The following is a 60948-nucleotide window of genomic DNA, read 5'->3' as shown; positions in this document are numbered from 1 at the left end:
TATTATACCTAATATATATACTAAATGTTGGAGCGTCAAAATGATACTTTCAAAACTAAACTTTTGAACTTATAAAAAGTATTATTTTTATATGGAGTCAAAACCTGTGAACTCACCAACTTTATGTTGACGTATTTTAAAATGCATGTGTTTTCATAAAAGACATGATAAAAAAAACAATAAAAGATTTTTTAACCCAAATCACAATGAAATCAATGATTTTTAGTGGTTATCAATCAACAAAAAGATGGACCCAATTCTCACATAATTAACAATGCAGTATTTATATTTAAAAAAAAATTGTGTATATGTTTAAATAAAAGGCTATTTGGATAGAGGAAGAGTTTACCTAAATACCACAGATTACAATGACCAATGTGTCAATATCATAACAAACAAGTTTTACATTTTAATGTTTATGGTTATTAACACAAATTAAGGACCTTTGCAGAATAAAGGTTCATGATTTAAATACTTTAGCTACTTAAATTTACTCAGGATCACTCACTCAGGTCTATAATTCATAATTTCATCATCACCTCTGTTTTCATTTGTAAGTAGATAAACAATAATAAATACCTTATAACCCTCCCAAAGTCGTTCTTGCAAGTATGTACACAATACTAGACAACAAAGCTCCCTTGGAAAGCTATTAAGCAGTAATTATGCACGAGCACCTGCCCATTTAATATACCGAAGGTTTTTCATGTTTGCAGCAAATGAAGGAAGATCTTGGTCTTTTATTAGTGACCTATAGATATCAATTTCTATTGCTTCAACCTGGTCAAGTACCTATCATAGAGGAATAAAATCACTACTAGAAAATTGGTGCAATAGCTACAGCACAATCCGTAGCTATAAGCGGATAGCTACGGAATTCCTACAGAAAATTGGTTGTAGCATAATGGCCCGTGGCTAAATTATAGCTACGGATTAGCTACAAAATCACTACGGAATAGCTACGGAATTTTCCGTAGCAACTATAGCTACGGAATAGCTACGGAAATAAATAGCTACGGATTTCCTACGGAATAGTTACGGAAGTGAATAGCTACAGAATAGCTACGGATCCAAATAGCTACGGAATAGCTACGGAACTAAATAGCTACGGAAATCCGTAGCTATTCCGTAGCTAACTTTGTTTTATTTATAAAAAAATTTAAAATTTAAAAATTTCCACTTTTTTGTCAAATACCACATTCAATTTACATTTGTCCCAAATACCATATAAAATACACCAAAAAAACGTCCCTAATACCAAGTTCAATACATTCCATTCAATTGTCCAAAATACCATACAAAAGTAAGCACTAACAATACACACAAACAATACCAAGTGTTTACAAAATCAATTGTTCCAAATACCAAACAAACAATATCAATTACAAATTCAATTGTTTCAGAATACTTATCAATCGTCCTCGAGTGGATTATCGGGGGACCATGGGATTAATTTCTATACATATCCATCATTCTCAACCATTTCCATTTGTTGTTCTTCCATGCCTAAAAAATAGTAACACAATTCAATACTGAAATAATAATAACAATGTACATTAGTTTATTATAACAATGTATTTTAATTTATAATTATAGCAATACACTTAACTTTAAATCCATAATTGCAATGTACTTTTGTTTAATATCAATTTAATCTATAAAAACAACATACAACTTAACTTTAATCCATAACTTTAAAACCATAATAACAAGGAGATTATGCTAACCTTCAAAAAAGTCAAGCCTCATTCTATTGTGCCAATTAACTGATTAGCCCCTGCTCAAACATAATCACATCATCAAAATAAACCAAAACAAAAACAAAAAATCAATAATCAATAATCAATAAGCCAATAATAAAGAAGCAATAATCACATAAACCATTTTCCAGCCAAGCCTCATTCTACTCTACAACCAATAATCAAGAAGCAAGTTACACAAATCGAAAATCAATCATTTGCTAGATTAGATTATCAAATTGAACCAAAAATCAGATACACTTAGACCTAGTCTAAGCTTGCACTCGAAATCTTCACAGTAAGAAGAGAACGAAAAGAGATTTTTTTTGCTGAATTTCAAGTCCCCTGACTTGTATTATTCAGTGCTTTAAACGAACCTCAATAAAAACTAATCACGCATGAAGCCGAAATCCAGAAAAACTCAAAACAGACGAAGCAAACGGTGATCACGATAAATGAATCCTAACCCAAAACGAAAACCTAAGTGAAATTAAACCAAAAAAAAACTTACTTGAAAGATTGATGATGATGGCGATGACAAGTAGATGACAGCGACGGGAAGGAGATGCCGACGACAGCAAAGAGACGAAGGTGACGTAACTCCGACGGCTGCAGAAAGAACAAACTCCGGTAAGAAAATGACAGCAAGTGAAAGAGAAGATCGAAGGCGAGGGTGTGAATGGGAGGTGCGACCGTCCGAGTGATAGAGAAGAGGGAAACCAAATGAAGGAAATGAGCGGGATATTAAAAAAATCGGCGTTTGAGCCCGCTTAATGGAGGCAGAGGCAGCCAAAAAAAATGAAACCCTAAATTGGAGAAGGCCAAAAAAATATGAAAAAAAAGGTGGGGTAGGACTCGAACTCAAGGCGACTGCGCATATAACCAACGACACTACCACTTGGCCGGGAATGCCACATCCTGACTTGCTTTGTCTACAACTGCTTTTGACCACTTCCATTTCCGTTATTATTATTATTATTATTATTATTATTATTATTATAATTATAATTATAATAATAATAATAATAATTATTATTATTATTATTATTATTCGAGTCTTAATTTTTTTTTGGATAAATTTTCTTACATATTTAAGACACGAACAGTTAACTTTCTAATTCAAATTATAACTTGATTTACTTCCAAGACTTTTATAAATTTCACATTTATCTTTCTCTTACATAATTTTTATTTTCAACTATAATGTATATAGCATAGTAGGTGTTCGGCAAAGAGATGTGATGTAAAAGAAAAATAATAGTGAAATTTCGAAAATCTATAAAGTAAATCATGTTAGGGGTTGAAGTTTAAGAACATTATAATGAATATATCAAACAAAACGACGTATTATGGTGGGTTTGGGTACCTAAACTTATATACCCTTAAGAGTATATTCATTTTTCCATATATATATATATATATATATATATATATATATATATATATATATATATATATATATATATATATATATATATATATATATGGAAAAGTTCAAAAGAGAACCATTATTAATCAAGAAATCAATGAACTAATCCAAAGCGTCGGAATTTAAAGCGATCAACGGCAAAAGGAAGGGTTGTAAACTTTTATAATGGACGCACATGTACCGGATTATAACAAAACTCACTTCCTTTTTTTTCATTAAAAAATTTTTTAGGCCAAGTTTTTTATCGAAAAAAAAACACCGAATATACCGTTGTTCACGATTTTTCGTCCTCTTTCCATAGAGATCCATGATGATATATAAAAAACGAACTTTTTTTTTCGAAAAAAACCCACTTAATTTTCTTAGTTTTTTCAATATTTAAGTTTATTTTTATCAAAAAAAAACTAATTACACCAAAAATATTAATTTTTTGTACTCTATTAATAACCATCAACACCGATTAAAAAAAAGTGTATATTCATACTGTGAATCTAAACTGTAAATATTTCAATTTTTAACATTCACAATATGAAAAATCTCAAACAGTTCAGATTCCCATTGTGAATCTGAATTACTATTATGCACACTGTGAATCTGAGAAGGTTCACAAAAAAAAAACCTCGATCAGTGTAGATTCCACTGTGAATCTAAACTCTAAATATTTCACATTTTAACATTCACAATGTGAAAAAGCTCCGATCAGTTCAAATTCACACTGTGAATCTGACTTATTATTATGCACACTGTGAATCTGAGGAGGTTCACAATGTGGATCTGAACAGGTTTACAATATGAATCTAAACAGGTTCACAATGTGAATCTGAACTGAAATATCGTTTTTTTAAACATGTATATGAATCTATGTTTAAAAAGTACAAAAAATATGAATTTATATTTATTAATTTTTTTTCCATAAAAAAATAGAACTTAACTTTTTTCATCAAAGAAAATGAAGTAGATTTTTTCGAAAAAAAAGTCCGTTTTTTATATATCATCATGGATCTCTATGGAAAGAGGACAAAAAATCGTGAACAACGGTATATTCGGTTTTTTTTCCGATAAAAAACATGGCCAAAAAAAAAAATTTAAACGAAAAAAAGTGGTGGGTTTTTTTTGTAAAAAGTGGATTTTTTGGTATAATCCGGTGTGTGTGCGTCCAATGTAAAAGTGTACATCTATTTCCTTGGCCATTGATCGTTATGATTTCCGACGCTCACGATTGATTCCGTGGTTCCTTGGTTAATTATGGTTCTCTATTGAACCTCACCCTATATATATATATATATATATATATATATATATATATATATATATATATATATATATATATATATAGAGAGAGAGAGAGAGAGAGATAAAATAAATAAATAAATAAAGAGGGGTTCGACGAAATTCTCAATTTATGAAAACCTCAAGAAAGTTCTTATCACTTCATATCACATTTAAATAAAGAGGGGTACCGGAACCGGAACCGGAAACCGATGGAACCGATCGGGTCGGGACCGGGACGTTATTTTTGTGGATTTTTGGAACCGGGAACTGATATGAACCGGAACCGATAGAACCGGAACCGGTAGAACCGGCAAAAACCGATAGAACCGGCAAAAACCGGAACCGTATGATGCTATTTTTCAAGGACCGGTTCCAACATTTGAAGAGACAACAAGAACCGGTAGGAACCGGGAACCGGTAGAACCGGCGGTCCGGTTCGGTTCCTATTTTTCATCAAGTTCGTTTCCCGGGCCGGTTCCAGCCGGGTCGGTTCCTTTGCTCATCCCTAGAAGAAATTTCCAATTTAAACACAAGATATTTCCTATCAGGTCACATGTTCAATAAAAACAAGATTTAATATATATATATATATTTCTCTCAAGAATCAGGCCCCAGTGTTTGTTTATTTATTTATTTATTTATTTTCTTTTGTATATTAAAATTAGGGTTTGCTTTTACATTTTGATGATGTTGCTTTAATTCCGAGAGGGATTAAGTCCCCATGTGGACGTTGATGCTGAATTGAAGAAAATGGATTCCAGGATAAGGTTAGTAGTTTTTACTTTATAGTTCTTTTATGGATTTGGGAGAAAAAGAGATGTTGTTTGGGATATCTCATCATCAACACAGTAATCATCTTCAATAGGTAATCATTATAGGTGTTCATATGATCTGGGATGGTCCTCTTTTTCTCGCAGGACCAATATCTCACATTATGCTCTGCCTTTTCCATTATCCTTGTTTTACCATTTTTTCTGCTTAAAGCTTTGTAATATTCTTTACTTTGATTGGCTTAATTTTGAACTCACATCTTGAATATGGAAAATAATTGGTTGGACATAGGATAATGATTTGGAACGTCTCTTTTGTTACCAAGATTTTGAAGACTGTCAACTACTCAACGTCTCCAAGAAATAAACAATCTTTGGGTTGTTCCTTTTTGACTTGATGCTAACATAACTGTTGTAAACGACATACCACTGTTTTGAAAACTGGACAAGAACAGCCGGTTTAATAAGGAACCGAGGTTCTTAAGGTCTTTAAACCAGTAAAAACGGGTGGTTCAGTGAACACCGGTTAAAACCAGTCACAGTTGAACCATAAAAACCGGCTCTTGAATGTTTTAAGCCGGTCCGACCGGTTGGACCGCTTGAACCATCGAACCCCCGAGCCGACCGGTTCGGTCTCCAGTCTGGTTTTCAAAACCTTGCGACATACGATGTTTGTTTTGATTTAATATAGAAATAACATTTTATATGCCATACATGTAAAGGATTTGACTGAAAAAGGAGCACATAAATTTCTATGGAAATACTCTTTCTGATCAAAATTGTTGTCTTATGTTTTTCGGCTTGCTTCTTTAATGCCAAGTCGGCCACTAACTTAATAATCTTTCTACTTTTTCAGGTATTATAGTAACGACTACCACTATGCTTCATATTGCATCCTTAGCAATGGATGCTACTGGCCAGGTAAACACATTCTTCAACATGACATGGAAGAGTATATTGAGTTTTTTTGATTTACGTGTCTATTCGTCAAATATCAACCCATTACTAATTACTCTAAACATGCACTTATTGTAGGTTGCATTATTGATATTGATGAAAGATATGGATAATTTGATATGTCGAAGGATTGTGGTTGGACTCCATTTTATTAGCAATCTTTGCAAAAGTTAGAAAAATAATGCAAGAAATTGGCAAGTCATTGTTAATTTGGTTGCTTCTTGTTGGAAATAAAAATTTATTTGCATTTATTTGTGTATTATAACATTGTATTTTCGTTTTGTCTTTATTGTTTAAGCATTGTACATTGAAACTTAACCTATTTATAGCATTGTACTTTCACAATCCCACATATTATGGTTTATGACATTGTATATTAATTGTCATACCAATACATTACTGAGAATAGCAACATGTACAAAATTCCGTACTCATAATAACAATATAGTTGCATTTCTTTAAAGCTCCATATAATAATGTAAACACTACACAAATTACCCTTCATGGGTCGTGCTTAGCACGGCCCTCATAAATTTTCTAGTATATATATATATATATATATATATATATATATATATATATATATATATATATATATATATAATCATTCATGTGTTACATTTTAGTTTCTGGAGGTATTTCATTCATTTCCTTTTTAGTCCCTACAATGACTTTTAATTAATCTTTTGTCCTTGAACCTGATTATTCCTCATCACTTCTGCAGTCCATTTACTCAGGCCCACTTTGGGATCCCATATTCGTAGCCTAGCATAGCGAGCCCTTTAGCCTTTTAATGTTGTATATATGCATTATATTATTCCATTTGTTATAACGAGTAACATAGAAATCAATATTCCCCACCCTCTAATATTCAAGGCAAACTCAACACCCATACCATTAAATGCAAGAAATGCTCCAATTAATTCCAATATCTAAATCCACGTTGGCATGAACCCAATCTAAAGGGTCCATTATTAAGGACGATTTAAATCCAGAAATTTTTACACTGTTCCAGCAGTTTAATGAAAACGCAACTTCATTAAATCAGGGCCGGCATAGAGATTTTAAGGGCCCTGTGCTAAGAAGAAAAACGAGGCCCTAAATATAATTTTTTAATATATAAGATAAACAAACTTAAGACGGTGAATTGTCGTTACGGAAAACTTAAAAGTAAACAAATTAATTAAAAGGAACTTATGGAATTTTATAAAAAGCTCAAGGGTTAATTGTGTAACTTTTGAAAACTTATTTGTTAAAGGAATGGTTGATTATGAATTATATAGTATAAAATAAGGGCCAAAATTGTAAATTGAATTAAAAATGTCAAAGATGTGGACATGAATCGAACCCATAGGCTTGTTTGAAAAGAAGAGCATGCGGATGTGCTTATGCCAATTAAGCTACACAGGATTTATGCAAAAACTTGAATAAACTAATATATATTTAATTATTAAATATATAATTTAATTAAAGCTCAGGCCCTATTTTTTTCGGGGCCCTGTGCGGCTGCACCTCTTTCCCCCCTTAAAACCGGGCCTGCATTAAATAATAATAATAAATTTTTCCGAGTTATCCAACATGAATACAGCCCATCACCAATGGCAAGAAGATGTATAATAGTTGTGCTGTTAAGTTAATTGGTTCAAGCACCAATTAACACAAGGACTGATCTTGTAGACCATAAATTTCAATATAACACAGGGACTGTTTTTGTAACTTAGTCAGAGTTTGACCATATCTAACTTCAGCATAAAAGTGCAAAAACATAAATTCTCAATGTTGTTTCATCACAAACACACGTTTCCATTGAGAATCCATGCCCCTCGAAGCACCTTTTTTCTGTTTCAGATTTATTGTAGAAACAACACATTAAGAATCCACAAAATTCGTTGTACAAATATTAGGGGATAACAATGTAGAGCTCACCCTACAACCAGATGAGGGTCAAACTCCTTGGGAATCTCAAGGCGTTCACAATGAATTTCAATTGTTTTTCCTCACACAAGTTTATGTCCTTTGGCTACAATTCTCACATACAAAAGAAATCCAAAAAACCAAGGGACTACTATCGAGCCTTGTGAGATCTTTATTGATATTTGCAATTAAAGGAACCAGTTTCTCAGAAATGGTATCAACAATCTGTTCGATGTGTTTTGTTTCATGCCAGCCTGCACATTTGAAACACAAGAATGATTGATTAGCCTATTACCATGCATAAAACCAAAACACCAAAATCAACGTCACAAGTACTTATAATCACCACTATTGACTAAGATTTTCTATATATGGGAAGCATTAGGATGACAAATAGTTTCAAGTAAAAAATCTGGACTTATCATTTCAACTGCAAATTAAAAGGTGAATACAAAATCAAAATGAGAATTTAACACAGTAAAGTTACCTTGTCAATAGACAATAAATATAAACAATACAAATTGATTTGACTTAAAGTAGTTAACACCTCAATAACTATAATTCAACATAAACATAATTAAACTAACTCATATCGAGTAACTGGACTTTCAAAATTCTAACATCTTTCAACTGAAAACTAAATCAATATCTGAAGTAGACAAGAAAATCGCTCTTCTAGAGTCCTTATCAACATCATTATTAAAAGATAAAATAAACAGGTCTTACTTACACACATTTAAAACAAGATTGAAATGTAGGGTATTACGTGGGTCCCGTCCATGTGGTTTGCAGGGTATTTTGTTTGTGGGCCGAAGGTTTTTTCAGGTCGACAAAGAAAAAAAAGACAATTGATAAATTTCCAAGATCCATCACGATATCGTGGTACTAAAATTAATCTATGATTTATGATGCCAAAAATGCTCAACTAAGAAACCAAAAATAACATCAAGAATCATATCAAATTGACTACTACGGGGACAGGAAATAGATAACTTTCAGGAATCACGCAAAATCGAAAACAAACGGTGTACTTCAAAGTTCAAATATAGAATGCAAGAAATAAAAACAAATTAATCCATGAAAAATCGTATATATGACTGAATCTGCTATAAAAACTAAAACAAAAATAGGGTAGAGAATAGAGCATACAGGTTTGATCGGGGAAAAACTGAGAATTGTGGAAAAGGGATGAGATCATCAGAAGTCAGAACAGGGAAAAAGAAGGAAGAGCTCCGTAATATGTATCCACTTTTATGTGATAATCGGATTTCGGATCACTTTTTTATTCAGTCCAAAAACAGAAGTTATTGGGCTCCTTTTGGTGGGCTTTGCTTTTTTCACTAAAAGTATCTTACCGAGCATGTAGGTGTATTTTGCAATATCCCAACTAAAATAATAAAATATTCACCATCAAAAGTTGTTTGAACGATAAGAATGTAAAATATATGTAAAATATGCTACAATTGGCGCAAAATACATCATGTTATTAAATGAAATGAAGTAAAATATTGATTTTTTTTAAGTCAAAATGAAATAATTATTAATGATAAAAAAAAAGTTAATACATATATCGACAGAAGGCAAACGGACAATAAGCTGCGTCGCTATTCCTTTCTGGATGACAAAACTAATTCTTTTGAAAACGACATCTGTGTTTCCAATGTAATTTGAAATGCAATATAACATTTCAAAATTTTAATAGAATCTATATTTCCAATGCAATTGGTAGTTACAACAACTAGCATGTCGGTCTCTAAATGATGAGACCTCAACTTCCATTATAAAATATAATTTTGGGCATCATAAGTTTCATAAAACAACTCTTATTCCAATAGGTCTTTTTAATCATTTATGTTATTTAAAAAATATGTAGACATTGAAAATACTACTTTTCAAGACCGAAAGAAAAAAATGCAGTGAATAGCAATATAGTTTATTGTTTTTATCAATGTAGGCAATGGATTTTGGGCATCATAAGTTTCATAAAACAACTCTTATTCCAATAGGTCTTTTTAATCAGTTATGTTATTTAAAAAATATGTAGACATTTGAAAATACTACTTTTCAAGACCGAAAGAAAAAAAAAATGCAGTGAATAGCAATATAGTTTATTGTTTTTATCAATGTAGGCAATGCATTTTTTTGTTTACATTTTATGTTTATGAATTTTTGTTTTTCTGTTCCTTTACTTTTTAAAAATTCATTTTGACTCGTTCACTTTAAACTTTGTAAAATGCTATTTTCACACTTATATTTTCTAAATTGTCATGTTTATCCCCTATGTTATATATAATTTTATTTTTCTTAGTAACTTTTGTTTGTTAACCTTAAAAAAAACTAATTTTTTACGTGTTTAATTTTATATATGTGTTGGTATAAATTCAAGGTGATCAATGTTTCAACATGAATTTAGAATTTTCTTTCGTTGATTTTTTTTAAAAACATTAATTGATTTTTTTATGCACATATCGGTTTAAATTCGAGTTTGTCTTCGTTTCGACGTTATTAATATTCATGCTTAATTTTATGTATGTTTCCTACGTACGAATCGGGTCACATATAATTACTTTCCTTCGTTAACCGAAAAAAAAATACGTATTTATTTATATATATGTGTCGGTAACTAAAGGTGATCAATGTTTCGACGTAAATTTTAGAGAACATGCAGCATAGTTGATTAGGGCACATGCTTTAAGCAGGCACATGAAAGACGTAAATTGATGGGTTTTTGGGGTTACAACTACAATGCTCTAAGTGGAAAAACAACTAAGCACTTAATTGATTAGGGCACATACAACCTAGTTGGATCTATGTCTTTCATGTAAAGGCAACATACTATGAACACTAACCTACAAAACTTTCCTATGAATAAACTTAGTCATAAGACAATAATACTAACCTTAAAGATTGTTATTGTAAACAATCTTGGAGACTAGGAAGGTGTTGTAAAGGCAACATATTATAAACACTAACCTTTTTTAAAACCTTTGTCAGCTAGCACCATAAGTGTAGTGTCTCTGATGGTTCACACCCAAACTCTAGCAACCAAGGAACTTGAAGAGAGAGAGAGAGAGAGAGAGAGAGGGAGAAGAGGAGTAGAATTTCGACCCTTAGGGGTATATATAGGAGTCTAAGAAGGTGTTGGATTAGGCAGGTATCTTAAAGATAACCTTAATCCCTTTAATTCCTCTCTAAGGCATCCAAGGCACCCTTAAAGCCCAAGGAAACCCTAGAAGCCATTCTAGAAATCGTCCCCTACCTAGGGAGGTTCTAGAATTGCTCGATGTTTAACTTTTAAACATTGTCACCTTTAGTCCTCCTACTTTTAATTAATCCAATTAATCCCAAAATTAATTCCAATTAATTCTTGATTAATTATTAATTAAATAATACTATTTCCAATTAATATATTATTTTCATAATACATTAACAAATCATTTATTTTGATTTCTAATTAATTTATTAACCATATAATAAATTAATAATCAATCTCTCTCTAAAAGTTATCATATTCAATTTTCAGGTTTGAGGGCAACCCAAAAGGACTGTGCTACCATCAATCCAAGTTTATATCAATTATAGTTAATTGATTAGACACCTAATCCAACAGTCTCCCACTTGAATAAGTCTAATAACTATAACTGCCAGTATAACTACCGAATTGACCCGCAGATTGTAGGCACAAAAAGTTGCTGTCAAACTCTGACCCAATTAGTTACGTGTCCTAAGATAAGTGATCAAATATTCCTTCGTTCTACAAGATATCGTATAAACATGAGACAATGATTGAAATCAGTCTCATTGTCCAAAAAAAAAATTTCTCGATTTCCTGATTTATGACGACTAAATTCAGACTGTTAATTGAACACATCAATTTATTCCGGGCTCAACCAAACACTTTAGATGTCGACATCAAATCATCGAGGGGCCCAAAGCTATCGTTTTTCCCGTTAGGGCAAAAGGAACGAATAAATTTTGACTTATATGCTTGCACTATTTACTCATCAAATCACACACAATAATACGTTTTATAACATCAAGTTATTGATATCAAATATGTGACATCTTGAATTATATTCATATGGATGACTTTTTTTTATAGGGTTTATAAAGATAAAAATTTAAACTGTTTTTTCTTAAGTTAAGTACAAATCATTTTTTTTAAAATTATAGAATATGTAAAACTTGAAATCATTTTCTAATATTATGGAACGTTTAAAACTTTAGTTTCTTCATAAACATGGCAAAGTATATACAAGGTCATGAATTGAACATGAATATTACACAAGCTCATGTCTAATTAACTTGTAGTTTTTTTATAAAATCCCTAGAGTATATATAAGGTCATGTCAATTGAACATGAATATCACACATTCAAACGTGCCTCCTCCTTTAACCATATTTATTTACCCAATTTCAACAGGTTATTTATTTCATTATAGTTATGAGAAAAATAAATATGAAAAAGCCAAATAAATCACATTAATTAATCAATTATTCTATAAAGAAAATTATCTACTATGAAACGCAGGCCACCTAAATTTATTCCGATAAAGATCCAGAAATTTACTAAACAAAATAAATTTAGCCTACATTAATTTTGTAATACTCCCATCCCATTACATGAAGATCTACGAGGCTAACTTTAGTGGTCAGCCCAATACTGCAAATCCTCTGTCGCAAGTTGGAAAGAGAGTGGAAGAACAATTTATGCAATTTATTTATTATTGCTATTTGTCTGGTATATGGAAAAGAAAAACAATTTATCAGTTTATGCAATAAAACTGATTTCCTATCAATTTATAAAGTCAAGTGATAGTTTGTTAATCAAATTATGCATTATTCTACCAAATTGGTTGCACAAAAATGAAATGACACAAATTTGACAACCAACTAAAATATGACCATGATAAATAGGTCAAATATGAACAAATAAGTCATGTCATCACAATATATGGACATCCATTCTCATGCACAATCATAAACAAATTTCATTTGCACTGATTTTGGTCGGTGGTCCTTATATATCACCAATCCAAAAGCCACCCTGTACACATGTACCTACTGCATCTTTTCTTGTACATTGATCATTTCCCACATTAGTTCTTGAAAAGTACTCCAATATACATGTACATACTGCAACTTTTCTTGTACACTTCCACTATCTTTCCGGACCTCAACATATTACACAAGAAGACTTATCTTCTTCCAGCTGAATACAAAGTAATAACAAGCAACAATGAGAGTTACTCAAGGATGAAAATATATGAGGCTAAAAAGCATGAGTTAATTTCATTTTGCAGCATAGTTTTAGGTTTTCTTCTGCAGATATAGACACCGTGTTTTTCATCTCTGTAATAGCTAGGTTCAGAAGCGATTTGATTTGGATTTTTCTTCATTTGACTTCAGCTTATGTACAATAAATATGACTTAAAGATAGCAAACATTTTTTTTGGAATATCCCATTAAATGTTGGAATGGTAATATGGTATATATAAAGAATCAATTATCAAAACTATTAATTGTATGTTGGAATTGCATATGTAAAGAGTCAATTGTTTTAAGCATCTAAGAAGTTTTGGTATAGAAACAGTACAGCAAAATTAGTAATTTCATTATATTTATAATTTATAATTATTTATAAAACTAACTATTTTAAAATATGAAAGAAGGAAAATTTTGTCATCTACCATATATACATTACAAATCCGTTGGCACATTTAGAAACCACCCAAGAATTTACAAAAGATCAGATTTCAATTCCATTCCAAAACGTAGGGGCGTCCAAAAGAACTGAAAAACCCATGCGTTCTGATCCCAAATCCCCTGAAATATTCCAAATTTGACAAAAGCAATCCCACAATCAAAACGACCCAAAGGATTTTGTTCATTTTGCAAAACAAAACTGTCAATGTGCGAAAAAGCTAAACGATGGTAAAAGAAACCATTACATGACATAAGACTCAAAAGTCAAAACGGAACAAAAATAGCAAATCAATCCTAAAAAACGATTCAGTAGAAGCGGAAGTAGGGTGAGAGTGGGGAAAAATCATTAGTGTCTGTAAAGAATCACAAACTTATAAACAGATCACTAAAACGTTCAGACTACAGTGATTCGTGTCACATTTACCTAATCAAGGGGATAGTGGGAAACAAGATAGACGATGAAAATGTCATTTTTCTAGACTTTGTTATTCACAAGAATAAACTTTACTACTGATTATTTAATGAGAACAGAACAAAAGAAATAATCCACATACCTGATAGTAGTACTTGCCGTTTGGATGTGGATACGGATACATATATGGATACGGATACCCATACGGAGAGAAGGTGTGGCTAGGCTTCCATAAAATATTGATAGAAGTGTTTGAATCACGTTTGATCGTAAACGTATTTCCATGTTTACATTCATCATCCCAAAATTCTGAGCAATCTGTTGTTGCAAACGCCTGATCACCCTTTACTTTCCTAGGAACTAGCTCAGCACCAACATAACTCTTGTAAGCTGAACACCCAAACATATTGTGTATCGAAAATGAAATGATATTGTGTGATGAAGTCAATAATGTGGTGTTCCTCAATGAATGAAACGAAACATATCCTATGAATGTCATTTCATTATATTCATCAGGCTCCTGCCAAATTTCAGATCGAGAATATACTTCTTCTTCTACCTCCTGCTTGATGATTATACTAATACGTGGAGATTTCATGTCCGTGACAACGCGTATTAAAAACCCACAATAGTTACTGTACCAATCATGTGGAAGATGCAGTGTATGTGTGCTCTCGGTAAACAGCCTATCTACAAACCACTCCTTTGGAATCATCTGATGTTTAACAACGGCACTGATAAAGTGATTTTCAAAAGCATTTCCCTGCCATGGAAAATACATTCAGTTATGATTCTTATTTAGTTGGGTTTATATAATAAAGAATTAAATTTAAAAGCCAAACCTGGAGCATGGAGTTTAGTAATATGTCGCCACAAAGTTTATTCTTCCTAAAGAGTGAGACTTTCCACAACAATTTGCAGTTTGAAATATCTCCAAAGCTTTCAAGTGATTCACAATCATCCGCCTTAACAGCAGCTATACTTGATGGCAGCTCTGACAATTCTACAAGGCTTTTGCACTCTGACACGTTGAGCCATTTGAGCCGAGGAAGTTGCAAGCGACTAAAATTTAATCGAGAAAATTTATTTTGTTTTAGATTGAGTTCTTGCAAGTTGGGCAACTCCCAAACAGCAGAGCCAATGTACTCGTCTCTTAGATGGCAGTGCCTGAGATTCAACTTTGTTAAGCCTGTATGGAAAAATTGTAACCCTCTCGTGTGAGGTAAACAGGATTCCTTTAAACAACATTCTACATCAATGGGATCCTCTAGTACTGGTTTTTCAACTTCTGTATCACCACCAAGATTACTGAAACATGTCAACCAAGTAACAAATTTTTTTGTACCGGATTCTATATAGGATGCAACCTCGTCCTCACTATCATCCAAATGAAGATGTGGTAAGCTTTTAATGTTCTGTTGTTCGATCTCTGTGAATGTAAAAAGCTTGGGGCAATATGAGAATGTAAGGGTATCGAGTTTCTCTAGTTGGGTAATGGGTGGAAACATCTTAAGTCTCCTACAATCTTCTATAGATACGGAGACAAGCTTTTTCAAAAGTCCAATCGATGGATCAATCTCTTCTAAACGCGGGCATTTACGAAGATTGAATCTTTCAAGATTTGGAAGTCCACGAAAATCTGGTGTCATGATTAGGTTTTTCAAACGAGCAAGTTTCATGATTTTCAAATTCGGCAGATGCTGTTGCATACAAGTGCAAACAAGTCAAAAGTATATATATATATATATATATATATATATATATATATATATATATATACAGATCAATTGCATACTATATATGGGGCACTAATTAGACAAATATAAAACTTATTCTTTCTGTCCATAAATGGAATATTTGATTTGATACAAAGTTCGTTTAAAATGTGTGGTTGTTAGTTAAATATCTAAAAGCACCTGTAAAACCAAAATGGAAAAAAACAGTAAAAAACATAGATTTGTATTGAGACATCACCTGAATAATAATATAGTATTTAGTTTCATTGAAAAAAAAGAACTCGAGTTGCCACCTCAACATTCACATTTGTATATCATCACCATAGACTCTCTTGTAGAACTTTTAATAGTCACATGAGAAATATTAATGAAATCCACCAATATTTGAGAAATAATATACTTCTCTAGATAAAAGTCTAATGATTGTTAGAGTACAGTAAAATCTAGTCGTATATGGTATTTATTCTATGCATACGTGTGCTTCTTGTTAATTTTATTTCTAAGTTTAGCCATTCGTGTCGAATGACACAGGAAGCAAGTTGGACTAGGGGATGGTTATCAATGTGTACAACAAGTTATGTGGAGCTTAGAATTCATACATCACATTTGCTCCTGAAAATCTAATCTTTCCTAATAAAAAAGAAGACTATCCATATATAACAATTCGTTGTATATGAAAGTTAAAACAAAATCAGGTTAGAAAACAGAAAGCATTATTAGAAAATAGAGGTTTACTACAAATGATGTTGCTTTATGACACCAATAAGCGATGACATAACTATTGTGCTCATATCCATATAACTACTTATAATTTGCTCCTAGGTTTAGTCAGGTCTATATGATTCATCACCCAATTTGCTTTCATCCTTTAATTAGATAAACAATATGCATTACCTTATAACCCTCCCAAATCTGTTTCTGTGAGATGCCATCCAATCTTAGACAACAAAGCTTCCATGGTGAAAATTTGGTAGGAAACGGACATGCAAGATCACATCTCCAGTCAATCCATCGAAGGTTTTTCATGTTTGCACCAATCGGAGGAAGCAATTGTGATATATCATGACTATTACAATCAAGTCTTATTGCTTCAATCATGTCAAGTTCCTGTGACCAAGGGACCAAAATGATGCAAGCTTTGAGTTAAAAGTGTTTGTTCAAACATGCATATATCACGAAAAGCTAGCTTAACTATTACCATCGTTGCATCCAGGGCACATATTCTCAGAACATCTTCAGTCTTCCAAATTCTACTATGTTTTTCGGGATTCTTGGGGTATTCCCCTCTAACAATGTAGTGTGCCATTTCTTGCACCAGATCATGCATATCAAACTCTCCATTTCGTGAAATAGTTATGAGAGCCTTTTGTATCAACACCTTTACTCCTATCACAGGATGTAGACCACAAGCATCAAGCGTCTTCATTGCCTTATCTTTGTCCTTCTTCCTAAAAAAACATGCAATATCTAGGAACAAATCTTTCTCAAGCTTTGTAAGTCCATCAAAGCTGATTTTTAGCGTTTCCAAAATATCATCATTTGGAATCTCTTTCAGTCTGGCTAATGCACTCCTCCATTCATTAATGTCTTTGTCACACAGACTGGAACCGAGAGTTGTAAGTGCTAAAGGGAGCCCACCAGCATAAAAAACCACATCTTCTGAAAGCAGCTCATAATCTTCTACACGTTTGTGACCCTGAGGTGCATACTTGGAAAAGAGCTCCATAGCCTCATCATCGTTTAACAAGCTAATTTTATGTATCAAGTCTACTCTAGGCGTAGTAGTTAATACTACATGCTCATCTCTAGTTGTTATTATAATTCGGCTTCCTTCACCGAACCAATCATGTGATCCGGCTAACGCTCTTAGTTGCTCAAGCTGATTAACATCATCAAGAACAACCAAGACCTTTCTATGGCACAACTTGCCCTTTATCATGCGTCTTCCTTCGTCAACTCTTGGTACTTTAACTTCTTTTTGTTTCAACACATTTGAAAGAATTTTTTCTTGCATTTTTGCCAAACCATACTTGCTTGATTCCTCTCGAATGTTTTCAACAAAGCAAGAACCATCAAAGTGGAGATAGATTTCACTATATACAGAAGATGCAAGAGTAGTCTTACCACCACCCCCAACCCCCCATATTCCAATCATGCGCACCCCACCTGACCCAATTTGTAACTTTGATTTCAGATTTTGCATGCGAGCCTCTATTCCAACCAGGTTTTCATTTGCACTTTGAGTTACTAAATGCAGCCTATGCGAAATTGTGTCAACAATTTCTTTGATACACTTTGCTTCATGCCTACATATTAGATATACAAAGATAATTAGCATCTGTCCATATTGACAAAAGAGATAATCTGTTTCATGCTCCATTAAATAATGAAAAAGGATTCCTAATTAACCATTATATTTCACATTCAAAACAGAGTTTGTAAAGTTGATATCACAAGTAGTTTAAAACCATCCCTGTACGTGGATGGTCCTTGCAGTTTCATTTTCTTCATAACTGATCTGAAATTACTATTTTACACCTGTTTGATTTTTTTATGAATTTTTATTTTTTATTTTCAATTTTAAAATAATCTTTTAATTGTTAGAAAATGACCTCTCATCTAACCTTAGCCCTAAATCCATCACCTTCATCCTTTTTCTCTCTTCATTTTGAGAACCACCACCACCTCCAAAATCCTCAGCAGTGGTGCCGCCTTCAACATCCACAGCTCTTCCTTGACACTGCATCACCAGCGCCGCCTTCAGCCTCCACATCGCCGGCCTCTTTCCAGATCTCAATCTCAGCCACAGATCTCCTCCGCCTTCATCTTCTCCGATGCGCAGACTTTCTACAGATCCACCAAAGCTCAAGTTCAAGGGTGCAGCCATGAACAAACCACAGACATCGGTGGAAGTTAGTTTGAGGAAGTGGCCAGCTAGGGTTTCAAACCCTTCACATAACTAGTATTAGTCCATAGATCATCATAGTACTTTGTGTAGGAAAAAAAAGGGAAATATATTTCCAGAAACTTTTTTTCCTTCATTTCCACAATTCTTTGTAGTACTTTGTGTGTAGATTTTAATATATCAAGAAAGAGATTTGAACTCAAGTTCCAACCACTGGGAGGAACTCAATTGGACGATTTTGGATCTTTTTCTTGATAGGGATGGGAGATTTCAATGTAGAAATTTTGATTTGTAACACATTTGTTATTCAAACCCAGAAATCTAGAGTGTGTGTTGAAGATCAAACCCAGAAATTTGGAGTGTTAGTGTGCGTTGAAAAACAAACCCAGAAATCTGGAATGTGTGTGTTGATTTCTGGAATGTGTGTGTTGAAGATCAAACCCAAAAATTTGGAGTGTGTGTTCTTGAGCGTGTGTTGAAGATTAAACCTAGAAATCTGGAGTGTATGTTCTTCAGCTCTTGAGTGTGTGTGTGTGTGTTGACGAACAAAATAAATTAATATCTGAATAAATTTCTACACATATTAATATTAAATAAAAGATAAGTCTAAAATAAATTACAAGGGGTAAAAAAAAGGTCTTTATTATAGGGGTTAAGGACCAAGCAGGCAAAAAATGAAACCATAGGGACCAACATGGTAGACGCTTAGATAGTTGTACTGAACCAGCATGTTTTGGCAAACCTCATGGACCAACCACATAATGTTGTCATATAAAAATTTTATTGGGGAACATCCAATTGTTTGAACCATGAAAAGGTAAAAGCAAGATGGATTTATGGTTGTAGCTCGATTTGAGGTACGGAATCAGAATTAGATCTTGGTGAGATCCATTATAACTCATTCTCATATTTGTCATACACAAAGGAGCCTAAAGTTAAGTGTCAATGATAGCCCAGTAGCATAAGAAACTAAATCTAGTAGAAGCATCTCAATAGTTATGCATGTATACCAAGAAGCTAAATAGCATGCTACTAAATCTAGTAGAAGCATCTCAATAGTTATGCATGTATACCAAGAAGCTAAATAGCCTCAGCATGCGACAATGTCTACTTTATTTCAAGTGACCCAGTCAAAGCCTCTGTTTATCAAGGTCATCAACATCATGAAAAATAATTAAAACATTCATATTAAAAGCTTATAAGGTGCAAGTAAAGTCTTGTGATCACACATATCTTAAGCATAAAAAGTGCAAAAAAGGAAAAGAAGAAAATTACCCGTTAGCAACGTGCTTGGTTTCCCATCCAGAAATGTTACTTGCATCCACAAGTGCTTTTCTCCAAGATCCAACCTTCTTGTAGTTCTCCGACTCATGTTTGGCAAATGCCTCTCCATATATTCGTATTTGTTTTCGCACTTCAGAGGGATCCACATGATAAAATATGGGCATAACACTTTGGCCTTTCGTATCTTTGCACTTCATAATACATACAAGTTCATCTAAGCACCATGAAGAATCTGCATAATTTTCAGAGAATACGATGACAGCAATCTGGGATTCTTCTATAGCCTTCATAAGGGCTGGACCAATCGATTCACCCCGAGGAAGCATTTTATCGTCCTTGTACGTGTATAACCCTTGTTGATCAAGAGCTGAGTAGAGATGATCAACAAAAGTCTTACGAGTATCTTCTCCTCTAAAGCTAAGAAAGACATCGTACTTCCACGATTGAGAAGAAGGAGAAGATGATGATGAAGATGCCATTGATGTGTTGACTTGTTGAGATACAATGTATGTGGTTTCAGCACCTCAATGAAATGAACTTTATATACAGAGAGTGGTGTGAGTTTCCAATAAAACCTGGTATCATGCATGTAGAAAACCTTGTTAGAACTCATAATTGAAGTAACAGGTTACCATATAGAAAATCTCATATGAACCCCATTGAAAGTATAATACAAGTTATAAATCAAAAGAGAGACATGAATTATTTAGGTGATATGAGTTAGTCTTGTCACAACTCAAACCTTAGTTCAATTCACTAGCAATGCCTTCACAAGCTTTCCGAAAATGTATTCAAAATTCAACCTTAACAATAATATTGTTCGTTTATGAATCTATTGAGACATATATACCCAGCATGATTAGCCGCTTACAATCCAATGCTTTATATCAAATATTGACATGTATTGCATCTTTCTTTTGGAAAGGGAACTGCCGCAACGAGGATTTTCGGGTTAGCTTTCTCGTGCCAACTAATCCCCCCAACCCAATGAGGTTATGATTTCTAAGTTTAGTGGACTCGATCTATAAACCTGATTCCAAGTGGTTTCTGGATGAAAAACCACGAGACTTCCAATCAGGATATGTCTATTTACAGGAAAGTTACTGAAAGTATGGATTTTCCTATATATGGTCCCACACTCCCACTTTCACCTTTAAAATCATGATCTTCAAATAATTTTACCAGTAAATTACACGATTAGTCCCTATAGTTTGGAATAATTTGTGTGTTTGATCTCTAACTTTATTTTTTAACTCGGACGGTCCTTATGATGTGTTTTTATTATGTATTTGGTCCCTATTCCCGTCTCCTCCACTCAATTACAATCTCCGGCGAGTCCAGCAACACTGCTACCCCGTCCCTGCCCCACCTCATTCATCTTACCTGCAACCCATTCACATTGATACCGAAAATTAAGGAAACCTAGATGCGATCTAATAAAAAGCCCAGATACAAATACAATCGTTTAACAAAAACACAGATATAATCAAATATACTCGAAAGAAACAAAAACTGGACAACGAAATCAAATACAGTCGAAAAAAAAAAACCCAGATTCAATGAATAATAAACCCTTCCCTTTCTTACTAGCTTCATCTTCTCCGGAATCCTTCCCCCATTTTGTTCCTCTATCCTGTATAGTTTACCACCCCCTTAACATCTTTCTACCGCTTCTTCAAAGTATAATCGGAATCCAAATTCCCTTTTCGCTATACCACCACTTCTGTTACTTGATTAACATGTTCTTCTGCGTCCATTGCAGTAATTTCATGAAACAGAGGTTAAGAATTAGGGGTTCTAAGATTAACTTATGTCTGTCAAGGTTATCAAGAATTCAGCGTTTCAAACACCAGATCAGATCTTATGGTGGACTTGATATCGTCGGAGAGTATTGCCGGTGGAGATGGCATCGCCGGAGACGTCAATTTTTCGGTCGGTGGTTTTGCCTTGAATATGTACGAAAGAGAAAGACTAGTGACTGTGAGGTATATGGGGGTGGGTACCTTATTTGCTAAATATTTTTTTAAAAGATAAATAACAAATTAAAAGAAGAGAAAAAAAATTAAAAAATAAAACAAAGAAAAGGATAATATACTCTTTTTTAAGCTTTTTTAAGCGTGTAACAAAATCAAAGTTAAAAAAAAAAGTTAGGGTTAATGACTTAGGAGGGTAATAAGGTTTTATCTTTGTCCACATTAAGTCCTTAAGGTTTTTCTTTGTACATATTACACCAATATAGTTGTATATAACCGTTAAAAAAAGGTAATAAAGTTTTAATTTTGTCCACATTAGGTACCTAAGGTCTTTTTTTATACATATTACACCAACATAGTTGTTATAACCGTTTAAAAAGAGGTAATAAGGTTTTAATTTTGTCCACATTAGGTTTTTATTTTTAATATTTTTATCATTTAATTTAACTCTTTTACAATTTGTATTAATATCTAGTTAGATGACTTCATCATTTCACCTTCTCATTTTAGCCGTCCATCTACCACAACACGGTTTCAGTTGAAAGGTTACATAACAATTTTTTGTCATTTTTATAGAAAAAATTAATAATAATCAAAGTCTTAATGATTAAAGCTATGTTTGGTGTGCCACAGCTAGCTGATAAGCTAGTTTATTTTTCGATCTTTTTAAGTTGTCATGTTTGGTAATCCAAAAAGTAGCTTATAAGCTAGCATTTTAAAAAGCTACTTAGACTAGTTTTTTAAAAGTATTTTTTTTTTATTTTCTAAGTATACCTCTTAATTAATAAGAAAACATATTTTTTTAATGCATTTTTATGTCATTATATAAATTTCAGATAACTTATAAGCCAGTGGCAGAGCCATAGTCAAAGTAAAAAAGTATCCTCGAAAAGTAATGCAGTATCCCCGATAAGTAATAGCGTATCGGGTATACCCTATTGGCGGAACCATTACTTATCCGGGATACTCTTTTACTTTGATCATGGTTTCGTCACTGGCTTATAAGCTATCTAAAATTTATATAATGACATAAAAGGACGTTTAAAAAATATGTTTTCTTAATTAATTAATGGGTACATTTGGAAATTTTAAAAAAACTTATAAAAAACTAGTCTAAGTAGTTTTTTAGCTTGCCAAACATGACAACTTAAAAAAGATCGAAAAATAAAATTAGCTTATCAGCTAGCTGTGGCGCACCAAACATAGCCTTAATCATTAAGACTGTGATTATTATTAGTTTTTTTTGTTGTAAAAATGACAAAGTTATTATGTAACATTTCAGTTGAAACCGTGGTTGTGGTAGATACTAATATAAATTGTAAAATAGTTAGATGAAATGATAAAAATATTATAAATAGGGACTTAATGTGGACAAAATTAAAACTTTATTACCTCTTTTTAAACGGTTATAACAACCATGTTGGTGTAATATGTAAGGGACCTAATATGGACAAAATTAAAACCTTATTACCTTTTCTTAACGGTTATATACAACCATATTGGTATGATATGTACAAAAAAAACCTTAAGGACTTAATTTGGACAAAGTTAAAACCTTATTACCCTCCTAAGTCATTAATCCAAAAAGTTAAGATTCAATATGCAAATTATCTCAAACCACAGGGGCTATCCGTGTAATTTACTTTAATTTTACACGTCTGCCACTTTAATTTTACACGTCTGCCACTTTGTCATTAGCCTTCAAGATCTCTTCACTATAAGTTACTACATTACAACTTTCAAAACCATACCGTGAACTAAAATTCACACTCATAATCATTATCTGGTCTTCATTTAGCATTGTATGACTCGTACCCTGTTTAAAAAAGTTAGTCAAATAATGCCAAGCGTACTTGGATTTGTTCAACAAAACACATCAGCGCAGAATGGACGAATCCACCTGTTATTATTATTATTTTTTTTTGTATTGACAACACATACACACATCAATTGGCTCATTTACCTCCAAATTCCATTCGGCTATAACTTACACAACAGCATATTAACTTCACAAATTGCTTAATTTGATCATCTAACTACACTAATTCTAAAACTTCACAACGTTGACTAAATTAGGTCAAAATACGTTTCTCACATTCCTGATCGAAATTTTTGAACTCTATAATATTTATTATTATTTTTTTTACTTAATAAATTATATAAAACTTCATTAACGACTTAACGCTTCCATTTCTTTCTAGATAACTTATAGTTCATCAAGTTATCAGTTTAGGGAACGTACCTCAAATTCCCAGCAGCACCAAACTTTTAGCAGAAGCCCCTTCTAAGCTCTTCACTTTGCAAGCTTATATTTCAATTTCGGGCAGAATTCCTTCCTTAATTTCTCTTTCAACTTGGATCGATTTGAGTAGATCGGTATCTTTCCTCTATCGTTGACTTATTCTATCTGAGTTCTAGAAAGGGTATGGAGAAGTACTTATAATAAGAGTACATTACAATTTTGGTCCCTCAATTTATCTTTTTCTTCTTTAAGGTTTTGGTCCTAACATAATCCAGGTCGCAGTTTTTGGTCCTTATCTTCATGTTTCATAAAGATTTTGGTCCTCGGTTGTTAAATTTAACAAAATATAATCAATTTACAAAATGATCATTTTATCCATGATATTTTTTAGTAGTTTGTTCATTACTATTATTATTATTATTATTATTATTATTATTATTATTATAAAACACTTTATATTTTGTGTTTTTTCATCTTTATTTTTTCATTAACAAAATCTAATTCCGTTGTTGCCAACTAATTTTTCGTTTTGATTTTATTTGGTCTGTAATTTAATTTTTGAATATTCTATGTCCCTTGAAATTAAAATATTATTTTACCTACTAAAAAAAGAAAAACAATTTTTATTCCCGGTTTTACTGTTACAACTCCATATCAGTCAATTCTTGCCCTTTAGTTGTTGGTGGTGCTCTACGGACTTGATCTCATGTTGATCTTTCTATGCAAACCAACGTTCAAGAACTTGGTCAAAACAAAACCAACTCAAAATCGAGTACTTGAGAGCCTACAAATGAGTGGAAATCGAACAAGATTATTGAAAACCAAACCATTTCAAAATCATGTTTTGAGGGTTTGGTCTTCATCTTCAAGCTAATTCAAAATCGAACCATATAACTAAGGATTTTTGTTCCATGATTATGCTTTGTGGGTTTCTTCTTCGTATTTAACCCACATGAGTGAAGGTTTTGTCTTATCTTTAAAATTGAACCAAATGGTCGAATGTTTTTTTTGCTATAATATCCTTATTTGTGGCTTTGAGGGTTTAATCTTCAACTTCAGGATTTTGCATTGTAGGTTTGGTCTTCATCTCCACGAAAGTTTTTTTGTTCCAAAAAGGAAAATGGGTTGTGAAATCAAAGATGAATGTTGGTTATTCTTGTAATCGGAGATGAACATTGGTACAAATGATTAACAAAAAGGGTCTTGAAAAGTTTCATTTTTTTCTCACAAAGGTTTAAGGACAATTTTTTTGTTTGGTTTTTTTATTTATCTAGTTTTCAATTTGCTTTCATATCTTCATGGGTTACCGGTCAAATTTGTTCGCATGTTGAATGTTAAAAATGAGATTGTGAGTTGGGTTCTTGGCTACCAATTTTTATTCGTGCAATGTCTCTCCTTTTTGAAAAAGAAAATGAAAACACAATGTCTTTGGTACATAATATAGATGCAAATGGAAGTACAATGCTGAAATTGGCTGGTCACTGTTGTATTGGATGAAGATTTTAGTTGCAAATTATTTGTGAAATGCAAATAGTAAAGTACAATGATGAAATGGTACATAACAAACATATGGTACATAGTATATATGAAATTGGCTAAATGGTAAAGTACAATGTTGAAATTGGCTAAATGTAGCTACAAATGGTACATAATATAGATGCAAATGGTATGGATAAAAAAACAAAATATAAACATAACAAAAATAACAAACATATTGATCCATAACAAACATATTATAGCCATAATGGGGGGATTCATTACACCGTATTTATGTACCATTACAAAAGATTACAAAAGATCAACTAACATGTATCATCCATCCATTTGTAGCAAATTGCCTAAAATATATCCCAAAAAGGCAACCCAAAAGGTACATGAGAACAACTGAATGAAAAGTGCACTTAGTGGGTGTATAAACTAAGATGTACTAAATGTACCAAAAAGGGCTTCCTATGCAAATGCACAAGTATACCATCCCCACATAAATCCCCCATATACATACCTAACTACTCCAAATTCACTAGATTTGAACATGTGGAACCACCCCCATCTTTATCAAAAACTGCCTTTTTAAGCTTCAGTTTAGTGATCCTCTCTGATGGCTTTCTTTTCCTTGTCTTAGGCACTATCAAATGTCCTTCATCATCAGCCTCATTCCCATCATCAGCAACCTTATTCCCATCATCAACAACCTCATTATTTAGAACATCATCAGCAGCCTCATTCCCATCATTAACACCTTCACCTTCACCTTCACTTTCAATCACATCACCATCATCTTGATTTTCAACACCTTCACCTTCATCATTTAGAACATCATTTACAAAGTCAACTTCACCTTCATCAACATCAGGCTCATCCTTATTTAAGTCCTGATGCAAGCAATAACAAACCTATATAAAGGGAAAAAACATATATTTAAAATTACAAGGTTAATAAACTACCATCTGAACTGGTGAAGTGTCATCAAGTTCAATTTTCAACCTCCCCATGCTTTCATTTTCAGCCATGGAATATCCTGCTTCAAGTAAATCTGCTATTCCTTCTACACTTATCTTGATTTTGTTTGGGAGAACATCTGATGCATGTCCTTCAGTGAATTCAGGTTCTATACCACCTTCATTCACCAATGGAACATTAGATGCATCTGATGCATTTCCAGAACCAAGAATTTGATCAATTGCATCTCCAACTTCATCAAGACTCTCTTTTAGATCTAGGGCAACCTTTACTGGAACATCAACTACTTCTTCTTCTAGCACCATAATGTCATCTTCCTCTTCTATCTCCTCATTCACCAAAGGAACATCATTAACAGCAGGAGCTTGAGCAACATCATTTGGAATATCATTAACAACTGGAACTTGGTTATTGACCAAATGAACTTCATTAACAACTGACTCTGGCACCTTCACTGACACCTCAATTTCTTCCTATTCTATCACCTCATTCACCAAAGGAACATCATTAACAGTAGGAGCTTGAGCAACGTCATTTGGAATATCATTAACAACTGGAACTTGGTTGTTGAAATCATCCTGAAATTTGGTTGTTGACTTCCTAAGATTTGGCCTTCTTACACGCAATTTCTTCCTTCTAACACTTGGAATAGTTACTTCACTTAACTGACTACCCACATATACAATGCCACCAACTCTAAAACTTAGGCCTCTTAAACCTAATTTCCTCATTTTCTTACCGATGTTAGAACTTGAAGCATGTAGACAATCTTGTTGCCTTGCTTGTTGACTATGTTTAGTGGGTACAGTTGATGTTATAGGTGGTTGAATGGCATGTTGATTGGATCCAGCTACATCACCTTTCCTAGGCCTCCCATTCTTCTTTGGTGGCATAGGAATTGGTATCCTTTTTTTCATTCTTGCAGCCTTTTTTATTATGCCCATACTCAAGACTATTAGCACATCTTACTGTCCTTGGGGGTTTCACCCTTGAAGTGGAACTAAACTTACTCTCTTTCTCACTTGCATGCCTCCTTCTCTTGGTTCTGGGCCTACCAGGCATTTTCCTACCAACAGGTGGCAAAGGCTTGTTGTATCCAGTTACAGGCCACATATTACTCTCATTCACATGACTAATGTTTGTAGAGTAGCATTCCTTGAACTTATTCACTGAAAAGTAGTCATTAATATATCCCTCTGGAGTTTGATGGATATAATTAATGGCTGTTATGGCATGGACACAAGGGTTTCCAGACAAATCCCATAATCAGCAAGAACAAACCCTACCATCAAAATCTACCTTGTAACTAGCACATTCTCTTCTCACTTCAAATACATTTCCTAGGCTATTAACTACTAACCAAACCCTGCATGAAGACAAAAGAGTATGTATTAGTCATTATATATCAATTATAATGACAGTTAGAAAAAAACAATTATTTTGTGTCTTACCTAAAGTTCTTTCCAAAAAGATTCATCTTCTTAATCACTTCTAGACATATATTACCTTTTCCATTTACTGCATTTATCATTCATAAAGGAAAACATATCCATGATGTATATCCTTATCTCCTCAAGCATTGTGATCAAAGGTTTTTTCCTAGCTTCTACAACTAGGAAGTTGAAACACTCTGAAATACCATTCTCCACTGCCTCACAAGCAAACCCTACACTCATGTAAGCTCTGCACCATGTTTTGGGTTCTTTTGACATTAGATACTCATATGTATTAGGGCTTATAGTCTTTATTTTTTCCATGTTTCTCAATAAGTTACCTTCAAGACAACTCATTGCACAAGCCCAGAACAACTTCTTCAACTCCAATCCAGAGAAAGCTTTATTAAAATTTGCATAAATGTGTCTAGCACATTGTTTGTGCTCCACATGTGGCAAAATAACCTTAACAGATTCAAGCAAACCCTGTGAAAAAACATAGTATATCAACATTTATAACCATATAGAAATACACTATGATTATAAGGGAACTTACTTTATGTTGATCAGAAATAACAACCAAATCTACACCAGTACCAAGGTCAAGATCATCCTTCAGAAGCTCCAGAAACCAGGTCCAATTATCCTTGTTTTCCACATCAACAACAACCCAAGCTATTGGGAACACTTGGTTATTAGCATCTTTACCTATGGCTGTGAGTAATTCACCTTTTACCTGACCCTTTAGGATTTTTAAAATAATTCTTCTCATCTGGATTGTTAGTAACACCAACTTTGCATGTAGACCCAGGGTTTGATCTCAACATCTCTTGGGCATAATCCCAAATTTTTGCATAGTGTTCATTTAATTTACCCTCAATCAGTTCTTTTGCCCACTGTTATGCCCTTCTAACTTGTCCTCTAGATACCACACATCTATACCTTTGTTTGATGTCACTGATCATCTCCCTAAGTTTAACTTTAGGCTTATTTGCTATCTCGGTAACATAATGTCTTCCAATCCATTACGGGGTAACAATAGACCCAAATTTAAACACTCTAGAACAAAGATGCTCATAATTCATTGCCTTAACCTGGAAGGTTCTGTTATTGTACATCCAAGTTGCATAAAGTCTAAAAGGGCATTTATTATCTTCATGTCTCTTACCACATCTTGCAATAATTCTTCTATTGTCACTCTTTTGAAAGTATGTTTGGTACCCTCAATTTACTGCATAGTTTGTCACATAGAATTTCAGTTGTGCAGGTGGTTCAAACACGTCCCCTAACTTAGGTTCCATCTTATACCACCTAACATTTGGATCATGTATTATGTAGTTGTTCGTCACTACTTCCTCTGCGTCCTCATCGTTTTGAAAATCATTACCATGGTCCACTAGATCTTTCACCTCATCAGTCACAAAGTAGAATGTTAAGAAAATCATCCTTACATATATCAAGCCTTGATACAAACTCCTGTCATGGTTCATGATCCATGTAAATCCCGTGCAGCTCAAAATCCATCTCATTTAATGGGTCGTCGTAACCATCGGCTGAAGAACCCATTTCTAACCCATGCACAATCGTAACCATTATCATGAAAAGTAAGCAATTAATGGAGGTGATTTCTCGTAAAAACCATGATCAGACCGTAATTTCTTACCTCTTGAAAAAACCCTAGCTTCAGACAACGAGAATGCTTCACCAGATGGAGTGCTTCAGATAACGACAATGCTTCACCAGATGGAGTTTAACGTTTGAGTTCCTATTACCTACATCCGAAGAAGTAGTAGCATGGGAGGGTGGCAGGTTGTGTGTCTCAATGTTGACAGAGTGTACTTTGTTAACGAAGAGAAACGGAGGAGAGTGCCTTAACAATGTTACCGGTTGCAAAGGGGGATGTAACCCGTTGGTAAAGGGGAACTGGTGAAAAACATTGAAATGAAACATGATGGGAAAATGTGAGGTATCTGTGGCAAAAAAAAATCGATTTTGGACATAACCAATTTGTTTATGTAAATTCAGGGACTTTTATGACAAAAACTCAATTTTAAAATCTGAAAATTTAGACAAGGAGGGCCGGTCTAATCATCTTCTTGCCTCTATGTTGAATGGTAATAAATCTCCAAAGTCGTAATGTCATAATTACCTCGATGAAATAGTTGTCATTTCCGAGGAGTGCAATTTTTTAAATATTACGTATTTAGTTAACCATTTATTTTTACTCGATATATGAATGAATAGTTGTTTAATAAAAAAATTATAATATTTTCTGCGATGGGAAGGTGGGAAACGAAGTATGCCATCTTGGGTTTTGAAAATAAAAATAAAGAGAAATAGGTCTTACACAAAAAAACGTATTAACTATTATCAATACATAATATTAACATTTCTTACATTTGAATATAGATATTTACTTTAATATATTATTTTACCTTTTTAAAGATGTCATTTTCGTATATTATTGGATGTTAATATGTATTATCTCAGTCATTTATTTATTTATTTCAATTATTATTGAACAAATATTTCCATAAGAAAAATTTCGAGAAATAACCAAAAAGGAGGGGGTTTTGAAGAAAATGACCATGTAAATGAGAATTTTGGAAAATGACCACAGGTTCCGCAGAGGGGGTTCTACGGAACCATAAACACCTCTGCGGAACCATGAACACCTCTGCGGATCTTGGTTTTTTTATTTTTTTTTCGATTTTTTTTTATTTTTGTTTTCGTTTATTAATATTATTATTTTTTGTAATCACATAAGGTATTATGTGATTATTATGTAAAAAAAAAATTTGTTTTCGTTTTCGTTTTCCCTTTTTCTTATTTAATTACCCGTTTAAAAAAGCTAGGTGTTTAATAAAAATTATACAAATATTCCATGTTTTATATAAAATTACACACACCGGTATTCTGAATAATAAACATACTTTAAGTAAGTTACAAAACATACTTTAGAAAACATAAACATACAACATTCATAATAAACATACTTTGAAATAAACTTCATTCATTCAAATCGAACCACGAAAACTTTGATCTGTTACAACCTTCATAATAAACATACTTTGAAATTATATACAAAGCATTCTCTCTCAATACTCAAAATATTTTATGGTATCATCTTCAGGACATCTGTTCTCCTCCCTTTGCAATTTGTTTCTCGATGTATGTTGCAGTGTAATCACAACCATAAGTTCAGAGTCACTCAGACTATACAGACTATACGAACTGGCAACGAGTCGACAGACGTCCTATGGGTGTATGGTTTTGTTAGATGTTTTTCTAAGCTTTCCATATAATATTGATAGAATATTTTGAATTATCTTGGATCATAAATGCTTTATATTCATCATTTTCCTCATGCCAAAATTCTGAGCAATCTGTTGCAACTTTGGTTGTTTGCACGGGATCATCTTTACTTTTTCTAGGAACGAGCTCAACTGCAAACGAAGTCCAATTGCTCTTTATGGAAAATGAAATAATACTGTATGATGAATTCAATGATGTGGTTTGCCTCAATGAACTAAAGGAAACATATCCCACATATGTCTTTACTTCTCCATCAGATTCAGGCTCTGGTGTTTCATTAGACTCATGCCAAATCTCAAACCGAGAATCTTCTTCATCTGGATCCTTCTTGATGCTTATGTCAATCTCCATATCTGTGTCCTGGAATATAATGCGTATTAAGAACCCAGAAAAGTCATTGCACCAATCATCTGGAAGACGCAGTCTAAACTTTTCTTCACCAGATTGAATATGCCTTTTATATGGGTCCCATTTAACATGTGGGAGACGCTTTGTAAATGTTTTTCCCCTAAAGAACCTCCCTACAAACCCCTTTGGAATCTGATATGGAATGGTGAAACTGATAAAATGATCTTCAATAGCATTCCCCTGCCATGGAAAACACATTCATTTATCTGTATGCAATTGGGTTAATTAATATGATAAAGAACAAAATTCAAAAGGTACGTAGAGTATAGAGCCAAACCCGGAGCATGGAGCCTAGTAATATCTCACCAACACGTGGACCTAATTTGTAAGCCCCCCAAAGTGAGACTTTCCACAACCATTTACAGTTTGAGATACCTCCAAAGCTTTCAAGTGAGTCACAACAATCCGCTCTAACAATAGCTATACTTTGTGGCAGCTCCGACAATTCTACAAGTTCTTTGCAGAATGACACGTCGAGCCATTTGAGCCGAGGAAATTGCAAGCAACTAAAACTTAACTGTGAAAACTTATTTCTGAATAGATTGAGTTCTTGCAAGTTGGGCAACTCCAAAACATCAGAGCCTATATCTTCATTTCCCAAATTGCACTCGCTCAGATCCAACTTCCTTAAGAAGTGGAGTTCTTGCAAGTTGTGAAACAAAACTAAGAATATGTTGCGACATAAACAAGGCCCCTCTACACAACATTCTACACCAGGAAGATCTCTGCAACCACACCTCAAACAACTAACAACAGAGTTTGTACTAGATTCTATGTAGGATGCAACTTCGCTCCCACTATTATCATCCAAATCAAGATGTGTTGAATTCTCCATCCTCTGATGGTGGATCTTTGGAAACTTAACAAGTTTGGGGTGCTCTGTGAATTCAAGGGTCTCGAGTTTCTTTATTCCCCTAATGGGTGGAAATATCTCAAGACTCCGACAATTTTCTATAGATAAGAAAACAAGCTTTTCCAAGCATCCAATCGATGGATGAATTTCTTCTAAACACAGACAGCCACGAAGAATGAATCTTTCAAGATTTGGAATTCCATTAAAATTTGGTGTCATGATTAGCTTATTCATATGGCTAAGTTCCAATAACTTCAAACTTGGAAGCACCTGTTGAGTACAAGTGCAAACAAGTCAAAAATGTATCAAGGTGACAAGATTTGAAGGAAAATAGCACACACACAGACAGACACAAACACACACAGACAAACACAAATGGAAATCATCTGAAGTGTTCAACTGTTTAATAAAGTATCTATAAATCACTTGACAAAAACAAAGATAATAGAATATCTTTAAACCCAAATCAGTGATATCAATATTTTATAATGGTTTTTAATCAACAAAAAAATAGATTGAAATCATATTTTGAAAATTTTATAGTTATCAAGACAAAGGACATTCACAGAATAAAGGTCCATGTGCTTTTCAATACTATAGATAATTGAAGTATACTCAGGATTAGTCATGTCTGTAATTCATGATCAACTTTGTTTTCATCTGTTAATTATATAAAGTGATGAACAATACAAACTACCTTACAACCCTCCCAAAGTTGCTTTTGAGAGCCTGCGGACAATATAAGACAGCAAAGCTCCCTTAGTGGAAGGTCAGTAAACAAATATTTTGCAGGATCCCCTATCGATTCCATATACCGAAGGTTCTTCATGTTTGCAGAAACCGAATGAAGATCTTGTTCTTGTTTTTTTGCTTGCTTTAACGGGAAATCCATTTCTATTGCTTCAATCTTGTCAAGTTCCTGTGATAGAGGAACAAAATGGTGTCATGATTCAGGATTGATTCAAAAGTGATTGTTTATACATACATACATAATATATCATGCTAAGCTAGCTTAAACATTACCGTGGTTGCATCCATAGCACATATTTTTAAAACATCTTCCTTCTTCCAAATCCTACTATGTTTTGCAGGGTTCTTAGGGTGTTCCCCTCTAACAATATAGTGTCCCATTTCTTGCACCAGATCATGCATATCAAAATATCCATCTTCTGAAATAGTTATGAGAGCCTTTTGTATCAACACCTTTACTCCTATAACTGGATGAAAACCACAAGCATCAAAGATCCCCATTGCCTTGTCTTTGTACTTCCCCCTAAAGAAACATGCAATATCAAGGAACAACTCTCTCTCAACCTTTGTGAGTCCATCAAAGCTGATTTTTAGCGTTTCCAGAATATTATCATTTGGAATCTCTTTCAGTCTGGCTAATGCACTCCTCCACTCATGAATATTTTTGTCACACAGAAATGAACCAAGAATTGTAAGTGCTAATGGAAGCCCACCGGCATAAGAGACCACCTCTTTTGAAAGCTGCTCATAATTTTCCATGGGTGTGTGATCTCGGTGTGCATGCTTGCAAAATAGCTTAATAGCCTCATCACTGTTTAACAATCTAATACTGTGTGTCACATTTACTCTGTGTGCATTTAATATATGCTCATCTCTAGTTGTCATTATTACTCGGCTTCCTTCACCAAACCAATCATGTGATCCGGCTAATGCTTTTAGTTGGTGAAGCTGATCCACATCATCAAGAACAATCAAGACCTTTCTATGACATAACCTATTTTGTATTATGCGTCTTCCTTCCTCAACTCTCTCTATTCCCTGCACTTCCTTTTGTTTCAAAACACCAGAAATAATTTTTTTTTGCAAGCTTACCAAACCATTAATCTTGCTTGATTCCTCCCGGATATTTTGTACAAAGCAACAACCATCGAACTTGCTAGAGATTTCATCATAAATAGAAGAAGCAAGAGTAGTCTTACCACCACCCCCAACCCCCCATATTCCAATCATGAGCACACCACCTGACCCAATTTGTAACTCTGATTTCAAACGTTGTATGCGAGCCGCCATTCCGATCAGGTCCTCATTTGCACTTGAAGGTACTAACTGCAACCTCTCTGAAATTGTGTCAACAATTTCTTTGATAACCCTTGATTCATGCCTACACATTGGATATACAAGGATTATTAACACATACTCGAATTGATAAAAAAGTAATTTGTTTCATGCTCCATGAAAGTTCAGATTCAAAATAGGACTTGTAAGGTTAACATCACAAGTAAATGTAGTAATATTCTTGGGAAACATTGAATAGTTTCAAATAGCAACAAACAAAGCAAGATGGATTTCTTTGTTGTAGCTTGAAGCGGGGCGTTAAATAAGAAATCAGAATTAGAAGTCAATGAAATCCATCATAATTTAAATTCAGCCTATACATAACTGATCAATTGATCTACACGGTCATCAACATCATCAAGAATAATTATATTTGTATAAAAAGCTAACAAGGTACAAGTGTAAATGAGTTGTAGAGCATGCATATTCTAGGCATAAAAAGTGCAAAAACAAAAAAGAACATTACCCGTTGGCAACGTGCTTGGGTTCCCATCCAGAAATGTTACTTGCATCAACAAGTGCTTTTCTCCAAGATTCAACCTTGGCCTTGTGCTCCAACTCATGTTTGGCAAAGGCTTCTTGGTATTTCCGGATTTGTTCTAGAGGTGCAGAGAGCAATCCCCAAGGGTCCTCCACAACTGCTTGTCCCCAAGATTTAACTTTCTTCTTGTTCTCCAACTCATGCTTGGCAAATGCTTCTCCATATTTTTGTTTTTGTTTTCGTACTTCAGAGGGATCGACGCCATAGAATATGGGCATAACGATTGTGCCTTTCATATCCTTGCATTTCATAATACATGCAAGTTCATCTAAGCACCATGAAGAGTCTGCATAGTTCTCTGAGAATATGATGACAGCAATCTGAGATTCTTCTATAGCTTTCATAAGGGCTGGGCCGATTGATTCGCCCCGAGAAAGTGTTTCATCGTCCTTGTAGGTGTAGATTCCTTGTTGTTCAAGAGCCGAGTAGAGATGATCCACAAAATTTCTGCGAGTATCTTCTCCTCTAAAGCTAAGAAAAACATGGTACTTCCATGAATGAGAAGAAAAGGCCGGAACAGAGGGAGATGATGAAGAAGATGCCATCGATGTGTTGATTTGTTGAGAGAGAATGCAAGTGGTATGAGCACTTCAATGAAAAGAACTTTACACAAAGAGATTCGAGTTTCCAATAAAACCTGTTATTATGTAGGAAAACCATGCACAACTCATAACCGAGATAAATGGTTACCATGTAAAAACTCCTTTGAAAGTATAATACAAGCAAGTCATAAAAAACCACAATGTAAGCCTCGAGGCGGAATAAAAAATAATTATAAAATATAATATACGTCATAAAAAAACAATATACAAATCCAAATCAAAGTTAAAAAGTCCTAAATAATGTCTATCACCCTAATAATTAAAAATATTGTTAGTCTTAAATTCATTAAAATCAAATAACACAAATATTATCAGGTCAAATGAAGTTTCAACTCTCAAGTAAAAATCAAATAAAAAGTTACTTTTAAGCTTTTTTCACTATGCTTTTCTGTTAAGGAAAAAAAAAAGTCAATAAGCCAAAAAAGAATTATATATATATATATATATATATATATATATATATATATATATAAAAGGTACATAATCTATGTGTATGACTCAAGGAAAATCGCCCCGTTGGATTTTCTTTTTGTATCCACAACACAGACACACCATTAGACTCATTTTTATCCAAATTCCATTGGTTTATAACATAAAAAACAGGTATTCACTTCACAAAATGCTTAATTTGATCTTTTAACGACACTAATTCAAAAACTTCACAACTTTGATTAGATTAAGTCAAAATACGTTTCTCACATTCCGGATCTGACATTTCTTAAAATAACTTATATAAAACTTCATTAATTAGCACTTTCGTTTCTTTCTTGGTAACTTATATATAATTCATCAGTTTAACAGTTAGAGGAACGTACCACAGATTCCCAGAGCAACACCAAACTCAAGCGCACCCTTTAAATGACGAAGAAGAAATTAAGGGATGCCACGGATGCGTAAATTTGCTGAGAGTTGAGACAAAATGTATGTGGTTGGAGCACCTAAATGAAATGAACTATATACAGAGAAAAAGATATATCATTTCCAAGAAATTTCTTATCGCGTGATATTTTCTATAAATTGAGTTGTTTTTTCATTGAAAGTGTTGAGATAGAGTATATATGGTCTGAGCCTCCTTAGGAGTTTCTTATCAATTAATTTTTTCAATACAACTTGAGTTGTTTTCCCACTGTTGATGTCATCATCATAATCAATGACTTTTCAGGGCAGATTGATTTAATCAATGATGTGGTACAAGTTGTTGCCATTTGAATTTTCATCATCCACATCATCTGTCATGTGTACAAAACCGATGATGTGGAATTTCTAAATAATTTTAAATTACTTATTATTACTATTATTAATATCAATACAAAAGCTAAATACTTATTTATCAAAGAGCTTCTCACCTTTTTTCATGATTTAGGCAATACTGTTGGTTTTTATACAAAACATCTGTAACAAAGTTTCAGGTTAGGACCAAAACATTCAATACGACCTTCTAACAAGTTGCTTTTTATTTTTTGTCTCGGAAATGCTTACGTGGACAATCTACTAATACTTGTATAAAAAAATATCCACATGACTTCTGTAGTTCTGTGTGTGGGAAGATAGTCCAATAGACTTGTACCTCATGCAATAGCAGATTGTACCCCCTGGGTATTTTTGAATTGGTGGTGGTGTGGTTCATCTTAAGGCTCATGATATCGTCTCTTATTGTCGACCCACCATTGTTCTTCAGATGAAGAGTTTTCTAAACCATATGATTGTTGGTATATAAAACTAGCCTTGTTCATCAAGACATATTTTTGCAATCTGAACTCACCTGCCAAAACACACATTTACTATTACTCCGCCATTGTTGTTGATGTTAAGATGTACCCAAAATCGTAACAGTGACACCGATATAGAAACCCAACAACCTGCCTAACTGAAACCAAAATCTTAACCCCAAATTTAATCCAAAAACATGACTCAATCTAAACAAAACCTGAATCATTTGTCTACTTTATGTGTAAAAAAAAAAAAAAACTAAACGGATACCTTCACTTGAATGCTAACAATGATACGAACTTGATTCTGCATTAGGTTGAACTGAATCCGGAAGGCACTGAACCTTGTGTTGGATTGTCGATTAGGTCAACTCCAGGGTTTTCATTGTGCGGTTGCTGCAGGGGACAGCGAAGAGGTATGCCAATTTCCTATTTTTATTAGTGATTGTTAAAGGAGTAGTCTTTTTAATGCTTCCACAAGGACCACAACGAACCACGAACCGTCACTATATTCGTTGATTCATCTGCGCTGAGCCCTACTCATCTTTTTTTTAACCTTTTTGGCGATGAAGACAGTGATGGTCGAAAGCAAAAAAATAAATAAATAAATAAAAATAAAATAAAAATCGAGTTGTAGCAGAAAAACTCCATCTTGATTTGGGAAGGAGACTGAGAAGGGTCGTCGGGGAGCAGGCAAAAACGACTCAGGAGTGGAGTCGGCGGTTGGAGCTGAGGGGAAAGGTCAGGTGGGGTCTCCGATTGGACCCTATCCATTTAACGTCCATCTACTTCTATTAGTAATAAATAACAACAATATAATAAATAAATAAATAAATAAATAAATAATAATAATAATAATAATAATAAAAAAAAAAAAACGGTCATTCAAGACAATTTTGTTTTTAAAAAAATTTATTTATGCAACGGGCTTATTTACCATATAGAGTGTATCCTTCCAAAAATTTTGATTTTTGTAGTAATAAAATCATTATCCAAAAGAAAAAAACAATAAAACCATAGTGAAATCGGAGTATGTCAATAAACATCTAAATACATTAGAGTTATGTAAAATACTGAACAATGTGGTGTGTGCAATGCAGTCATCCCGAACTCTTCCCCTTCTAACTAGAAGTACTTGAAACACAAATTGAAAACCGTAAGCACAAACTTAGTGAGTTCCTCAAAATACCACATACCATACTATCAAACATATAATGGGCCCCGCCCGACATCGAGCCCTGCTCGGAACAAATCTGTCAGTCATTCGGCCCCGCTCGGAACAAATCTGCCAGTCATCCGGCCCCGCTCGGAACAAATCTGTTAGTCATCGGGCCCCGCCCGGTATACATACAAACACATAAACACATGCAAGTATCACAAAGATAAATAGTATACAATATATTCGCCCGGCCTCGATTGCTGCCCAGTACTCATACAGACACATATCAGATATCATACATGCAAGAGTCACGCAGACACCTAGCATCGTAATCATAATAAACCATGGGTCGGCATTGGTACCTTCGACCCGCCAAACACAGTGAGGAACCTAACCTCACATACTAACCACAACTGAATAAATTTTGAACGTTGTCGGCTTTACTAGTCACCTTCAAATAGAAACCAAATCATAAGCCACTTATCAAATACCCAAATTACCCTTAGGTCAACTTTGGTCAAGCCTCTGGTCAAAGGTTAAAGTAAAAAAAAAAGTCAATCGGTCAAATAAGTCAACACTGACTGAGTACGCCCTGCGTACTCAGTCAGTACGCCCGACGTATTCCGAGTCTTGACCAACCTACGGGGTGTTGACCCAGTACACGCAGCGTACACTGGCGTACGCCCCGCGTACGCTCTCAGTTTTTAATCCATCTAGAAAAGGTCTTAAACCTTTAAGCCCAAACGTCCATTACACAAAGCCAGTTCCAAAACATGTCTTAATCCGTAAAGTCGATAACTTTGAGCTTTTGCATGGCTCAATGGGTCCCAAATCTAAGCCCTAGCTATACAACTTCATCAAAGGAGCTAATACACATGCATGGGAGGATAATGTCACACCCCCAAACCAGAACGGCGGAAACGTTCGGGGGCGGAGGACGTCATGTACAATATCACAACAATGCATAATAGTAAAACAAGCAACAACATCATCCATTGCATTAATAGTATAAGTTTAATACAAGTGTGTTCTGAATAGTATATAAGACACCAAAATATGAATCAAAATAAGAGATGAGTCTTGAACGTGCTCCATCTTCTCAAAACCTGGTCATCGGTACCTGTCTACTGGTGACCTGAGAATACAAGTCATTTTGAAAGCGTAGATCAGCATTAAAGCTGGTGAGTTCATAAGTATTTTAGTGTCATTGTTTGTATATGTTTGAAGAAAGTGTTTGTAAATGTTTGATGTAAAAGTTTGTAAGTGTTTGATGTAAATGTTTGTAAACTTCCTAGAAAATCCTATATTTTCTACTAAAGTAGTCTTCTACCAAGACCCAACTGTTCTTTATGTTTGTTCCTTTGTAAAAGTGAGTATTTTCCCAAAGTATGACTATCATTACCAAAATATAGTTTTCATTACCGTTTATGTGAGAAGATCACAATGTGAATGAAATGGGAAAAGTAAAGATGTACTGTAGTTTTATCTAAGTGACTACCAATGTACTAACTAAAGGGTTTTGAGCATTCTAACACTCCTATGGTGTACATGCAACCCTAGAAACATTGGATCTATGTTTTATCTATGATACATGCAAAATTGTTTTTCCAAGGTTCATAACCTATCTAGCATACATGGGAAACTTTTAACCTTAAAAGTTAGTAGGAAATACATACCTTGAAGTAGTTTGGATTCCTTGAACACCTTGTGAGCCTAGCACCTCAAGTGTGATGCCTCAAATGTCTCACACAACACCAAATGCACTTGGAATAACTTAGAGAGGAATGATACACTTCTTGAAATCGGCTAGCCCTCACTTGTATGCTTAGTGGCCGATTTTTGGTGAACATAAGGATGCTTATATAGTGTGTTACAATTAGGGTTACACCATGTAAACCCTAATTGTCATGACTTTTCATTTCCATGACCCATGGGTTCTATAACTACCATGGAGCATCCTATGGGTTTTAGCCCAACTTGATAATTCATGAAGCATTAGCTCACTATATAATAGTATGGATGATTTACACAATCAACCCATATATTTAATTAGTCTTCTTTTGATCACTTAATTAATTCCAAATTAATTCTTGATCAATACTAATTAAATAATATTATTAATATATTAGAACTTATAATATATTAATAATCCTTAAGTGTTATTTCTCTCATTTTAGTCTATCCAAATGCATGATGCCATGCAACCAAAATGGACCATGCTAATCGGGTCAAGTACATCCCAGAAATAGTTATGAACTTAGACACCTAATCCAACAGTCTCCCACTTGGATAAGTCTAATAACTATAACTGCAAGAATGACTTCAGGAACCGATCAGCAATCGTAGTTCTTTCAAGGTCTCTCGGAACTGAGATAATGATGATACGCCATTTAAGATAAGTGATCATATAATCCTCTGTTCTAGATATCAGCCGGAAAAATACATGGAACAATGTCTTACTTATTGTCCAGCAGTTTGTTTCCCGATTTCCGATTTGTTTGACATAGAACTTAATTGAACACATCAACTTAGTTCTGACCGGGCCCGGTACATGGGTCAACACAAAATCATCGAGGGGCCCAGATATCGCTTCTAATCCAAGAAGGAACAGATAAACTTCGACTCATATGCTTGTTCTACTACTTGTTGAATCATACACAAAGGCACGTTTTGTAACATCGAGTTACCAATGCGTTTTCGTACAATCAATGCATAACCAACTCATAGGCAACAAGTCATATCTATAGGTTTGAAGACTTATATGATATTACCGTCTCGCGATCACTCGAGATAAATTCCATGAAGTGATACCAGCGAGCGTGGGTTGAATCCAATACTCAGAACTTATGAGCACCTCATGAGTGTTGTAGCCATGTCCAACATCTTAGACCTCTACAACCACCTCATGACAGTCTTGATTCATACCTACTTCCAACATATGACCGACTGTGGAGAATTCGAATAATATGATTTAACAAACATAATTATTCTGGAAGTCAAAACATGCAAAATGAAACGATAGTAAACGATTGACAAAAGATAGCAACACTTTACTCATAAATAAATACAACTTTTATTCATCATCAAATGTCAATTACAATTTACACATTTCAAAGCTATCTAACTACTAAAACTAATATCATCCTTCATCCCTATGTGCCTTGCATGATGGAGATGCTTAACCCTACCCAGTCCCTTCGTGAGGGGATTTACCGGGTTCTCATCTGATGATACCCTCTTTGCCACGAGGAGTCCTTCTTCTATTCGATGTCTGATGAAATGGTATTTTCTGTTGATGTGTCTGGATCTCCCGTGATCCCATGGTTCCTTGGCTAAGGCAACTGCACTTTCACTATCACAGAAAATCTCTATGGGCTCCTTTATAGTTGGTACAACTCCAAGGTCTTCAATGAAGTTCTTTAGCCATATAGCCTCCTTTGCTGCCTCGCTTGCCGCTATATACTCTGATTCGCAAGTTGAATCAGCCACTGTCTCCTGTTTGGAACTTTTCCAAGAAATTGCTCCTCTGTTTAAGGTAAAGACCCAGTCTGACTGAGAGCGGAAATTATCCCTATCAGTCTGAAAGCTAGCATCACTATACCCTTCTACTCTCAAGTCATCACTCCCACCGAGGGTAAGAACCCAGTCCTTAGTCCTCCGCGGGTACTTGAGAATGTTCTTTACCGCAGCCCAGTGAGCCTTGTCAGGGTTCCCCTGATATCTACTGACCATGCTCAATGCAAAGGCCACATCAGGACGAGTACAAGTCATAGCATACATGATCGATCCTACAGCGGAAGCATAAGGTACTCGACTCATCTCAGCTATCTCAACCTCTGTACTCGGGCTCTGAGTCTTACTCAGTCTGGTGTTACTCTGGATCGGTAATTCTCCTTTCTTGGAATTCTGCATGTTGAACCTATTCAGCACTTTCTCCAAGTAGGTACTCTGACTAAGTCCAATTAGTCTTTTACTCCTGTCTCTCAGAATCCTTATCCCTAGGATATAGGCAGCTTCTCCAAGGTCCTTCATAGCGAAACACTTCCCAAGCCAGGACTTAACTTCTTGCAAAGTTGGGATGTCATTTCCTATGAGTAGTATGTCATCCACATACAATACCAAAAAACTGACTATACTCTCACTAGCCTTGACATATACACAGGACTCATCTTCACTCCTCGAAAAGCCAAACTCTTTGACTTTCTCATCGAAACAAAGATTCCAACTGCGAGGTGCTTGCTTTAATTCATAGATGGATTTCTCAAGCTTACACACTCTATTAGGGTACTCTGCACTGACAAAACCCTCTGGCTGACTCATGTAAACATCCTCGACCAACTTTCCATTAAGGAAAGCGATTTTGACATCCATTTGCCATATTTCATAGTCATGAAATGCAGCAATGGCTAGCATAACCCTAATAGACTTAATCTTGGCTACTGGTGAAAAGGTCTCATCATAATCAACTCCCGGAGTTTGAGAAAAGCCCTTTGCAACCAGTCGCGCCTTATAAGTGTGTACATTACCATCCATGTCGGTTTTCTTCTTGAAGATCCATTTGCACCCGACTGTCTTGCGACCTGGTACATTGTCAACCAAGTTCCAAACTTGATTGTCATACATGGACTGTATCTCGTTGTCCATAGCCTCTTTCTATTTAGCAGCCTCAGGGCCTGCCATGGCTTCCGTATAGCATTTAGGTTCATCCAGACTTACCAGTGTGCTATCACTGATAAGTGTATCACCTTTCGCATGAATATGGAAACCATAGTAATGCTCAGGTGCATTCCTAACTCTCGTGGAACGCCTCAGAGGTACAGACTCTTCTGTCGGATCAACAGGAGTTTCCTCCTCAGGTTGATTGCTAGGGTTTGAGGTTCCTTCACCACTTGACTCTTGAATTTCTTCAAGGTCAATTTGCCTCCCACTGTTTCCTTGGCTTATAAATTCTCTCTCTCGAAAGACTCCTCTCCTTGCTACAAATACCACATTATCATTGGGTCTGTAGAAAAGGTAACCAAAGGATCTCTGTGGGTAGCCGATGAAAATACACCTCTCACTTCGAGGTTCGAGCTTATCGTGAGACTCACGCCTCACAAAAGCCTCGCAACCCCAAATCTTGATGTGGTCCAGATTGGGAACTTTTCCAGTCCACATCTCATGAGGTGTTTTGGCAACCTTCTTAGTAGGGACTAGATTAAGGATATGGGCGGCAGTCTCTAAGGCATACCCCCAGAATGAGATTGGTAGCGAAGCTCGACTCATCATGGAACGAACCATATCCAACAAGGTTCAATTGCGCCTCTCAGTCACACCATTCAACTGTGGTGTCCTGGGAGGTGTCAATTGTTAGATAATCCCACATTCCTTAAGATAGTCGATGAACTCTGTGCTAAGATACTCACCACCTCGATCGGATCGAAGCATCTTAATGTTCCTGCCCAATTGATTCTTTACTTTCTGTTTAAACTCTTTAAACCTTTCAAAAGTCTCTGACTTATGCTTGATTAAGTAGATATATCCATATCTACTAAAATCATCAGTAAAAGTCACATAATAACGATTAGCATCCCTTGTGGCAGTTTTGAAGGGTCCACACACATCAGTGTGTACAAGATCCAACAAACCTTCACCCCTAGCACATGTACCAGTAAAGGGTGACTTTGTCATTTTCCCAAGTAAGCATGATTCACAACTATCATCTGACTTTAGATCAAATGACTCCAACACTCCATCCTTTTGGAGTTGGCCTATGCGTTTCTTGCTTACATGTCCAAGAAGACAATGCCATAATGATGCTTTATCCAAGTTATTATTAGAAGAATCAATACACAACACATTATTTCCTAGATTGTCTACAACCGACACAGCTTCATACACACCATCACAAGGTAATGCTTTAAAATAAAGAACATTAATAAAGAAAGCATAAATACCACCACTATCATTATCAAATGAAAAGGTAAAACCTTGTTTGTACCAAGCATGAAAGAAAATAATATTTCTTGCCATTTCAGGCGAGTAACAACATTTATTCAAATCTAATGTAAACCCACTACTTAGCAACAAAGAATAAACTCCAATCTTGGTGACATGTGAAGCTTTCCTATTCCCCATGATCAAGTTTATCTTTCCATGCTCCACATTCTCACTTCTTCTTAGTCCCTGCAAATCAGAAGAAATATGAATACCACAACTGGTATCAAGGACCCAAGAGTTAGAATAGGGTGAGTTATTAGACAATATAGTGTAAATACCTGCATGGTTGGGTTTTACTTTCCCATCCTTCACATCTTGCTGGTACTTTGGGCAGTTCCGCTTCCAGTGTGACTTTTCATGGCAATAGAAGCATTCAGCCTCTTTTGGGTCAGAAGAAGGAGTGACGAAACCTTTCTTGGTTCCACTTGAAGAGGAGCCATCAAGGGACTTTCCCTTGGTACCCTTCGAAGGGTTCTTCCTCTTCTTTCCTCTACCTTTCCCGATTGCCAAGACAGGGGTGGAGTTTGGAGTAGAAGTGGTAACAATCGATTTACCCTTAAGACCACTTTTCGCGGTCTTCAAAAGTCCTTGAAGTTTGCTGAGTGTAACTTCCTCCTTGTTCATGTGGTATGTTATGCGGAATTGATCATAACACGAAGGTAAGGAGTGCAAAATGATATCTATTGCCAACTCCTCTGGGAAGTTCACATTCAGTTTCAGCAAACGGTCCACATACCTTTGCATTTTCTGCATGTGGCCTGTGATGGGTTCACCATCCTTCATCCTGGTTGTTATTATGGAGGAGATGATTTCATATCGCTCTTGACGAGCACTCTGATGGTAGCGGTCCATCAAATCCTAGTGCATCTCAAAAGGATAGTAATTCTCATAGGACTTTTGGAGCTCGGCTGTCATAGTGGCCAACATGATGCATGCCACTTTGGTAGCATCTCTTTCATGGGCCTGATATTCAGCGACCTCCTCAGGAGTGGCAGTCGGCTCGAGTTTTTTAAGCTTCTTGTCGAGGACATATTCCTTGTCCTCATACCGAGTGACCATCCTGATGTTCCGGGTCCAATCCATAAAGTTGGAACCATCAAAGATGACTCTCCCACAAAGGTTCATGAGAGAGAAGGAGTCGGTAGGGTTTGAGCCAGAAGCAGCATTGTTGGAAGACATCTGAAAAGGAAAAAAGACAAGTTTAGATTAGATATAGAGATAGTCCTTAACAAAACACCCAAATGTAATATTAAGGCTATGACCCAACACAATATTTTATAACTCAGAAGAGGGATGCCGTAATCCAAGCTATAAAATATTTGAAGGTAGGTGAATGACGATTCACCAATTTCCACCATGAAAAACGAAATAAATTATTAGGTTTTAATTGGTTTTTGAAACTCCTAGATTCTTTGAGATTCATTGAACTTTTCAATGGCATGTTTCAATCTCGAGTGTGCCCTTCAGGTTTTGTGACTGGGATGCCGAGGATCACAAAACAAGGTGTGAAGTAACCATGCAAATTACTTGGTACCTTAATATTTACCCCTCAATCGATGTGTCGGTTAACCACACGCGCTCCATCGATACTATGATAAATATTAAGTTACCCTTTGCCTACCTTGTTAAGTCCAGGTTAGTGTGCCGGTTAACCTCACACGCTCCACTAACGACTTAATCAAAGTGCAATGTGTAATTTCATGGGTTAGCACCTTATTCACATTTTCCTAAAGTAACTAAGATTGAGAATTTATAAAAACATTTAGTTACTTTATTTTCCATCATACTTTTAATGAAGATTTATAAGTCCTTGTCCTACCCGTTCGGCTAACGACCCTCTACCAGTCAAGGAAGCGGTGGGTGAGAATGGACACCCATTAAGCTGCCATTTTATAGGCAACAATCTTATACCCCCTTATAGACCGACTTCGTGAATGAGGCCTACTAACGGTAAAACGACTTTTTTCTTATACATATATAATTATTATTAAACTTATAATATTATAAAGTATAAGGGTTGAATTTTAACTTTTAAAATTCTAGGGGTTGGAACTAAAGTATTTAAAGTGACTTTACATGTTCCAAAACTTGAGGGCAAGTTTTGTAACTTTCAAAACTTTTCATCTTTCATAACTTATGAGTTAATGATGTAATAAAATGAGTGACTTTTCATTTTATATAACCTATGTGTTTAATAATGGATATTATAAGATAAGACTTTTGGTAATCCATAACTTGAGGACAAATTATGGATTCCATTAAACCACATAAAGATCATGAATTAAACATTAAACAAGTAATTCCTATGATCTATCAAGAACTCATAAGAACATGAATATTTCTATCAAAATTTCAAGAACATATGAACACATATGAACATGAAATTTTGATATTAGCCATTGTAAATGGATTAGAACAATCATTACACCATCTAAAACAAGTTTTATAACACCAAAATAGTTTAGGGTAATGTTTCTAGTCCATTTCCAGCAGCAAAACTCGAAAATCTGGATTCAGGGGCTCCTACTCGTCGAGTGCAAGAGCCTACTCGTCGAGTAGGATAAATTTGGTCATGGACTCGTCGAGTCCCCCCATAGACTCGGCGAGTTCATGCTTCAGAGTGCAGAAAAACTGAGTTTTTTCATAATTTTGCATCAAGTATCAAACAAACAAGCCTAGGCTCTGATACCACTGAAGGGTTTTGAGCATTCTAACACTCCTGTGGTGTACATGCAACCCTAGAAACCTTGGATCTATGTTTTATCTATGATACATGCAAAATTGTTTTTCCAAGGTTCATAACCTATCTAGCATACATGGGGAACTTTTAACCTTAAAAGTTAGTAGGAAATATATACCTTGAAGTAGTTTGGATTCCTTGAACACCTTGTGAGCCTAGCACCTCAAGTGTGATGCCTCAAATGTCTCACACAACACCAAATGCACTTGGAATAACTTAGAGAGGAATGATACACTTCTTGAAATCGGCTAGCCCTCACTTGTATGCTTAGTGGCCGATTTTTGGTGAACATAAGGATGCTTATATAGTGTGTTACAATTAGGGTTACACCATGTAAACCCAAATTGTCATGACTTTTCATTTCCATGACCCATGGGTTCTACAACTACCAAGGAGCATCCATGGAGCATCCTATGGGTTTTAGCCCAACTTGATAATCCATGAAGCATTAGCTCACTATATAATAGTATGGATGATTTACACAATCAACCCATATATTTAATTAGTCTTCTTTTGATCACTTAATTAATTCCATATTAATTCTTGATCAATACTAATTAAATAATATTATTAATATATTAGAACTTATAATATATTAATAATCTTTAAGTGTTATTTCTCTCATTTTATTCTATCCAAATGCATGATGCCATGCAACCCAAATGGACCATGCTAATCGGGTCAAGTACATCCCAGAAATAGTTATGAACTTAGACACTTAATCCAACACTAACTACCTTAAACATGTTTGTTTAATTAAGGTAAAATGTGATAAGATTGTAACCATACTTGATCGACTAGTATAACACGACGTTCGAGACGTCGAAAATGGTATGACATTCGTCACCCGTAGACCTGCAGGTCCCACTGTAGCTAGCAGCAAAGTGTAGGATGGTCAATCCTGTATAGATCTATACACAAATTCACGCTCTCCCTTCAGGAGACTCTGGGTACAAAACGTGACATAGCAGTATATTGTCACGCCATGAAGTAGTGGCTCACATTAATGTTATAGTATTCTTGTATTTGTATAGTATGTTCTGTCTGTCTAGTGTGTAGTATGTTTTGTCTGTCTAGTATATAGTATGTATTGTTTCTCGTTCTAGTATGTACTGTTTCTCGTTATAGTATGTATTGTTTCTTGTTATAGTATGTACTGTTTCTCGTTATAGTATGTTTGAACTGAATCTTTGTGTGTTTCAATGTTCTAGAAATAGTAAGTAGTGACTTCCTAAACTATACCTATTATAGTTTACTAGCAATGTTATTTGTATGATTAAACATGTTTGCTATACCTTTGCTACCCAAAGGTATTGAACGGAACGAAGAACTTTTATATCTATATACATATACATAATATATAACTAAGATTCAAATGACATTCGGACAAACAACCGATACCCTAAGCCCACAGCCAAACAAGGAACAGGAAATAAGGTGAGTTATCAGTCCTAAGCCCTTTCAATCCTACTTATATAACTATATCTATATAGACATGATTTTGATAAAATATAAGTCTAAAAGAGTTTTGATAAAAGAGGTTAACACATAAAAGAGTTTATAAAATGATTTGAAGCAGTTTTTTTGATAAAACAGTTTGAAGTATAAGAAATCCATTTGTTTAATAGTTATTAATCACATATGATTTGATATAATAACTATAATTGTTCTACTTGTATTCTCCCCCCCCCCATAAAAGCATTTAAAATCATTTAAAAGATAAGTTAAGGGGTATGAACTCACCTGCAGTGAGTGATACGAATGAAAGATCGGTTGTAGGATGCTAAGTGTCAAGTGAAGAATTGAGCACAAACGGATCCTAATAAGCATATAATGACACATATATGTATATAATTAGTGTTTATACAACTAACCATGTAAGGAAAACACCTTAGGACTTAGGAAACACTTAGATTGAAGTGTTACAAGTGCTTAGTATTGCATAAAAGGTGTTTAAGGCCACACATGAGTGTGTACGGCCAAGGTGTGTACGGCCACAAGTGTGTACGACCAAGGTGTGTACGGCCACTTGGGTGTACGGCCACATGGGTGTACGACCATGGAGTGTACGGTTGTACACTCCTTGCAGAATATGCCAAGAAGGTGATTCAAAGGTCCTATCTAGCATCCTCTAAGTGTCCATGATCTAATGTTGGGACATAACATGTTTTGAAGGCCTAGATATGCACTAAACAGGGGGTGTACAACCACATGAGGTGTGTACGGCCATACACTCCTTGAAGTTCTTGCTTTGGACGATTTTTAAGGTGAACATCTAGTAAGTAACAAGCATAGGAAGAGGTACTTACGAATTAGAAGCCTTTAAGGGGTGTTTAAGGCCCAAGAACTAGTAGGTGTTCTTGGTGTTCTTGGTGAAAGTGAAGAAAACTTGAAGATCTACCCAAAAAGAGTAATTTCATGGATGAAATCAAAGGGTGATTCAACATAAAGATGGATAATCACAAATAAATGGAAGGAGTTCTTACATTTTTGAAGATCTAGACGATGGATGTTGAAGATAGTTGAGAGAGAATCGATTTCTTGACTTAGGAGTGTGAAAAGAGTTGAATGAAGGCTAAGTATCACTTATATACTTGAGAGTGTACGGCCATGAAGGGGTGTACGGCCGTACACTCCTCTTGAAGGAGTGTTTGGCCCGATTTTGATACTATGAACTTTGAGAACTAAATCCTATAGCCTAATCTTGCATGTACAGGACTTGAAATACTCAAAGAGATCCTAAACAATGTTAAATGATAGCAGAAACGAGTCTGACTTTGATTGAATTGAATAACTGTACAAGATAGAAATTTCGGGTTGTCACATCATCCCCCCGTTAGAGACAATTTCGTCCCGAAATTAGAGTTTAAGCAATTTAAGCAAATATAGATAACTAAGTAAAAAGATGAGGATATTTCAGTTTCAATTGATCCTTGTGCTCCCAAGTGAATTCAGGTCCTCACTTGGCATTCCAGTGATCCTTCACTATCGGGATACGACTTTTCTTCGTTTGCTTGACCTCTCGGTCCATGATCTCTACTGGTTCTTCCACGAAGTTGAGGCTCTTGTTGATTTCGATCTCGTCGAGTGGGATTACAAGAGTCTCGTCGGACAGACACTTTTTCAAGTTCGAGACGTGGAAAGTAGAATGTACGTTACTAAGTTCGCGAGGTAGTTTAAGTTTGTAAGCTACAGGGCCGATTCTAGCGATAATCTCGAAAGGCCCTACGTATCTTGGATTTAGCTTTCCACGCTTTCCAAAGCGTATCAAGCCCGTCCAGGGTGAGACCCTCAATAGAACACGGTCGCCTACCTGGAATTCCAAAGGTTTCCTTCTCTTGTTTGCGTAGCTTTTCTGTCGGTCTCTAGAGGCTTTCAGTCGTTCACGAATCTGAACGATCTTCTCTGTTGTTTCCCGAATGATCTCGGGACCTGTGAGAGTGCTGTCAGGAACTCGTCCTTTAGCTAACTGCATGTCGCCTACCTCAGCCCAACACAAAGGGGATCTGCACTTACAGCCATAGAGGGCTTCAAATGGAGCAGCCTTTTAAGCTCGTGTGATAACTGTTATTGTAGGAAAACTCGACAAGGGGTAAATGAGTATCCCATGCCTTCCCAAAGTCTATCACACAGGCTCGCAACATATCTTCTAAAGTTTGAATAGTCCTCTCACTTTGTCCGTCGGTTTGCGGATGGTAGGCTGTACTCATGTCCAGCCTAGTTCCTAGGGAACTTTGTAGCGACTGCCAGAACCTTGAAGTGAATCTACTATCTCTATCAGAGATAATTGATATGGGAACATCATGCAGTCGTACTATCTCCCTAATGTATGTTCTCGTTAGTTTCTCCATCTTGTCAGTCTCTTTGATAGGCAGAAAGTGTGCGGACTTTGTTAACCTGTATACGATCACCCAAATGGTATCGAGACCACCCGTCGTCTTGGGCAACTTGGTTATGAAGTCCATTGTGATCCGCTCCCACTTCCATTCAGGTATCTCCGGTTGCTGAAGTAAACCTGATGGTTTCTGGTATTCGACCTTAACCTTGGCGCAAGTAAGGCATTTACTTACGAAGGTAGAAATCTCTGCTTTCATGTTAGGCCACCAGTATAGCTTTTTAAGATTCAGATACATCTTATCTGAACCTGGGTGTACGGAATAGCGAGTGTTGTGTGCCTCTGTCATGACCAAGTCTCTGAAACCACCGTGTCTCGGTGTCCAGATCCGATCCATGAGATACAAGGCTCCGCCACCCTTGACTTCCAAATTTTTATCCATCCCTCTCAGGGATTCACCCGCCACATTTTCAGGTTTCAAGGCTTCTAGCTGAGCCTCCTTAATTTGTGTGGACAAGTGTGAATGGATAGTCATAGTCAAAGATTTGACTCTACGACCAGAGTATTCTTTCCGACTTAGGGCGTCAGCTACTACGTTGGCCTTGCCGGGATGATAACGAATTTTGCATTCGTAATCACTGAGTAGCTCGAACCACCGTCGTTGTCTCATGTTAAGCTCCTTCTGGTCTAATATGTGTTGTAGGCTTTTGTGGTCTGTAAAGATAGTGCTTTTTGTACCATACAGATAGTGTCTCCAAATCTTCAGAGCAAATACCATTGCTCCCAACTCAAGATCGTGTGTGGTGTAGTTGACCTCGTGTGTTTTTAGCTGTCTTGAGGCATAGGCGATGACCTTACCTCGTTGCATCAGAACACAGCCGAGCCCTTGGTTGGATGCATCGCAATAAACCACGAAGTCTTCTATCCCTTCTGGGAGGGATAGTATCGGTGCGGTGCATAAGGCTCGCTTCAGTGTTTGGAATGCTTTCTCTTGCTTCTCTTCCCAGTCAAAGGCCACGCCCTTCTGGATCAATATTGTAAGCGGTTTCGCAATCCTTGAGAAGTTCTGCATGAACCTGCGATAGTAGCCAACGAGGCCTACAATTGACGAATTTCTGTAGGCGTCTTCGGTGCTGACCAGTTCTCAATGGCTTTGATTTTGGAAGGGTCCACGTGAATTCCCTCTTCGCTAACCACGTGACCCAAGAATTCGACTCTTCGGATCCAAAATTCACATTTCGAGAACTTCGCATAAAGCTTCTCTGATCGCAGTGTTTCCAAGACCTGACGTAGATGTTGACTATGCTCCTCCTTACTACGAGAGTAGATAAGTATGTCATCGATGAAGACGATGACGAACTGATCCAAGTAAGGACGACACACCCTAGTCATTAAGTCCATGAATATTGCGGGCGCATTGGTCAATCCGAATGGCATCACTACAAACTCGTAGTGTCCATAACGAGTTCGGAAGGCTGTCTTCGGAACATCCTCCTCTAGCACTCGTAACTGGTGATACCCAGATCTCAGGTCTATCTTTGAAAAGAAGTTCTCCCCTTGAAGTTGGTCAAACAATTTGTCTATGTGAGGCAGAGGGTAACGATTCTTGATGGTCAGTTTGTTAAGTTCTCGGTAGTCGATGCACATACGGAACGATCCGTCTTTCTTCTTGACGAACAAGACCGGTGCTCCCCAAGGTGAGAAGCTTGGTCTGATAAAGCCCTTGTTGAGCAGCTCGTTAAGTTGACTGGATAGCTCCTGCATCTCAGCTGGTGCTAGACGATAGGGCGATTTGGCTACTGGGGTAGCCCCTGGAACTAAGTCGATTCGGAACTCGACTTGACGTTGCGGAGGTAATCCTGGGAGTTCTTCTGGAAAGATGTCGGGAAAATCGCGTACCACTGGGATGTTCTTTATGTCCTTCGTCTCTTGGCTCACATCGACAACATGAGAAAGGAATGCGCGACATTCCTTTCGCAAGTACTTTTGGGCTTGAATGCTCGAGATGATACGAAGGTTCGTGCCTGGTTTGTCGCCGTAGATCACTAGGGTTTCGCTAGATGGTAGATTAAGGCGAACGACCTTTTCGTAACACATGATGTCGGCACGATGAGAACTTAACCAATCCATGCCGATGATGACGTCGAAACTTTTAATTCAGACCGGCATGAGGTTGATTGGAAATGAATGGCTATCTAGTGTTAGTGTACAACCTATGTATATGCAGCTAGTGCTCTCTGTCTTTCCGTTAGCCATTTCTACAGTGAACGGTTCTTTAAGTGCACGTGATTTTTGCTTAAGCAAGTGAGCAAATTTTTGGTTCACGAAACTCCTCTCCGCTCCACTATCAAACAGAATGCATGCATATGAGTTATCGAGGAGAAACGTACCAGTGACCACTGTGGGGTCGGCAACTGCTTCCTCGTGGCCTATAGCCAAAACTCTTCCCACTCCGCCGGCATTCCCTGCCTTCGGGCAGTTTCTCTTGTAGTGGCCCACCTTGACACATCCGTAGCAAGTCTGACCCACACCAGCGTCGGGGACTTGGGTGATTGGCCTTGTCGGAGCCTTGCAGAAACGGGCAGTGTGCCCCTTCCTGTTGCAGTTAGTGCACTGCATTTCTCGGCAGGGTCCGTTGTGGTGGAAGCTGCATTTGTTGCACTTAGGCAAGCTTCCCGCGTACTGCTTCACCGGCGCAGCAGCAGTAGGTGCTATCACAGCATGAACAACCACGACCTGCTGCTTTTTGGCAGTGCCTTGTGCAGCGTTCTTCTTCTTTTTGTTATCCCAAAACTTCCGCTTGTTGTCAGCGGCTTTGGAGGGTTCTGGGATGGCTAGGGTTGTTGTTGTTGACGGGGTGCGGACTCCATGGTCAATGAGCCGCTATGCCAATCGTTTGTCACTGTCGAAGGTAGTGGGGTTCGAAGCTAAGACGTTCCCCTGAAACGGAGGCACCAGCCCCTAGATATACCTTTCCACCTTCTTCGCTTCAGAAGGGACCATTCCCGGACATAGTGCTACCAGATCGCTGAATCTGGCAGTGTAGGAGACTATGTCGGAGCCCTTCATGGTTAGGCTCCAGAGTTCCTGTTCAAGTTTCTGAACTTCGACCCTCGGGCAGTACTCCTCGATCATAAGCTCCTTCAGAGCTTCCCAGCCCATAGCATTAGCCACTATAAGGGTTAGTGACTTGACATGACTATTCCACCATGCCAGGGCTCGGTCCGCGAAGGTGCAAGCGGACAATTTTACTTTGCTCCCTTCCGGACAGGAGCAGATCTCGAAGATCGACTCCGTTTTCTCGAACCATTACGAGAGGGCAATGATTCCGCCAGTCCCATTGAAGTTCCTGGGTTTACAGCTGGTGAATTCCTTATACGAGCACTCTCTAGAGCGCACTGGAGCTTCAACTGGAGTGGGAGGCACATTAGTTCCACTCCCGCTAGTACCGGTAGTGGTGAATTGTGCTAGGGCTGCCGTAACAGCCGCATTCATCGCAACTTGAATAGCTGATGGGTTGTATTGAGGAGGAGGAGGAGGCGTTTGATTCAGAGTTATCGGAGTAGCGTTCCTGTTCGACCTACGAGGAGGCATCTTGTAGCTATAAAATCACAAGATGAAGATATTGGTAAGCATTCAATAGAGATTATGATGAGAGTGAATCATGGACTAACTCTCCATAGCCCAACAAAACAGATGAGAGTATGATTGAAATAGAGATCTAGCAATAGAAACATGACAACATTTGGATAATAATTTCCATGATATTAGATATATGTCAATAATATTGGTATTACAGATGTAACAAGTTTGGGAAAAATGACCTAAGAGTAGGTCTTACATCAAACCAGAATAAGAAAATTTTGACAGAATAAAGACCTAGCGGACTGAAAGTCCAAGGTTTTTAAAATAAACAGGAAATTACAGGGAAAAATGCTACTTAGAGCATAGATTAAGAAGGCTAATCCTTAGATCAAAAGGAAAGATGAGCAGAGCATCTCCTACTGGCGACGGGACCCCCTTGGGCGAATCCTTAAATCAACCAGCTGACGCTCCATGTCGAGCAGGCGTCGCTCATACACTCGCTGGCGTACTCGGTGTTCTATGACTTCAGCTCGAGTCACAGTCAGTTCTTGCAGTAGAGACTCATTGTCTCTTGCATCTCTCTCACGAGCATCTTCCAGGCGACGAATGCAGACAATATTGACTCCCGCATTTGCATCAACCTGCATGATTCGGTTGAGGGTTGTCCTACCCTGTATTTCATTATGAGTAACCCTGTGGACCAGAATAGGCAGGACTCTGTCCGCTGAGCCTCCCTCAATCAGGTTGTAGAAACTTCTGTCTCCGTTGTAAGGCATAGGTTGATCTTGTTCTTGACTCCATGTTTCCAAACTTTCCACCCACAGAGGCGTCGGACGTTGAAAAGCCGGACGAGGGTTAGAATTTGGGATTGGAGCTACCAGGGGTTGATCATTGACTTCTGGCTCTGGGTCAGAATCCTCGGGAAAGTCTTCTGCGAAGTCATCGTCCAATGGAATTGCAGGTTCCTCTTCTGGCTCATCGTCGAGCCATCCACCGTTACCTTGGTTGGGAAAGTATGGGTCGCCAGGTAGATTGAATCCAGCCATGTTATCTAATCGAGAAAAGGGGTAAAAGAAATAATTAATAGACGTACTAAATTAGATAATTATAAGATGATCCTTACCAGTACTCCAACATTTGCGTAGTGCATACCAGTCATATGCAACCAAAATAGGATAGACCTTCGAATAAGTGATCCTAACTCTAAGTCCACAACCAAACAAGGAACAGGAAGTAAAGCAAAGATCACAGATTCTAAGTCTATGACACCTTAGTTACATATAACCTTAGCGTATCCACTCAACAACTATTGACATACTAGTAAAGATCTTTTTAGTTTGCACATAAGTAATTATAGTAACACAAAATACTCCTATAGTATTTTAAGTTTATGTTCTGTTCTAATGTTTTCATTGTAGTAGTGTTGGTAAGTTTTTAGACTTGATGCAACACCACAAATATTCCTAGGCACATGCTAATCACTTCTCGGAAAGATATAGTTGATAAGGCTATATCACTCCCAGATCTGATTATATGTCCCTAAGCTTACTTGTGTTGTCCAACAATCGTAATACTTTTGTTCTGTCCTAGTGACACTGATTTTAGTATGAATGCAGGTATGTATACTTTGGTTAAATATTTTATTATTTAAAAGTATAAACTCTTGATCAGAGTATTTTAATCCCGTTGTGTTTATAGTTGTATATATTTTATGGGTTGATATACTCAATTCACTATAAACAATTCTCTGATACCAATCTGTCACACCCCCAAACCAGAACGGCGGAAACGTTCGGGGGCGGAGGACGTCATGTATAGTATCACAACAATGCATAATAGTAAAATAAGCAACAACAACATCCATTGCATTAATAGTATAAGTTTAATACAAGTGTGTTCTGAATAGTATATAAGACACCAAAATATGAATCAAAATAAGAGATGAGTCTTGAACGTGCTCCATCTTCTCAAAACCTGGTCATCGGTACCTGTCTACTGGTGACCTGAGAATACAAGTCATTTTGAAAGCGTAGATCAGCATTAAAGCTGGTGAGTTCATAAGTATTTTAGTGTCATTGTTTGTATATGTTTGAAGAAAGTGTTTGTAAATGTTTGATGTAAAAGTTTGTAAGTGTTTGATGTAAATGTTTGTAAACTTCCTAGAAAATCCTATATTTTCTACTAAAGTAGTCTTCTACCAAGACCCAACTGTTCTTTATGTTTGTTCTTTTGTAAAAGTGAGTATTTTCCCAAAGTATGACTATCATTACCAAAATATAGTTTTCATTACCGTTTATGTGAGAAGATCACAATGTGAATGAAATGGGAAAAGTAAAGATGTACTGTAGTTTTATCTAAGTGACTACCAATGTACTAACTACCTTAAACCTGTTTGTTTAATTAAGGTAAAATGTGATAAGATTGTAACCATACTTGATCGACTAGTATAACACGACGTTCGAGACGTCGAAAATGGTATGACATTCGTCACCCGTAGACCTGCATGTCCCACTGTAGCTAGCAGCAAGGTGTAGGATGGTCAATCCCGTATAGATCTATACACAAATTCACATCTCCCTTCAGGAGACTCTTGGTACAAAACGTGACACAACAGTATATTGTCGTGCCATGAAGTAGTGGCTCACATTAATGTTATAGTATTCTTGTATTTGTATAGTATGTTCTCTTTGTCTAGTGTGTAGTATGTTCTCTCTGTCTAGTATATAGTATGTATTGTTTCTCGTTATAGTATGTACTGTTTCTCGTTATAGTATGTACTGTTTCTCGTTATAGTATGTACTGTTTCTCGTTATAGTATGTTCTGTTTCTCGTTATAGTATGTACTGTTTCTCGTTATAGTATGTTTGAACTGACTCTTTGTGTGTTTCATTGTTCTAGAAATAGTAAGTAGTGACTTCCTAAACTATACCTATTATAGTTTACTAGCAATGTTATTTGAATGATTGAAAATGTTTGTTATACTTTTACTACCCAAAGGTATTGAACCGAACGAAGAACTTTTATATCTATATACATATACATAATATATAACTAAGATTCAAACGATATTCGGACAAACAACCGATACCCTAAGCCCACAACCAAACAAGGAACAGGAAATAAGGCGAGTTATCAGTCCTAAGCCCTTTCAATCCTACTTATATAACTATATCTATATAGACATGATTTTGACAAAATATAAGTTTAAAAGAGTTTTGATAAAAGAGTTTAACACATAAAAGAGTTTATAAAACGATTTGAAACAGTTTGTTTGATAAAACAGTTTGAAGTATAAGAAATCCATTTGTTTAATAGTTATTAATCACAAATGATTTGATATAATAACTATAATTGTTCTACTTGTATTCCCCCCCCCCATAAAAGCATTTAAAATCATTTAAAAGATAAGTTAAGGGGTATGAACTCACCTGCAGTGAGTAATACGAATGAAAGATCGGTTGTAGGATGCTAAGTGTCAAGTGAAGACTTGAGCACAAACGGATCCTAATAAACATATAATGACACATATATGTATATAATTAGTGTTTATACAACTAATCATGTAAGGAAAACACCTTAGGACTTAGGAAACACTTAGATTGAAGTGTTACAAGTGCTTAGGATTGCATAAAAGGGGTTTAAGGCCACACATGAGTGTGTACGGCCAAGGTGTGTATGGCCACAAGTGTGTACAGCCAAGGTGTGTACGACCACTTGGGTGTACGGCCACCTGGGTGTATGGCCATGGAGTGTACGGCCGTACACTCCTTGCAGAATATGCCAAGAAGGTGATTCAAAGGTCCTATCTAGCATCCTCTAAGTGTCCATGATCTAATGTTGGGACATAACATGTTTTGAAGGCCTAAATATGCACTAAAAACGGGTGTACGACCACATGAGGTGTGTACGACCGTACACTCCTTGAAGTTCTTGCTTTGGACGATTTTTAAGGTGAACATCTACTAAGTAACAAGCATCGAAAGAGGTACTTACGAATTAGAAGCCTTTAAGGGGTGTTTAAAGTCCAAGAACTAGTAGGTGTTCTTGGTGAAAGTGAAGAACACTTGAAGATCTACCCAAAAAGGGTAATTTCATGGATGAAATCAAAGGGTGATTCAACATCAAGAAGGATAATCACAAAGAAATGGAAGGAGTTCTTACATTTTTGAAGATCTGGATGATGGATGTTAAAGATAGTTGAGAGATAATCGATTTCTTGACTTAGGAGTGTGAAAAGAGTTGAATGAAGGCTAAGTATCACTTATATACTTGAGAGTGTACGACCAGGAGGGGGTGTACGGCCGTACACCCATGTGTACGGTCGTACACTGCTCTTGAAGGAGTGTTTGGCCCGATTTTGATACTATGAACTTTGAGAACTCAATCCTATAGCCTAATCTTGCATGTGCAGGACTTGGAAAACTCAAACAGACCCTAAACAATGCTAAATGATAGCAGAAACGAGTCTGACTTTGATTGGATTGAATAACTGTACAAGATAGAAATTTCGGGTTGTCACAGATAACAACCATCAAGGTGACATTTTTATGCATTTGGAACCTCTAAAACGTCCAGATCTACAGACTAAGTTGCTGGAGTAACTTTTACTCACAAGGACAAACCAAATGAACTAAAATAAGCCATGAATCACCTGAAACTATGGAGGCTATATGTAGGGGTTGCGCAACAAGATTGTTGTCGAGAGCCAAGCAACAGAGATGTGAGGCTATAGGTAGGGAATACACAGTGAGACTGTTGCTGAGAGCCAGGAAACAGAGATATTGATGGATAAGCGGCGATGCTATAGGTAACGGTTATGTTGCAAGACTGTTTCCGAGAGCCATGCAACAGAGATGCTTAAAGTTTATAGGTAGCAAGGTTGCTGCCATGATAGCATTCCTGTTGAAAAGGTACGCTTGCTATAGAAACGCCTTATTGACCATCGAGCACAGGGAAACCATGCTGATTATAAGAGAATAGACACCAGATGTATGGTATTAAGCATGACACAAGTTTATAATGTGCGACTTACGGTGCGCAACGACACGTGATTTATATTGTGCGGCATAGCACAATGGTTCATGCTTAGCAATCAGCAATCATAGATACCTTACGCAGGAAAGCATCACGTGGAATGGATCGGGCTTAGGAGCTAGAAATCGTAGATACATCACGCGGTAGAGCATCGAGTGGAATGATATAGGAAAGGTTGTAAGCCTTTGAACCTTATTGGCGGAGCATGCCGCTGTAATGGAGTCGGGCTGAGAAGCCAAGCGACTCAAGGCAAGGATGTTGAACCTTGCAGGCAGAGCTTGCCGCAATAATAGAGTCGCGATGAGAAGCCAAGTGACTCGAGGAAAGGGTGTTGAACCTTGCAGGAAGACTTTACCACAATAATGGAGTCGGGCTGAGAAGCCAAGCGACTCAAGGCAAGGATTTTGAACATTGTAGGCGGAGCTTGCCGCTATAATGAAGTCAGGCTGAGAAGCCAAGCGACTCGAGGGAAGGATGTTGAACCTTGCAGGATTGGGCGCAACAACATGCAATCTTTTGTGTCTGGTCCGGGTGATCAGTTCGGGTTGAAGTGCAATGGAGCCTGATGCTTTGCAGCATCATTAGTCATAGTGGTGATCAGTGACTCGATGTCTTGGCTGTTTGTCGAAAGTTGAGGCTACTAAGGGTTGGATAGTTTGGTTGTTGAGATCCGAGCGGCGCAACTACTGAAAACTGAGTAGCGAGGTGGCAGGAGTTGGTCAATACGAATGGTGAGAGCTGAGTAGTAAGACTGCCTGAAGCTGGTCAGCTCGGTTGTTGGGTTCTAGGCAATGCAGCCGCTGAAGATTGGGCTGTGAAGCTGCTCTTTCATTCATAACACTAATGTCTCCCAGGGGAATGTCCGCTTGTT

At 36.1% G+C, this 60948-nt stretch overlaps 2 protein-coding genes and 2 long non-coding RNA genes across 11 annotated transcripts; 1 reads left to right on the top strand and 3 right to left on the bottom strand.

Moving 5' to 3' along the window:
- The first annotated feature begins 5061 nt into the window (after positions 1-5061).
- LOC145133447 (uncharacterized) lies at positions 5062-6512 on the top strand. The gene is made up of 3 exons (XR_013718588.1): positions 5062-5207; positions 6067-6131; positions 6246-6512. It is a non-coding gene; the product is annotated as an uncharacterized LOC145133447 (long non-coding RNA).
- A 1078-nt stretch (positions 6513-7590) lies between these two features.
- On the bottom strand, positions 7591-9325 carry LOC145134137 (uncharacterized). Its single transcript, XR_013718941.1, has 2 exons — positions 9231-9325; positions 7591-8335 (listed from the first exon to the last, which is right to left on the bottom strand). It is a non-coding gene; the product is annotated as an uncharacterized LOC145134137 (long non-coding RNA).
- Positions 9326-12962: 3637 nt separating this feature from the next.
- On the bottom strand, positions 12963-24494 carry LOC145132755 (TMV resistance protein N-like). 6 transcript variants are annotated; one of them, XM_079067656.1, is made up of 9 exons: positions 24340-24494; positions 23849-23913; positions 20975-22070; positions 20116-20699; positions 17134-18241; positions 16830-17042; positions 15042-15899; positions 14342-14962; positions 13698-13907 (listed from the first exon to the last, which is right to left on the bottom strand). In XM_079067656.1, exons 4-9 carry the CDS (start codon positions 20601-20603, stop codon positions 13821-13823), a joined length of 3375 nt encoding a protein of 1124 aa, XP_078923782.1. In that variant the 5' UTR covers positions 20604-20699; positions 20975-22070; positions 23849-23913; positions 24340-24494; the 3' UTR covers positions 13698-13820. The 6 variants fall into 6 exon arrangements, with proteins under 6 accessions (XP_078923785.1, XP_078923782.1, XP_078923780.1 ...); XM_079067654.1 differs by having other exon boundaries at positions 20975-23913; XM_079067655.1 differs by having other exon boundaries at positions 21712-23913.
- Positions 24495-31225: 6731 nt separating this feature from the next.
- Positions 31226-38496, bottom strand: LOC145132143 (TMV resistance protein N-like). Of its 3 annotated transcripts, XM_079066819.1 has the most exons (9): positions 38017-38496; positions 37604-37798; positions 37383-37428; positions 36852-36988; positions 35360-36071; positions 33832-34939; positions 33503-33727; positions 32233-33078; positions 31226-32135 (listed from the first exon to the last, which is right to left on the bottom strand). In XM_079066819.1, exons 5-9 carry the CDS (start codon positions 35977-35979, stop codon positions 31521-31523), a joined length of 3414 nt encoding a protein of 1137 aa, XP_078922945.1. In that variant the 5' UTR covers positions 35980-36071; positions 36852-36988; positions 37383-37428; positions 37604-37798; positions 38017-38496; the 3' UTR covers positions 31226-31520. The 3 variants fall into 3 exon arrangements, with proteins under 3 accessions (XP_078922945.1, XP_078922944.1, XP_078922946.1); XM_079066818.1 differs by lacking the exon at positions 37383-37428; XM_079066820.1 differs by lacking the exon at positions 37383-37428 and having other exon boundaries at positions 33506-33727.
- Positions 38497-60948: the final 22452 nt, after the last annotated feature.

The sequence above is a fragment of the Lactuca virosa genome, chromosome 8 (assembly GCF_052849685.1).
Source record: "Lactuca virosa cultivar CGN04683 chromosome 8, Lactuca_virosa_CGN04683_v6, whole genome shotgun sequence".
Lineage (NCBI taxonomy): Eukaryota > Viridiplantae > Streptophyta > Magnoliopsida > Asterales > Asteraceae > Lactuca > Lactuca virosa.
The sequence above is the reverse complement of the archived record's forward strand: the minus strand, read 5'-3'. Positions and strand labels throughout refer to the sequence as shown.

What these genes read in the sequence shown, in the direction of transcription:
- LOC145132755 (XM_079067654.1), bottom strand. Translation starts at nt 20,603, where the DNA reads ATGGCATCTTCATCATCATCTTCTCCTTCTTCTCAATCGTGGAAGTAC. An exon ending in AGATTTGGGAGGGTTATAAG is followed by an intron (nt 15,900 to 16,829) that starts GTAATGCATATT and finishes TGTATGCAACAG; the next exon opens with CATCTGCCGAATTTGAAAAT. An exon ending in ACGGCAAGTACTACTATCAG is followed by an intron (nt 13,908 to 14,341) that starts GTATGTGGATTA and finishes GGAATATTTCAG; the next exon opens with GGGATTTGGGATCAGAACGC.
- LOC145132143 (XM_079066819.1), bottom strand. Translation starts at nt 35,979, where the DNA reads ATGGCATCTTCTTCATCATCTCCCTCTGTTCCGGCCTTTTCTTCTCAT. An exon ending in CCCAAGCACGTTGCCAACGG is followed by an intron (nt 34,940 to 35,359) that starts GTAATGTTCTTT and finishes TCCAATGTGTAG; the next exon opens with GCATGAATCAAGGGTTATCA. An exon ending in TACTAGGCTCCATGCTCCGG is followed by an intron (nt 32,136 to 32,232) that starts GTTTGGCTCTAT and finishes TTTCCATGGCAG; the next exon opens with GGGAATGCTATTGAAGATCA.